Source organism: Henckelia pumila, chromosome 4 (genome assembly GCF_033568475.1).
Source record: "Henckelia pumila isolate YLH828 chromosome 4, ASM3356847v2, whole genome shotgun sequence".
Lineage (NCBI taxonomy): Eukaryota > Viridiplantae > Streptophyta > Magnoliopsida > Lamiales > Gesneriaceae > Henckelia > Henckelia pumila.
In genome coordinates, this window is record NC_133123.1 from 72,756,300 (window position 1) to 72,828,388 (window position 72,089).

General features: G+C 38.5%; 1 protein-coding gene and 1 pseudogene across 1 annotated transcript; one reads left to right on the forward strand and one right to left on the reverse strand.

Moving 5' to 3' along the window:
- Nucleotides 1–19,802: 19,802 nt before the first annotated feature.
- On the reverse strand, nucleotides 19,803–21,651 carry LOC140866963 (uncharacterized). Its single transcript, XM_073272030.1, has one exon. The coding sequence runs from the start codon at nucleotides 21,347–21,349 to the stop codon at nucleotides 20,060–20,062; it is 1,290 nt and encodes a 429-aa protein (XP_073128131.1). The 5' UTR covers nucleotides 21,350–21,651; the 3' UTR covers nucleotides 19,803–20,059.
- Nucleotides 21,652–35,986: 14,335 nt separating this feature from the next.
- On the forward strand, nucleotides 35,987–56,421 carry LOC140861214 (2-oxoglutarate-dependent dioxygenase 19-like; annotated as a pseudogene).
- The last annotated feature ends 15,668 nt before the right edge of the window (nucleotides 56,422–72,089 follow it).

The window sequence follows — 72,089 nt, forward strand, 5'->3', positions numbered from 1 at the left end:
TCATGTCTCAGGGCAAACACCTGGCCAGAAGCTCGTGGCCTCAAATGAGAACTCCCAGCAGGCTGTCCCTGCGACCTCTGCTGAACGGTGCCCTGAGAACCAGATCCTGAACCAGAACCAGAACCGCCTCCCCTAGATAGTGGACAATCCCTACGGATATGACCAGTCTCTCCACAACGGAAACAAGCTCCAGAAGCTCTACGGCACTTGTCGGATGGATGGTTCTTCCCACAGTGATCACACTTGTCCTTCTTACCGAAACGGACAACACCAGCAGAGCCAGAGGAAGAAGAAGTAGATCCAGACTTCTTGAAAGATTGGGCACGGGGACCCAAAGAACTAGTAGGTCTTGACTGAGAGAAAGACCTGTTTCGCCGAATGCAGTCCTCCACCTGGTGACAACGGCTCACCAAACCCTCGTAGGACATGTCGTCACCAACTGCCACACGGTCATGGATCTCAAGGTTAAGGCCCTGAAGGAACAGATTATACTTCATCTCGGAGCTGTCGGCAATATCAGGGCAATAGGATAACAAATCAAAGAACTTCTGCTGATACTCATCAATAGACATGGCTCCTTGTCGAAGACTCAGCAGCTTGCCCGCCTTCGACTAACGGAGTGCAGGAGGAAAATACAGCTTCTGAAAAGCTGTGCGGAACTCGGCCCAGGTGGCCACTCCTCTCGCCGCAACAAAAGGTGCAGAAGTAAACCTCCACCACCTGCGTGCACGTCCATCCAGAAGATAACCCAGGGTCTCCATCTTCTGCTCCTTGATGCAGTGGAAAGTCTGAAAAGTCGTCTCCATGCGGTCTAACCAGTTCTCCGCAACCTTCAGAGACTCACCTCCAACCAAGGTCTTAGGCCCCATATTCAAGAATCGACGTATACTAAAACGGTCATCATCTCGATGACGATGGCGGCGTTCCCGACGAGGCTCCCGATCGGCATCACCCCAACGCCCACCAATACTGCCATGAGAACTCTGGTCATCACGATCTGCCATCTACAAAATTAATGTGGAATCTAAATCCCAAGAATAATTTGCATGCTCTGATACCATAAATGTAGTGACCCTTACTTGGATCACCTACTAAACAGAACTTAGGCATGCAATTAACTTATTTAAATGGATATCAGAATAAACTGCGGAAACCATAAAACAATATACAATCCCAAAGCAAGGAATCTGTAAATACCCAAATATTATACAACCAGATCGAACAGCTGAATCAAGCTAATAACAACAGAATAAAACCTAGGCGAAGCTCCAGCTGGCCAACAACTGCCTAGCCCCTCTTGGATCCACCCGCCTCATCCAATCGCAAACCAGCCCCATGGAATAGGGTGTCCAGAAACACAGAGTACGAGATATGAGCATAAAATGCTCAGTACGAGAGTATGAGTATACATGCATGCAAAGTGAACTCCCTATAAACTCGAGGTCAAGGATCAGATAACAGAGACAGACCGGGCCCTGGTATGTAGCACGTTGTGCCATCGCTTTAGGAGGTGTCTCCCATACCATAATACCAGTGGATATGCCGGACCCAAATCGATGGAAGTCCAACCACTAACAGGATAGGGAAAAACCCTACTAACAGACATCTCGAAAGAGATAGCTCAGTATGCAAATGAATGCAGCATAAATCAATGACATATAAATCATGCAGTCACATAATACATGCATACTCAGTTAGGATATCTCGAACAGTACTTTCATACCTCAAATACTAGGCAAGTGCTATCAGCCCTAGGTCCACACCTATAATCCGCGCTACACTGCCAAATGATACTACTATCATTATAGCGCTCTAAAAGCCTTAACTAAGCTAAAGCATACTCCTAAATATTTTTAGAAAGCAAAAGCTATACCTTCGTCCATCGTTAGCCCTTTGCTATCGAATGCCTCAAAACTAGGCCATAGCTCCGCTACGACGCCTGGATCGCTATGCCACTTCCAGATTCCCGATGGGACGCTTAGAATTCCCTAGATCTGAGTTAGAAGGCTAAGGAATCGAGAGAGAAGAGGTGATTGGTGCGTCTAAATCTGAATCTCGGCCCTCCTATTTATAGACGGAGTTCGGATCGTCCGAACTGGACTTCGGAGCGTTCGAACACGATCGGACCGTCCGATCTCGACTTCGGGTCGTCCGAACCCAAAAAATATGTCATTGCTTATGTCAGCACAATGATGTCATCCATGATGACTGTCGGCAGCACGTTCGGAGCGTCCAAACCACTCTTCGGATCGTCCAAACCCTGACTTCGGACCGTCCGAACCTTGACTTCGGAGCCTCCGAACTCGATGACCCTCAAACCATTTTCAAGTATTCTGAATCCAATTCCGGACTCCGTTATCCCATTAAGAGTTCCCTTAATCACGTTTACTCTTAACTAGTAGGATTAATGAATTGATTAACACTTAATCACTGATTTCGGGTACGGGCTACTACATCACTTTTGTTGACAAAATTGCAAGAGTAACAAAAGCCTATTGAAGACAAAATTGGTCTCGAGTTTAGTGACAAGGACTGCAAATCAACTGAGACAAATACTAAACCAAAACTGAATATGTGCAAAGGAAAGCACATTCACTTTGTCAAATCTAGTTTGGTACATGAACAAAGTAGTCTTGCCCCACAGAATGAGGAAACTGTTGAAACTTGGAACAATGTCCGGAAGTTTGGAATTGGATATGTGCCACAGAGCTCTTGTGCAAAGCAAGAGTGAAAATCTAGTCAAGCCAATAACATCTTGATGACTGGACAACGCAACCGTAGTCCCTATAGAAGGCTTGATCTAAAAGGATACAGAAAGATTCATGATTATGGAAAGATGAATTCACGCACTACATCACAAGCATATTCACGAAAACATCACTCACAACACAATTCTCATCATCACATCACTCATAGTTCAGTGCATATTATTTAACTCACAAGCACATAATACACAAGGCACAAACCTTATGGGACACAGTCAATGATCGACCAGTCAGGTTGATCCAAGTGTGGATTCCTAAAGAACTAATTAATCGAGGACCCATAAAGAATTTGATACCATAGTCTAGTTTGATTTTGTGCTTTCATGTGACAGGAACATAAGAAGTCAAGGAGTCAAGGAATCAGTTCGGTATAAGCAGCAAAACTGAAGAAGAATACTGAACAAGTTTTCACGCAAAACTACATAAAAAGACTAAGTTTACTTTGATCAGGGCCAAACTGAAATCATCAATCAGTCGAGTCAATTTAAGCTCGCTTATTAAACTGCATTCAGTTTAGAGAACAACACTGAATCAGTCTTCCATCAAGCTAAACTGAAGTACAGTATAAACAATAGCGAGACTGAACTACTCAAAGTCTACGTGACCTAGACCGAACTCATTGCATTAGTCTTATTTATACAGATAAATTGTACGTACATAGCTGACGCTGCAAAGCCAGAGCATAACAGTGTACTGTCATGTCAAAAGATGTACGAGGATAACAATACAAGATAATGTTCTCAATTTGAATTTGAAAAAGTTGTTGCCCGCAAAGTATAAATAGAGAACAATGGGTGCTTGAAAAATCATCCGGCTCCTTAGAAAATAACTCGCAAATACATTCAAGCTATCAAGAGGTAATCCATGTGTTGTATTAGTTTATCAGTTCAGGTGCTTTAAACCTCGTTGTAACAAGAATCAGTCTAGGGCTGAGTTCTTGAGTCTAGGAGTTCTGAGATAGGCTGTGTGGTAAGTCCTAGTTTTGGAGTGGGCTGTTGAAAAGTGTTGTAATAGTCAAAGTCTTCTAGAGTGAATCCTTTCGAAGAGGAAAAAGGGGTGATGTAGGAGATTTAGATCCGAACATCCATAAACAAATTCTTGTGTTGTTTAGTTTCTGTCAAACACTCACACACAATCATTCGAGCCATTTTATATAAATTCAATTTGTTAGTCAACCTCATTTCGCACTTAGTTAAAGTTTGTTGATTAACATAGACACGCGAGGAGGAAAGCACTTCAGTTGACTAACTTCTACTGAACTCAATTTAGAAGACTCAATGATCAACTACTACAACAACTTGAGCTTGGGCGCATTCACCTGTTGAGCAATTTCAGAGAGTAACGTACCCCAAAACCGATCCCAACAAGTGATATCAGAGCAGTTGACACACCCAAACCCATCCCAACAGATGTATTTAAGATCAATGACCTACTTCTCAATCTTCTCACTTATAAAGTGACAGTATACTTCAATATGCTTCGTTCGATCGTGGTGAACATGATTCTTGGCAGTACTCATGGCTACTTGATTGTCACACATCATTGTAAAAAGATAAGTATCTTCATGTTTCAATTCAATGAGAAGTCTCTTCAGCCACATTCCCTCACAAATGCCTTGTGATAAGTGTTAGAACCTAATGGGGGGGGGAATTAGGTTCTTTGGCAACTTTAGCAATTTAAAGCGATTATACTAAACGCAAGCGGAAGACTAGTAAAGCAATCAAATATAAAGCGGTAAATAAATGCGTAAAGTAAATAAAGCAGTAAAAGAGAGATAGAAATTGTTTATGAAAGTTCGACGATAAATCGTCTACGTCTCCCCTTCTTGGTTAAGTACGATTAACCAAGGATCCACTAGCACTCGAACACTTGGCCTTGATGGCTCCAAGGATAGCCTTTACAACTCAACACGATTACCACGCCGATACAACTCGAACACTTGGCCTTAATGGCTCCAAGGATAGCCTCAACAAAAACACTTGGCTTCACACTCAAGTGTTTACAACAATCTCACAATACACTTGGCTTCACACTAAGTGTTTACAACAATAGCACAACCAACTCACAAACTATTTTCAAAAATAACTCTCAAATATTGATTGAGCACTTTGGTAGAGAGAATATTGCTTGCAAATGAGAGAAGAAATGAGTTGGGATGTCTCTAAATGGTCTTGGCAAGCCTCTATTTATAGTTGGCAAAGATTTGAATTTGAATTTGTGTGCTTGGAGCGTTTATTGGGAAGCCAAGGAGTAGAGAAAAAGTGTAGGCGCCGCTGCCTTCTTTTTCCAGCACTGAGCAGATTTTGTGGAAAAATCATATCTCTCAATCTAACCGTTGGATTGAGCTCAAATTTGGACAGTCGCTCAATCTTCAATCTGAACGGTGGAGATTGAATTTGAAAGAATCAAACACGTCCAGTAAATCTCGGAAGTCGCAAAATCACGTTATCGCTTTTGTTCTGAGCATTACTTTTCAAAAATTCGAATCTCACAATCCATCCGTTGGATTGGCCTGAAATTAACACACAATCTTTGTAACATCTTGATATTGATAGTGATTGGTGGAGATTGGATTTGGATGCCTCCATCGATTCCAGTAGTCTTCTGAATCCGATACTTCAGCAGTTAGCTCCTTGCAGAAATAGCTACTGTTCAACATATTTGCAAAAATCATAACTCCATATCCAGCCGTTGGATTGATTTGAAATTTGGATACAGACTTTAAAACATCATGGAAATCCATGTGATCGGTGAAGATCGGATTTTAATAACCGAAGCATTCCCAGGTATTTTCTGAAGTTGAGTCTTCATAGTTCATTCCTTGCAGAAGTAAGTATTGTGCAGCTTTGATAAAAAAAATCATATCTCCATATCCAGCCATTGGATTGCTATGAAATTTGGAGAGAAGCTTGAGAACATCCTGATCTTAATTTTCACTGTTGGAGATCTGATTTGGATGATTGGAAAGTGCCCGGTGAATTTTGCAAGTTTCTGCTTTATAATATTGGCTTGTCCTTGTCCATTTCTTTTACAACTTCAAAGTAACTTCCAAGAATTTGATTGTTAATATGATCTAATCTGCAAAGTCTCACTTTAAATGGTTGGTAATAATTAACCGAGTTTTGTAATCATCAAAACATAATAATATGAGATTTGTTAATGCATTAAAAACATTAATCTCATAACACGAGATTTGTATGCGTTTAAGGCGTAACAATCTCCCCCTTTTTGATGATCACAAAACTTGGTTAAATAGGGGAAATAAAAGTACAATATTAAATAAACAATTTAAATTTGCACAATATAATTGCAAGAATAAAACTATGCATAAATAAAACTCCCCCTTTTTTTATAGCATATTATTCTCCCCCTTAGTTAACCATTTATATTCTCCCCCTTTTTGTGATAATCAAAAAGGCTGGAAAATTAAATGAAAAAAATAGAAAATATGATTTCTAAATACAACACATAAATTCACATAATTAACAAAATATGAGCGTTTAATATTGAATAAATACAATTAATTTGTATTATCCAACATTAAATTTGCTCGAATTTTATATTAAGATCCCCCTTAATATGACATTAAATTTATTTATGTCTTCAAATGATTACAATTCAATCATTCCAAGTTCACCACGCAAACGAATAAAAGTATTTTCATCTAGTGGTTTTGTAAAAATATCGGCAATTTGATTTGTCTTGTCAACATATTGAAGTTCAACTTCATTTCGTTCGATGTGGTCACGAATAAAATGATGACGAATGTCAATATGTTTGGTGCGCGAATGTTGAATCGGATTCTTTGTTAGACATATGGCGCTAGTGTTGTCACAGAAAATAGGGATTTTTGAAAAAGAGACGCCATAGTCGAGCAATTGATGCTTCATCCAAAGAATTTGCGCACAACAACTACCGGCAGCCATATATTCGGCTTCGGTCGTTGATAACGCAACACAGTTTTGCTTTTTGGAAAACCAAGAAACCAAACAGTTTCCTAAAAAGAAACAGGTTCCACTAGTGCTTTTCCGGTCCACCTTATATCCACCAAAGTCGGCATCACAGTAAGCTTTTAAATCAAAAAAAGAATTTTTCGAATACCACAAACCGAGATTTGGAGTATTTGAAAGATATTTGAAAATGCGTTTTAAGGCGAACAAATGTGATTCCTTTGGACATGATTGAAATCGTGCACACAAGCAAACACTAAACATAATGTCCGGTCTACTAGCAGTAGCATAAAGTAAGGAGCCAATCATACTACGAAAGGAAGATTGATCTACAGTTACCATTTTCATCCTTGTCGAGTCTGATTGCTGTGCTCATCGGTGTGGATGATGATTTTGTGTTCTCCATTCCAAACTTCTTTAGAATCTCCTTGATGTATTTGCTTTGGTTCACAAAGAACCCATCCTTGCACTGCTTGATTTGCAATCCGAGGAAATAGTTAAGTTCCCCCATCATGCTCATCTCAAAGTGATCTTGCATAAGCTTAGAAAATTCTTGGCAAAGATCTTCGTTAGTAGAACCGAAAATGATATCGTCCACATAAATTTGCACAATAAGCAAATCATTATCTCTAGATAAAGTAAACAATGTAATATCAACAATTCCTCTAGTAAAGCCATTGGTAATAAGGAAAGAAGAGAGTTTTTCATACCAAGCTCGATGAGCTTGTTTCAATCCATACAAAGCTTTGTTGAGTCTATATACGTGATCAGATAACAAATTATCAACAAAGCCATCAGGTTGTTCAATATAGACCTCTTCTTTCAAATCACCATTCAAGAAAGCACTTTTAACATCCATCTGAAATAATTTAAAATTTCTAGAGCATGCAAAAGCAAGTAACATACGAATGGATTCAAGACGGGAAACAGGAGTATAAGTCTCATCATAATCAATGCCTTCTTCTTGACTATATCCTTTAGCTACGAGCCTAGCCTTGTTTCTAGTGATGGTGCCATGTTCATCAAGTTTATTTCTAAACACCCATTTAGTACCTATCACAGGTCTATCATGCGGCCTAGAAACAAGATCCCAAACATTATTGCGTTTAAATTCATTTAACTCATCTTGCATAGCAATAATCCAGGAATCATCAAGTAAAGCATCATCAACACATTTTGGCTCAACATGAGAAACAAAAGCAAGATGATTACAGATATTATTGATAGAAGAGCGAGTAGATACTCCCTTTGATGGACTTCCAATTATCAGATCTTTAGGATGATCTTTGTGATGTGTCCATTCCTTAGGAAGTGGTGTTTCCTCAACTGTAGCATCTATATCATTTAAGCTTGAGGAAACCATCTCTTCTTCAAGTATTTCTATATCATCATTGTTAGTGCGAGAAATATTTAACAAAGATTCATCAAATATAACATGCATTGATTCTTCAACAAGTAAGGTGCGCTTATTGAGTACTCTATAAGCCTTACTTGTAGTAGAATACCCCAAAAAAATACCTTTATCGGATTTGGGATCAAATTTGCCAAGGTTGTCCTTACCATTGTTGTGAATGAAGCACTTAGATCCAAAAGCCCGAAAGAATGAAATGTTAGGCTTTCTCTCCCTCCATAACTCGTATGGAGTTTTCTTGAGAATTGGCCTTATTGATACGCGATTGATGATGTAACAGGCAGTGTTCATTGCTTCAGCCCAAAAATATTTTGGTAGAGAATGCTCACATAACATGGTCCTTGCAATCTCTACTAGTGTCCTATTTTTCCTCTCAACGACCCCGTTTTGTTGAGGAGTCCTAGGACAAGAAAAATTGTGACCGATGCCTTTTTCTATACAAAAGTTTGAAAAATTCTCATTTTGAAATTCAGTTCCGTGGTCACTACGGATCTATTTTATTGAAAGATTTTTCTCATTCTCAACTCGTTTAGCAAAAGTTTTAAAATACTCAAAGGCATCATTTTTGTGAGCTAAAAACAATGTCCACGTGTAACGTGAAAAATCATCTACAATGACAAACGCATAAAGCTTTCCTCCTAAACTAGCGTTCCTCCAGGGACCACATAGATCTAGGTGGAGAAGTTCAAGGGGCATAGAAGTGGATACAAAATTTTTGCTTTAAAAGATTCCCTTGTATGTTTGCCAAATTGACACGCATCACAAACAGAATCAAGTTTCAAATCAAGTTTTGGCATACCAACAACTAAGTCAAGTTTTAAAAGTTTTTCGATGGTACTAGGACCAACATGACCCAATCGTCTATGCCAAAGAATGTTGTCATCAACATTCACGGATACAAGGCTTTTTATATTTGATAAAGATAAATTATTTAAAGAGACCTTGTAAACGTTCTCACTTCTATATCCTTTGAAATTTATGGATTTGTCACTAATAAATGATACAGTGCAGTGTTGGGGAGTGAATTTGACTTCATAACCTCTATCGCACAATTGACTTATGTTTAGTAGATTATGCTTAAGTCCTTTCACTAGGAGTACATCATCAATTAGACAAGAATTAGATATACCTATTGAGCCGATGCCTTCAATTACTCCTTTGCTGTTGTCTCCAAAGGTGACAGTCCCCTTCTCCTTTGGTTTGATTGATTGAAGAAGATCCTTGTTCCCCGTCATATGTCTAGAACATCCACTGTCTAGATACCATATGATAGGGAGAGCATTTTTCTTGTTTCCCTGAAAATAATTGATTTTGGTACCCTTTAGTTCTTTTGGGTCCACAATGTTAGAAAAGAGAGATACAAAATAGACTTCTAAGAGTTCAGTCTCTCATAGCAACATCATCGCCACTTTCCAAGAGTGCTCCCAGTAGTAGGTAGGGCATATGGCCACTTTAAAAACCTATTTCCTTGGACAGAGCAACGTTCAACAAGGAGACCAGCCGCAAGTCAAGGCATTTTTAAGCCGGTCTATATTGAACTCCCTTAGATTGTGATCTCATAATGCCGACTAATGAGTTGTTAAGTACTCTTAGGCCTCCATTTCATATAGCTCTTTTGAACATATTGATATTTCAATGATCTGCATTTATGTCTAACATGACCGGATTTGCAACAATAAGAACAAGTAGGGAGTGATCTCATTTTAGCTTTAGCTATTAGACTAGCAAAGTCTATAGACTTTTTACCATAGCCTATTCCTCCCTTATCAAAGCTACATTTCTGCATGCTAAGTAGGTTGTTCAATTTATTGCTACTCACATTGAATTTATCGAAAGATTTTTCTAAGTGATCTAAGTTATCCTTAAGTCTAAGGTTATCATGCTCCTTAGTTTCTAATTCCTTTTTAAGATTTCTATTCTCTTTTCTAAGAACCTTAACCATATCAAACATATCTTTATAAGCATGTAAGAGTTCATCGTAAGTAGGTACCTCGTCATCGTCGTCAGAGACGATGTCATCACTTTTAGCCATTAAGCAGAGGTTTGCTTCCTCGTCGTCGTCGTCGCTATCACTCCAGGTAGCTAGTAGGGCTTTCTTCTTTCCTTTGTCCACTTTCTTCTTGAGTGGGCATTCATTGGCGTAGTGACCTTGTTGTTGACAGTTGTAGCAGGTCACTTCTTTCTCAGGTTTCTTGTCCTTTTTGAATTTGTTTCCTCGCATGAATTTCTTGAATTTTCTTGCGAAGAGAGCCATGTCATCATCGTCATCTTCTTCGACTTGTGTAGTCAAGGCTATCCCTTTGTGCTTGACATCTTCTTTCTTTGATTCTTTTCTTGTGGACACTTCTAACTCATGGGTTTTTAGGGTCCCATGTAGTTGATCAAGATCATAGGCGGCAGTGTCCCCTTTGTTGGATTCGATGATGGCGGTTCTCTTTGCATCCCATTCTTTTGGTAGGGCACGAAGAGCTCTCCTCCAAACTTGCTTGGTAGGATATTGTTCTCCCAATTGTGCTAACTCATTGATGATTTGAGTAAGCCTTTGGAACATGGTGTCAACATCTTCGTTGGATTCCATCTCAAATGTTTCGTATTTGAGTTGGAGTAAGTCGATCTTTGTTTCTTTCACTTGGTTGGTGCCTTCGTGACATATCTTTAGCTTGTCCCATATCTCTTTAGCAGATGAGCACATCGATATCCGGTTGTACTCGTTCATATCTAAGGAACAATGCAAGATATTCATAGCTTTAGCATTTTGCGAAATTAATTTCATGTCCTCTTTTGAAAAGTCATCCATTCCCTTAGGAATTTCAACCCCATCAACTATTTTCATAGGTGTATAGGGACCTTTCACCGTCACTTTCCATAGGTCATAGTCTACGGATTGGATATATAGGGACATACGATTTTTCCAATACCCGTAGTTTATGCCATTGAAAAGAGGAGGACGATTAGTAGATTGCCCTTGAGCATAATCACTTGCTAGGTTTGCCATAAAAAGGTTTTGAAAAGTATTTTCAAATGGCTCTGATACCACTTGTTAGAACCTAATGGGGGGGGGGGGGGGGGGGAATTTGGTTATTTGGCAACTTTAGCAATTTAAAGCGATTATACTAAACGCAAGCGGAAGACTAGTAAAGCAATCAAATATAAAGCGGTAAATAAATGCGTAAAGTAAATAAAGCAGTAAAAGAGAGATAGAAATTGTTTATGGAAGTTCGACGATAAATCGTCTATGTCTCCCCTTCTTGGTTAAGTACGATTAACCAAGGATCCACTAGCACTCGAACACTTGGCCTTGATGGCTCCAAGGATAGCCTTTACAACTCAACACGATTACCGCGCCGATACAACTCGAACACTTGGCCTTAATGGCTCCAAGGATAGCCTCAACAAAAACACTTGGCTTCACACTCAAGTGTTTACAACAATCTCACAATACACTTGGCTTCACACTAAGTGTTTACAACAATAGCACAACCAATTCACAAACTATTTTCACAAATAACTCTCAAATATTGATTGAGCACTTTGGTAGAGAGAATATTGCTTGCAAATGAGAGAAGAAATGAGTTGGGATGTCTCTAAATGGTCTTGGAAAGCCTCTATTTATAGTTGGCAAAGATTTGAATTTGAATTTGTGTGCTTGGAGCGTTTATTGGGAAGCCAAGGAGTAGAGACAAAGTGTAGGCGCCGCTGCCTTCTTTTTCCAGCACTGAGCAGATTTTGTGGAAAAATCACATCTCTCAATCTAACCGTTGGATTGAGCTCAAATTTGGACAGTCGCTCAATCTTCAATCAGAACGGTGGAGATTGAATTTGAAAGAATCAAACACGTCCAGTAAATCTCGGAAGTCGCAAAATCACGTTATCGCTTTTGTTCTGAGCATTACTTTTCAAAAATTCGAATCTCACAATCCATCCGTTGGATTGGCCTGAAATTAACACACAATCTTTGTAACATCCTGATATTGATAGTGATTGGTGGAGATTGGATTTGGATGCCTCCATCGATTCCAGTAGTCTTTTGAATCCGATACTTCAGCAGTTAGCTCCTTGCAGAAATAGCTACTGTTCAACATATTTGCAAAAATCATAACTCCATATCCAGCCGTTGGATTGATTTGAAATTTGGATACAGACTTTAAAACATCATGGAAATCCATGTGATCGGTGAAGATCGGATTTTAATAACCGAAGCATTCCCAGGTATTTTCTGAAGTTGAGTCTTCATAGTTCATTCCTTGCAGAAGTAAGTACTGTGCAGCTTTGTTAAAAAAAATCATATCTCCATATCCAGCCGTTGGATTGCTATGAAATTTGGAGAGAAGCTTGATAACATCCTGATCTTGATTTTCACTGTTGGAGATCTGATTTGGATGATTGGAAAGTGCCCGGTGAATTTTGCAAGTTTCTGCTTTATAATATTGGCTTGTCCTTGTCCATTTCTTTTACAACTTCAAAGTAACTTCCAAGAATTTGATTGTTAATATGATATAATCTGCAAAGTCTCACTTTAAATGGTTGGTAACAATTAACCGAGTTTTGTAATCATCAAAACATAATAATATGAGATTTGTTAATGCATTAAAAACATTAATCTCATAACACGAGATTTGTATGCGTTTAAGGCGTAACAATAAGGCTCTTTCATTTTAAGATATCGTTTTGTAGTGTGGATGAGATAAATGAGAAATAACTACAAATGTGATAAAATCATGACAAGATACTGTAGGATTTTTGTATTTAGTATTGTGAAATATCTTAAATACCCTTTTCAATTACACATAAATACCTAATCTCATAAATATGTCATTTTATTGTTAATTATATTTTTTTTTGAAATTTTTTAACCAATATGAAATCATCCATTTAGCATAGTTTGTCATTGGCTGCAAAGCATCGGCGAGTTTCTTGAAGATCTCAAGAAATTTAGCAAACTGTTCATCCAACGCTTTCTTCTTGAATCTCTGAGAACAAGAAAGCTTTGGCTTAAACATAGGTTTCTCTTTAGATTCATACTTTGACTCCATAAGCTCGATCTCACTGATTTTTCTCTCACCAACTTCAGCATCTTCCTCCTTCTTCTCCTTCTCAAATTCAGCTTTATATTCACTGACTCCAACTTCTTCTCCGCTTCTCAATGTTATGACTTTACAGTATTTTAATGGATTCACCTCAGTATTACTCAGGAACTTACCTCTATTTGAATCATTCAGTGCATTTGCTAGTTGTCCAATCTGTGTAACCATAGATTTCATTGTGGCACCAATATTCCTCATATGCATCTCCAAGATATCAAGACGAGACTCAGTCTTTGCCATTCATTTTCCAGACTCTACAAAAAAATTACTAACCACTTCCTCCAAAGATGACTTCCCTTCTCCCATATTTGTATTAAATCACGGAGGGGGATTCAATACATTTTTGTTATTTGCATAATAAAAATTTTCATGGTTACGCAAATCAGGATGTTAACAATTTGGAACAGGTTTACCTCGATATCCTCCAGAGCCTCTGGTGTTAATGTATTGGGCCTCGTCAGGAGTGTGCGACTCGCAATAGTGATAGCCTTACCTTCAGAATTTCCATTGCCCACCTTGTTCATACCAGCTATCTGTGTATTTAATGCCGAGACTTGAGCAAATATAGACGTGAGAGGATCCACGCATAGACTCCGGCTGATTTCTGGATGCCAGCTCGTTCAGTAGGCTACTAAAAGCTGTTGATAGTAATTTGTTCCAGCATCTCATAAGCCTGAGCAGGATCCTTTGCAAATATTGTGCCTCCAGTAGCTGAATCCATAGACATCCTTGTGAGCGCATTCAATCCATTATAAAAGGGTTCAATTTGCTCCCGATATGCAAATTTGTGTTTAGGGCACGATCACAGTAAGTCCTTGTAACGCTCACATGCCTCATACAGTTGCTCAGAATCATGCTGCCTGAATGTGCTGATCTCAATCTTCAGTTGGGTGGACTTGGAAGAAGGAAAGAATTTTGATAGAAACTTCACTGTCATGTCCTACCAAGTAGTAATTCTCCCCATCGGTAGTGATTGAAGTAAACACCATGCCAGATCCCTGAGAGAAAACGAAACAAACGCAATGTAATGATATCCTCAAAAACACCATTAATTTTTACTGTGTCAGTTATCTCTAAGAATGTCCTCAAATGCAGATGAGGATCAAAAGTGCCACTTCCATTAAATTGGTTCTGCTGAACCATGTTGATCAGTGTAGGATTAAGCTTGAAATTGTTGGCATTGATGGTTCCACAAGCTATGCCAAAATAGTGATCTTGGAATACTAGCCTGAAGTGGTATCTGATTGGCACCAATGGAGCTTGTTGTTCATTATCATTCTCAGTCATTGCTATTAATTCCTCTCTTCTTCTTCTTCTTCTTCTTCTTCTTCTTCTTCTTCTTCTTCTTCTTCTCCTCCTCCTTAAATCTCTTGCAGTTCTTTCAGTCTCAGGATCGAAAAGTAGAGAATCAAAGCTTTGAGATCTTCGCATAAACTGCAAAACAAAGAAAACAATGAATTAGTAAAGAAAAATAAAAAAAAATCTAAATTAAAATCTAGTCAAATAGATAACAATACTAATATAATTTCAATTAAAATACTCATCGGAAACGGCGCCAAAACCTTGCTGCGTATTTTTTTTGTTCTCAAGTGCACGATGTCAAGTTTTAATATTTAGTGAGTAGGATATCATTCCCACGAATAGTATGTATTGAAAATTATACTAATTCTTGTAATTAAAATAGGCTAGACTTTTTTTAGAAAATTAAATATTAGATTTTTTTTCAAATTTAAATACATTAATCAAGAAAAACTAATACGCAAATATCACAATTGAAAGAATATCAATGAGAGAGAATATCTAGAGGTTTTGATTTCACTTAGTTTCGATAAAAACTACTTCTAATTAATTTATATTCATGAATTCCACTCGTTTAATAGTCAAGAACACTTAATTGTTTCTATTCCCCTTTCTCAAGCAACAAATATAATTTATCAATTAAGTTTTGATTTTAATATCTCTATTAAAAATATAGACTCAATGATATGTGCATAACAATGTTCTTATTCAAGCTTTGTTAACATTATACGCCTCGCAAACTATATAAATATTAACAATGTATTTTCCAATGATCCTATTCAAAATCCTCTCTCTTGAGTGTCGGATTTCAAATAAATATAACACTTCAATTAGTGATCAAGTAATTGAAAAAAAAAAACAAATCTAGAGAACACAATCAAAATTGAGGGATTCAATCAAATAAATCAAAAAGTTGTAGAAGTTGTTTCAACTAAGCTACATCAACCCTCTAGAATAAAAAACTTAGTTCATGATAAGAGAAAAACAAAACTAAGAATGTTTTGAAAACTAGACATCAATTTCCAAAATGTAAGAAGAAAAGATTAAGGAAAACAAAGCCGAAGTAGTGTGCACGTCCTTCGTCTTCGTCTTTGATCCTTGCTCTCGAATTTATTCTTCTCGTTGCAGCCCTCTTCTCTCGTATGCATGATGTGTTGTTCTTATTCTCTCCAATATGTGGGGCCAGCCCCTTTTGCGTGAATTTGTATGTTGTTTTATATAGGGTAGAATCCTTGTCAAAGCCGATGATTAAAGCCCACAAAGTCGAGTGTTTTAAGTATCCAAAATTCTGCACCCTTCTTTTCTCGTGTGGCAACGCTGCAGCGCCGAGTTTTATGCGTTGGGGCGCTTCACTCTCAAATGTCGCGCATTGCAGCACTTTCATTGTTGCACTACTGCTCTTCTTATTTGTATCTTCAGGCGTGGCAGCTCTTATTCAGGGGCTGCAACTCTTCACTTTCGAACCATCAGCGCTGCAGCTCTTCAAATCAAGAGCTGCAGCACTACTCCTTCTTCATATATGAGCAGATTTCTTGCAAAAATCATATCCCGATAACCATTGGATCGGGCTGAAATTTGGACAGCAGCTTCAAAACATCTTATAATAAATTGTTACGATGAAGATCATATTTGATTCTATCTAGCATCTCCGATAAGTTTTTGTATACTTGCGACTTCGTGATTTCTTCTTGCGCCTCTTCTCGGTATTTAACATATAATCCTTGCATATCACAAAAACAATAAACAAATACGCATAAAACGGCTCGATATATTATAAAAGCTAAGTTAAATCATATGCAAATTAAGTGCATAAAATGAACTTATCACTCAACAGTCTTGGCTGTGCAGTTGTCAACAGTTTTGTACCAGAGGCTTTTAGAGATTTCTCTAAATGTGTCCATTTGAAATAAGTTCAGAGATGAGAAGGGGTCTCGCTTTGATATCACTTGTTAGGATCGGTTTGGCGGTAGATAAACTGCTTTTATATCACTAGACAGGTAATCGGTTTGGGAAACTGATTGGAACGGTAGCAGCTGACACCTTAATCTTCAAGTTTGAGTTCAATGAGGTTGGTCAACTGAACTGCTTTCTTCTCGCGTGTCTATGTTAATTGGAAAACAAATAATATGTGCGGAATGATGTCAACTAACATAATAGAACTGTGATCAAATGGATTGGTGAGTGGGTGAGAGTGATCGACTGAAAGTAATATGCGCAAGTGTTTGTTTTTGGATGTTCGGAGATTTCAATACTCCTACGTCACCCCTTCTTCCACCTCAGAATGATTCACTCTAGAAGACTTTCACCATTACAGCACTTTGCAATAGCCCACTTCAAGACTAGGACTTCCACACAATTGTCTATCCCAGAACTCCTAGACTTAAGAATTCATCCCTCGACTGATTCTTGTAACAACGAGGTTTGCAGCATCTCAAATGATATCAATTGATGTAATTACAACAATACTTGTGTTACAACTCAGCACTTTGCACAAGGTGATCCTAAATTGATATGATATGCTTGAAGCATGTGCGTGAGTTCTTTGACTCTTGAATATAAGCTTTAAAATGTTTCGTATAGCTTCCTCGACTGAGTGTTTGTGGGTAAACTGAAGAAGTTCATGTGAAAAAATAATGATTTATTAGCACCCTATGTTTTTAAATATTGAGCACATATATCACTATTTTTTGAAATTTTGAGCACACAACCCCTTGTTTGTACGTGTTTTTTTGGGGTATGTGCGCTCAAAATTTAAAAACACAATTGGTTAATAGTCATCTGTGATTTTCAGCAATCTTGTGATTTCACAGGAGTAATGTATGCAATTATCCTTTAAGGGTGTGTTTGGTACAGATGATGAGATTATAAATGTATGGATAAAACATTGAATTATTATGTTTCAAGTTAGGATTATTTTTTACCTGAGAAAAATTTATATTTGTTTGGTTCGATTTTTATTGTCTTGATTACAAATGAGACTAATTTCAGTTGGCCAAAATTACCCCTGAGCTTAATATTATTTACAGGTCAATACATCCTAACCCTATAACCCGTTCTACCTCCATTACTTCGTTCTGAAAATTCCAAATCGAATCTAACTCCAATTCGAAAATGCGAAATCGTCGGTAGATAATCAGGACGCAGTTGAAATTTTCCCAATTTCAGAAAAGGTCCTCGCCTCCTAAGTTTTGAAAGTCTTACTTCTGCGTGTGAAAAAAATATGAAGAAACAAATGTATGAATACATTGGATACAAAATAAACGAGATATCAAGTTTAAATATCACCTGGTAGAGAGAATATTGTACAGGAGGAGGTTGGTATCGTGGTGGAAGAACTCCTATGGCGGCAGACGTGCATAAGAAAAGAGAATGGATGAGTCTTATAATAGGGCAAAGGGCAATTTAGGGATTGAAAAAGCAGTCCCATACACTGTTGAAAAGGAGGTTACTAATACCCTGTCCGAGTCGGGATTCTTTTCCAGCATTTAAACGCATGAACAGTGTTATTTTACCGGGCCCATGGTTATCCACAGTAAGTTAAAAACCAAACAAACGAATGACTAATTTCATTATCCACACCTAATCCACCGTACCAAACTGGCCCTAAATAAATAAATAACCCTACCATGTATACATTGTGGTTTATGATTATTATTTTTAAGCAAGGTTTATAGAAAAAGTAAGAAAAAACGGTGTGATGCAATCCGGACGGTAACATAATATTGTTTTGTAATTAATTATTACAAAAAATCTATTATATCACTAATAGTTGAACTATTTTTGCTAAATATAATATTATGTAAATTATATTTCAGTTGCCTAAAAAATTGAAATATCAAAATCTATTGATTTTATTTGTTTATAGGTGAAAGTGAAAATATTTTTTTCCACCAAAAAATAATTTGTGGAATATTGAAATATCAAAATTCTTTGGTTTTATTTGCTTGTAGATGAAGTGAAATTTTTTTTTTCCAAAAAAAAACTTAATTTATGTATGAACCTGATGTTAAATATCCTTTAATTGTGTAGGAAAGAGCACTTGCCGTTTTACCAAAAGTTATAACTGATAGTAGTATTAGTAGTGCAATTCATATCTTTTCAACCACATAGAAGCTCAATCGTCATTGTTCAATCGTTCTATCACTAGGGACAATAATTACACTTCAACAATCTTCCTCCCAATAAATATTGCACTATTTGGAATCAATGAGAATCAAATTCATGATTTTGGCTGTGATACCAATTGTAGGATCGAAGACTTGTCGTTTTACCAAAAGTTATAGCTGATGGTAATAGTACAACTCAAATATTTTCAACAGCATAGTAGCTCAAGCACCATGTTCGATTGTTCTATCAGTAGGAACAATTATTGCACCTCAACAATTAGAGAAACCAAAGTGAAGAATATGCATTTCTTCTCCAAATGAACAAAATGGTTGAAATAAAATATAGAATGCTAATATTTGTAATTGAAAGCATACAAAATCCAAGGAAAAAAAATTCAATAATGAAAAAATTGCTGCAAAGAATTGAGTACTGAAAGCATTGCATGCAAAGAGAGATCAGTATATTTTGAACAACAAGAAATTAAAAAGAAAAAAAAGGACATCCAAAAAATATATTGATCATTAATGATAATGACATATAAGCAATAAAATAAGATAACAACACAATAGTTGAGATTGAAAATAATAAAATTATTGTTACTCTTGCAATGAAAAATTTTCTGCATAAAAAATAAATAAATAAGTAGATCGAAGAGGACTTATTACAAAAGAATCAAAGAATAAATATATGAAAATGCGAATTATTGATGACGACAACACTTCAAGAATTGTGATTGAAGATGATGAGAAGATTGCTTCTCCAGGAGAAAAAAAGACAGATGACAAAACAAAAATTCGTGAAAGAGATAAAAATCTCAAATATAAAAAAAATAAAAAAATTATGCAATAGTTTAATTTAAGGTTTAAAGTGTATTATATAAATTATTTTTAAGAAATCAATAGTGAAAAAAATAAGTAGAACACTGTGGATTATACTTTTTTCTTCTCTCAAATTTTATTTAAATAATGTTATTATCATATCAATTATATATTATATTTTTCCCGAAGTCTTTTTTATAAAAAAAAAAATTATAAGATTGATTTCTACAATGTTTTTCAGCATTTATAAATTCATTAAGATTTATAAACATGAAATATTTTTTAAAAAATATCCTTCGAACGCATTTTAATTTTATAATACAAATTATACAAATTAGTTATATTACATTGAATTTTACCATTGATAAAATAGCATGAAAATCATTAATTTGCTGCAAATTAATCTCTTCTCAACTCAATTTTTAACAACTCTAATCGACTATGAAAGTTTGTTAATAAGTGCGTCTGCACGTGTATTGGAAGAATTTGATTGTATTCCTCGTTGCTCCATATATCCATAGGTGCTTGGCCTGATTCAGAAATTGTGAACACAACTCGACGCACAAACGGAAGACTTTGAATCTCCAGAAAGTAAAAAGGTTCCTTTTATGTGGGGGTGTCAATATCATCTTAAATCTATACCATGTATGAAATACACAATCCCTCGATACGAAAGCGACCTGTTCTCAGATCCAACACACCACAAATGGCCTTGCACCTCCAAATCCCCTTTCATTTTTGCTGTCTCCCACACAAACTTGAACAAGCCAAGAGCCTTATCCAGTTGCTTCACCCCGTTCCAGACGACCTTTTCGTCATCTGAGGTTAGAATCTTACCCATATACAAGCACAAGTTACCGCTGCCATCAACTGTATGCACCCCTCCACGAACTTCCACTTCAATATCTTTAACGCTGCCATAAAGGTAATACAGCAGAAGTGTAAATAAACATCGCGATGAGTGACCCAACGCCGTCTTCAACTTCTTCTGCGTCAAATATTCCTGGTGCCGAGTCTCTTTGTATCCAATGTTCTTGTCTATCAACACATCCCTGATCTGATAGAGCCCTTCTTTCATTACCTCAAGTTTGGAAACATGGAAAGCTAATACCTTTTCGTCACCTAGACAGTTAATGAGATCGACGGACATCTCAAGAAGATCCCCCCATTTGCGTGATTCGGAGGAATCCACCCCTTGTTTTATAGGCCTGGGGCGCATCCACGAGGTAGACTCAGGGTCATCATGAGATGTAGAAGACTCGAGAAACTTAAGACACCCAACAACTATTTGCTGCGCCAGTCCTATCTGTTTACTTGGATGGTGGCAATGAATCAGAACGTCGATATCAGAGTTCAATCCATTCAGTATCTCCTGAAGCGAACCCGTCCATATGTGATGCTGTGTCACCTGCGCGCATATGGTATGCCTGACCAACTTCCGTTGCTGTGCGGAAATGCTCAAAATGTCGGCAACTTTCGTTAAAGAAGTTACTTTAAGTTCCTCTCTTTCACTTGGCTTACCAAAACACGGGAAAGCTCTGCACTGATCTTGGCTACCAAATGAAGCCACTAAATTATTTTTCATCGTTTCTTGCATCAAAGGAATCCCAATGAGGGCCCTAACAACGGATCTAAAAGCGTGCATTTTGCGCTCCAGAGCTTCATCGACAATTCTTGAACCGTCACCAATACTCACTAGCCTGCCACCAATTAATTCCACTTCTTTCAGCTTGTGGCTCCATTTCTTCAACTTCAGAAAGGCCTTCTCGCACCATTCGGACGGCAAATTCTCTTCTCCCGCTCCACCTATGGAGTGATACAACACCATCCTTGAATGCAACACTCCATTTCGCCCGCCCGTTAAATGATTAGCTTCTAAAAGACAATTTCGCAAAATTCTAGAGCCCATTTTCATGCTAAAATCTCATATTCTAACCAATGAGGCTGCAAAACAAAATTCTAACTACAATATCACTTTTGGTACCTTAGTCTGGCAATTGATCAAACAAGTTACGAGCATGCGACCGACGGCTAATTTTCTTCAGCCAACTAATGATTATCTCTCGCAACCATAGACCAATTTGATGATATTAATCAAAGCTGGAGAATCGAGGAATTAAAGAACATTCATCAAATCATCTCAGTTACCTTACGGATATTTGCTTTAATGTACTTACAAATTGTGATATACCCTTTCAATAATATAATTATTTTTCAGGGTATTGCCAACTCATGTGTTAAATACCAATATTACTAAAAACAGTCTATTAACTCTCTCTTTTTTTTTTTGTAAAGGCAGCCTATTAACTCTTGAGTACATATGTTTTTATGTTTTTAAATTTTAAATACACAATTTCTCATTCGTGCGTTTTTCAGGGGTATTTGTGCTCAAAATTTGAAAACTCAAAGGATTAATAGTCTTAAAAAAATTTTCAACAATCTCATAATTTCACAAGGGTATTATATGCAATTATCTCTATTTTTATTTCTTTAATTGTGGTAGGAATTTGAGTCAAATAATAAAGATGATGATCATAATAATAACAATTGGAATAAATTTTGAAATTTCTCTAAATAAAAATAACCCAATTCCCAAGCGATTGAAATTGAATAAAAAATTTTATCTGTAAAAAAAGGAAATTGATTACAATTTCCCGACGAATTTTTTTTTTCTTCTAAATTGAGATTATCAAAGCTACTATAAATAATGGATTTTGGAATCCGTGAGATTGAATAATTTAGAGCTAATTTCATCCTCGTCCCTTGAAAATCCTAAAATCATTAAATTCTTATAAAAATTCATATGATATACGTCCTTATACTACTGAAAATTTTGAACACGTTCCCAGCCACAATCTCAAAATATATTTAATTATAAAAAGACTTTTATATCCTTGGGTTGTATTTGGTAACTAGGATAAGCATGAGATTGATATACTATTAAAAATTTTGACCGCCTGCCCAGCCACAATCTAAAATATATTTGAGTAATATTACATGTACAACCAAATTTATACAATAATTTTTAAATCACAAAAAATTCAATACAAAATTTCAATTTATCAAATCTCACGATACATTGAATGCAAAATATCATGATATCATATCAAAATCTCACGAGATAATAGCAACATATCACGACATTATTGTTGTAAATATCGTTGTACGATATATTGGTTGTACCACTAGCATTATTCAATATATTTAATTATCAAAAGACTTTTATACCTTTAGATTGTATTTGGTAACTATAAGATAAGCATGAGATTGCTTTGAATTTTTTTCTAAGAGGGTGTTTGGTTAAACTTATTAAAAGAGTTTATAAGTTTTTAGAGTTTATAAGCTGTTTTATGAGTTTATAAGCTGTCAGGACTTATTTTAAAAATATGTTAAAATGTTTGGGTAAACTTATTTTAAACAACTTAAAGATGTTGATATGTTTGATATTATAAGATCTTTTTATTGTCAAAATTACTAAAAAGGTCAGGTATAATAATAATGTTATAAAGATAATGTTTTGAGTTATACATATGCGAAAATAGTTTTAGATTAAACCTATATTTAAAAAATAATACTATTTTAATATTTTAGTTTTAAAAAATTTATGTAAAATTTAAGAGCTTATAAACTCTAAAACAGCTTATAAGGTATTTTGAAGAGCTTATAAGCTCAGCCAAACACCCTTGTAAAATTTTGTTAAGAAAAAGCTGAAAAGTGTTTCCTAGAAGCTTTCCCAAACACTACCTAATTATGTCATCTTCAATTAATAAATCTATTTTATCGTAAGTTTTATATTAAAAAAGTGTTTTGTATAATTAAAATAATGCAATTCCAAATAATAATAATAATAATGATTGATGATGATTATGATGATGAAAGTTAAACACAATGTTAATGTCAACTCATTTCAAATTAACAAAAATATTCTCAATTTTTTTTTATCTTACATACATTATTTCTTATCATGTACTTAATATCTATTTATAAATGTAATAATTTACAAATACATTATAAGATCTTGCGTAAAAGTCTACAAATTTTAATTGTTTAATAATTGCATTATATTTGTGCTCCAATATTTATTTTTTTTTGAAATCATTTGTGCTCCAATATAATAATTTTCATGCTAATATAATATTATTAAATGATTATTTTTTTTTGACAGATATTATTAAATGATTCTTGATTCTTCATATGATATGACATCCACGACAAACCAATATTTTTTTTAAATATATTCAAACCAATATTTTTTTTTTCAAGTTCAACATAAAAAAAAAAAAATCCATGATCAATGAACATGTACATAATCCAGCGTATCTTCATTTAAATTTATATGTTGATTTCAAAATCTGGTATGTTCAAATTATGTTCATATTTAATTGTTTCCCTCCACTATCTCAATTTTTTTTTTCCATCAATTATGATTTATTTTTTTATTTTTAATTTAACTATTTCTTTTTTTTTCTCCCCAATTTTTGTATTTAATATATAATACAATCACTTTAATTAACTGTTTTAATTAAAATATAATTTTATTATAAAAACAATTTATTTAGCACACAATACAGGTAACAAGATGCTAATATATATATATATATATATATGACTAATGTGTATAGAAAGGAAAATTATATAATAGATACCCTCATTTGGTGAACTTTTTTTTTTTAACATTCCAACAATTTCGTTCTAACTTCTCACTAATCACTATCCACATTAATTTTATTTATTTTTTAAAAAAAAACTCATCCAATCATATTAATATATTGCCTTATGATGTAAATATTTAAATTTTTATTAGATTCAGATTTAAATTTGATATAAAATTGCATAAAAAATTCATTAAAAAACAATTTTTAAAAATAAAATATTCCAGCACACGTATTGTGTGTGCATTATATATATATATATATATATATATATATATATATATATTAACTGGCATTACTTGATGAACTAAGTGGCATTACTAGATGAACTAATTAACATTCCCCCTATAAAAGTCCAGAACAATTTTTCCTCAACACAAATTTCTCGAGATAGTTTCCAGAACAACATATTGAATATTCTCCATTATTTTATCGTATACTAAGATATATATGGGTGAATCTATTTTTTTTTTAAAAGTAGCTTTGATCATAATCCGGATTGCTCCAAGACATTGTCCTTACTACTTCAATTTTCAATTTATGTAATTCCTCTCTAATTTTTTCAAGGGGAATTAACTGTATCTCAATTTGATTACTGGTTAACTCCATGTGGATCGACATTTCCCTTCTGGATACCTTATAAATCAAATTATATCTTCTTTGTCTAAGCCCAACGTTTCCTAAGACTTGAAATATTTGATACTTCTGTAAGTAGGATTTTTCTCTCATAATTCTTTGGACCATATTATGAAATATAGTGGTTTGACTAAATAATCCAGCCAAACTTTCATCTGTTTCGTGTCGAAACACCTCTTCCTTAGTCTTATTCTGATTCTGATCCATCATCAGATCCTTCCTGACTGAAAAGTATCTCCTCTTCGTATATACTTTCATCTGAGGGAATATCCTTAAACTGATTTACTTGGATAATATCTTTAAAAAAGACAACATCATCCATGTCAGGTGTTGCTTCAAAGAGTTTGACTCATTTATTCTCATTCTCTGAACAATTTGTTGAAATATGCCCTCTTGCTCCGCATGTCCAGCAGTTACAATCTTTGAAACTTTCAATTGCTCTTGTATGAGTTCTTCTGAAAGTTCTTCTGTATGGTGTTCTTACCCTGCTTTGAGACTAGCTTGCTGCTGGGGATGTTCTTGTAGGTCCACTTTTTTTCTGATCTATAAGATCTGGCTTTTTGTTTGGACCAAACCGTTCTTGGTTTTCAAAAACTTCTCATCCTTTTATTGTAGGGATTATTTCTGAATTTCTTCATCTTGAATCCTTGTCATCTATTGCAATGACCGTTGGGAGATCATTTTTTCTACAACATAAAGGAATATGTTTATTAATACCCCTTATCTTCTTGTAGTTCTTTTGTAACGCTGTCATATGGTACCATTCAGCCAATTTTCTTTTAAGAAAAGAGGCTTGCCTTGCCAGTGTGTCTGAATTTCCTAGAATGTATTCTTTTATAAGCATTTCTCTCCAGGGACTTGGCATATTTGCAAAAAAAAATAGCTGAATAGGTACATTTTCTTCGACTCCCGAATTTCATCTGTATTTAGTGAATAACATAATGTATTCATCTATTAAACAGATATCGTGCAATTCGATACTATACAAAGCTTGAATATATCTTATTTTCTTCTCTGTATCTTGATTATTGAATTAGTCCACTCCTATAAATTATGCTTTAAATAGGGTGGTCATTCTTCCTCCAATCTCTCTTAGGGATTCTCCTGCTAAGACTGATTCCTTAGTCACAGGAATTGCCATTTCCAAAGCTATCTTAATTGATCCCATTAGACTCATTTCTAGTAGTTTAATGAATCCTTCGTTATTGAGATCTAAAGTTCCTGCTGCGATTCTCATAGCTGACGTCCAATCATCTATAAGATCTTCTATGTTTTTGAAATTCAAAACATCAAGGTTTAACATAACCTGTAGTGACCCTTACCCGGATCACCTACTAACAGAACTTAGGCATGCAATTAACTTAATAGAACAGATATCAGAAATAATCTTGCGGAAACCAAAAATAAATACAATCCCAAGGAAAGGAATCTGTAATTTATCCAAATATTATACAACCAAATCGAATAGCTGTATCAATCCAAAACAACAGAAATAAAACCTAAACGAAGCTCCAACTGGCCAACCACTGCCTAGCCTCTCTTGGATCCCCCAGCCTCGTCCAATTGCAAACCTGCCCCAAGAAATAGGGTGTCCAGAAACACAGAGTATGAGACGTGAGCATAAAACGCTCAGTACGAGAGTATGAGTATACATGCATGCAAAATGAACTCCCTAAAAACTCGAGGTAAAGGATCAGATAACAGAGACAGATCGGGCCCTGGTATGTAGCACGCTGTGCCGTCGCTTCAGGAGGTGGCTCCCATACCATAATACAAGTGGATATGTCGGACCCAAATCGATGGAAGTCCAACCACTAACAAGATAGGGAAAAAACCTTACTAACAGACATATCGAAGGAGATAGCTCAGTATGCAAATGAATGCAGCATAAATCAATGACGTATAAATCATGCAGTCACATAATACATGCATACTCAGTCAGGATATCTCGAACAGTACTTCCGTACCTAAAATTAGTGCAAGCTCTACCAACTCTAGGTCCACGCCTATAGTCTGCTCTACACTGCCAAATGATACTACTATCATTAAAGTGCTCTAAAAGCCTTAACTAAGCTATTGCATACTCCTAAATATTTATAGGAAGCAAAAGCTATACATTCGTCCGTCGTTAGCCCTTTGATGCTGATGCCTCCAGAACTTGGGCACAACTCCGCTACGACTATCGAACGCCTCGACGACTCCCGGGGCAAGCCTAGGAAGGCTAGAACAACTCGAATACGACTAGAGTATAGAGGAAATCCGGAATTGGCAATTGAAAATGAATTCTCGGCCTTCTATTTATAGACAACGATCGGAATCTCCGATCCTCGATCGGAACGTCCGATCCTGCCATCGGAGCTTCCGAAGATCCTGATCTGCCACGTGTTAAAATATCACTTGTTGACTTCGGATAGGGGTGATCGGAGCTTTCGATCCTGATCGGAGCTTCCGATCTTGCCACACGTCATGCCTGACGTAATACCATCAGAGATTCCGATCCACCTTCGGAGCTTTCGATCCTGTTCGGAGCTTCCGAACTCACCTTCGGAGCTTCCGAACTCTATCCAAGTAATTATGATTAATTCCTTAATTACTGATTTTGGTTACGGGCTACTAAATTCTCCCCCACTTAAGATATTTCGTCCTCGAAATCAGATCTTAAGTACTGAATGCAATACAGAAATCAGGAACATTCTTTATTCAAATCAAACGTTTACAGAGTTTGCAACTGAATACAACTTAAGAATGAAATCAAAACAACTCAGGATGGTCTTCACGCATCCTGTCCTCAAGCTCCCAAGTAGCTTCCTCAGTACCTCGGCGCTGCCACTGAACTAAAACCAGAGGAATGACTTTGTTTCGCAAAACCTTATCCTTAAAATCCAGGATACGAATAGGTTTCTCAACATAAGTCAAATCCTTGTTCACCTGAACCTCAGACCGCTGCAGAATATGAGATTCATCCGCCACATATCGTCGCAACAGAGATACGTGAAACACTTCATGAATACTGGATAGATGTGGTGGCAAAGCTAGTCGATAAGCCAAATCGCCAATGCTCTCCAAGATCTCAAACGGACCGATAAACCTGGGAGACAACTTGCCCTTAAGGCCAAATCTGAGAATCTTGCGGAAAGATGACACTTTCAGAAACACTTTCTTCCCGAAATCGAACTGCAAAGGCCTACGCTTGATATTAGCATAGCTGGCCTGACGATCCTGTGCAGTCTTAATCCGTTTCTTGATCTGATCGACAATGTCTACCGCCTGCTGGATAAGCTCCGGTCCCTCAGCCTGTCTCTCCCCCACTTCTTCCCAGAAGAGTGGAGTACGACAACATCGCCCGTACAACGCCTCAAAAGGTGTCATCCCAATACTAGTATGATAGCTGTTGTTGTACGCGAACTCGATCAACGGCAAATGATCCTGCCAGGCTGAACCAAAATCCATGACGCACGCTCTAAGCATATCCTCCAAAGTACGGATAGTGCGCTCTGACTGACCATCAGTCTCCGGATGATAGGCAGTGCTCAAACTGAGAGTAGTACCCATCGCACGCTGAACACTCCCCCAGAATCTAGAAGTGAACCTGGGGTCCCGATCGCTGACAATGCTCACAGGCACTCCATGAAGTCGAACGATCTCCTGAATGTACAACCGAGCCATACGATCCATATTGTACTCTTGACTATAGGCAATGAAATGCGCTGACTTGTTGACTCGGTCCACCACAACCCAGATAGCATCACAGTTCCTCGGGGATACCGGCAAATGGGTCACAAAGTCCATTGTGATAAACTCTCATTCCCATTCAGGAATAGGCAGACTGTGAAGCAATCCTCCAGGTCGTCGGTGCTTTGCTTTGACCTGTTGACACACCAAACATCTCGAAACAAACTGATAAACACTGTGTTTCATACCCTTCCACCAAAAATGAGTACGTAGATCCTTATACATCTTGTTGCTCCCAGGATGAATACTCAACTTAGTGCGATGTGCCTGAGACAAAATCTCCTCTCGCAACTCTTCATCCTGCGGAATCACAAGCCTACCAGACAAACACAGAAAACCATCTGACTGATAATGAAATCCAGACGAGCTACCCTCGTTAGCTAGACGAGCTAAACGCTGGGTCTTCGAATCAGACATCTGAGCATCTCGAATCCGCGAATACAAAGCTGGCTCAGATAATATCGCAAACATCTGGATACTCTACATACCTTTCTTATGCTTGAAGGTATATCCCAAAGTACAACAGTCACCGATCGCACTAGACATCGAACAAGTCTGAAGTGCGGATAGTCGCACCTTGAGACTCAAGGCATCAGCGGTGAGATTAGCAGCTCCCGGATGGTACTTAATCTCGCAATCATAGTCCTTAAGCAAGTCCATCCAACGTCTCTGCCTCATGTTCAACTCCACCTGAGTGAACAAATACTTGAGACTCTTATGGTCGGTGAAGATCTCAAATTTCTCGTCATACAGATAATGACGCCAGATCTTCAAAGCGAACACAATGGCTGCCAATTCCAAATCATGGATTGGATAGTTGTCCTCGTGAAGCTTCAGCTGTCTAGAAGCGTATGCGATCACATGCCCATTCTGAGTCAAGACACAACCTAACCCCTGAAGAGAATCATTTGTGTATACCACATACCCTTCAGATCCTGACGGTAATGCCAACACCGGCGCAGAAGTCAACCGCCGTCGAAGCTCACAGAAATTCTCCTCACACTCGGAGGACCACTCGAAATCCACATCCTTGCGGGTAAGCTGCGTCAAAGGTCGAGCTAGTTGAGAGAAGTTCAGAATGAAGCGACGATAATACCCTGCTAGACCCAAAAAACTACGGATCTCAGCAACTGTCGTCGGACGCGACCAACTAAATACCGCTTCAATCTTGCTTGGATCAACAGAAATCCCTTCCCTGGATATGATATGGCCAAGAAAGACCACTCGATCCATCCAGAACTCACACTTGCTCAGCTTGGCGTACAAGTGCTCATCCCTAAGAATCTGCAGTACCAACCGCAAGTGAGAAACATGCTCTTCCGTATTACGCGAATACACCAAGATGTCGTCAATGAAGACCACGACAAACTTGTCCAAATACTCCCTGAAGACACGGTTCATCAAATCCATGAATATAGCCGGCGCATTAGTCAAACCAAATGGCATCATTAGGAACTCGTAATGCCCATAGCGAGTACGGAATGCAGTCTTGGCTACGTCCTGATCACGGACTCTCAACTGATGATATCCAGATCTCAAGTCAATCTTGGAGTAAACTGACGTGCCATGCAGCTGATCAAACAAGTCATTAATACGAGGCAACAGATACTTGTTCTTCATAGTGACTCAATTCAGCTGCCGATAGTCAATGCATAGCCGCATTGACCCATCCTTCTTCTTCACAAAAAGAATAGGAGCTCCCCAAGAAGATACACTAGGACGAATGTACCCCTTGTCCAAAAGATCTTGTAGCTGATTCTTCAACTCACGTATCTCTGACGGAGCCAGACGATACGGTGCTCGAGAAATAGGCGAAGTACCCTGCATCAACTCTATGCCAAACTCGACTTCCCTAACAGGAGGAAAACCCGGAATCTCATCAGGAAATACATCTGGAAATTCATCCACAACATGAATGCTCTCTAACCCAATGCTCTCAACGGACAAATCAACTGCATAGATAAGGTAGCCTTCCCCACCAGACTCTAGAGCTCGACAGGCTCTCAAAGCTGATACCAAAGGCATCGGAGGTCGCGCTCCCTCACCATAGAAAAACCAGCTCTCACTCCCTCCGGATGAAAGCGTACTAATCTCTGATAGCATTCCACTGAAGCTCGATAGGTAGTCAACATATCTATTCCCAGAATGCAATCAAAGTCGTCCATCGCCAGGACCATGAGATTTGCTAACAGAATGTTCCCTTCGAACTCTAAAGGGCAACCCATCACTAGACGCTTAGTCAAAGCAGATTGGCCCGTCGGAGTAGAAACATACATCACTATGTCTAGTGCAATGCATGGTAACTTATGCCTCTTAACAAAACGTGCAGAAATGAAGGAATGAGATGCACCAGTGTCAATAAGTACAAGAGCAGGTATACCATAAAGCATAAATGTACCTGCGATGACTTTCTCATTCTCCTCCACTGCCTGATCATGTCTCAGGGCAAACACCTGGCCAAAAGCTCGTGGCCTCAAATGAGAACTCCCAGCAGGCTGTCCCTGCGACCTCTGCTGTACGATGGCCTGAGAACCAAATCCTGAACCAGATCCAAAACCGCCTCCCCCAGATAGTGGACAATCGCTCCGGATATGACCAGTCTCTCCACAACGGAAACAAGCTCCAGAAGCTCTACGGCACTTGTCGGATGGATGGTTCTTTCCACAGTGATCACACTTGTCCTTCTTACCGAAATGGACAACACCAGCAGAGCCAGAGGAAGAAGAAGTAGATCCAGACTTCTTGAAAGATTGGGCACGGGGACCCAAAGAACTAGCAGGTCTCGACTGAGAGAAAGACCTGTTCCGCCGAATGCTGTCCTCCGCCTGGTGACAACGGCTCACCAAACCCTCATAGGATATGTCGTCGCCAACCGCCACACGGTCATGGATCTCAGGGTTAAGGCCCTGAAGGAACAGATTATACTTCATCCCAGAGCTGTCAGCAATCTCGGGGCAATAGGATAGCAGATCAAAGAACTTCTGCTGATACTCATCGATAGACATGGCTCCCTGTCGCAGACTCAGTAGCTCGCCTGCCTTCGACTGTCGGAGTGCAGGAGGAAAATACAGCTTCTGAAAAGCTGTGCGGAACTCGGCCCAAGTGGCCACTCCTCTCGCCGCAACAAAAGATGCAGAAGTAAACCTCCACCATCTGCGCGCACGTCCATCCAGAAAATAACCCAGGGTCTCCATCTTCTGCTCCTCGGTGCATTGGAAAGTCTGAAAAGTCGTCTCCATGCGGTCTAACCAGTTCTCCGCATCCTCCGGAGACCCACCTCCAACTAAGGGCTTAGGACCCATAGCTAAGAATCGACGCACAGTGAAACGTTCGTCGTCATGATGACGATGACGCCGTTCTCGACGAGGCTCCCGGTCGGAATCACCCCAACGCCCAACAATACTGCCATGAGAACTCCGGTCCTCACGATCTGCCATCTACAAAAGTACCTCACGGTTACCTTATGCAGAGTCTAAATCCCAAGAATACTATGCATGCTCTGATACCATAAATGTAGTGACCCTTACCCGGATCACCTACTAACAGAACTTAGGCATGCAATTAACTTAATAGAACAGATATCAAAAATAATCTTGCGGAAACAAAAAAATAAATACAATCCCAAGGAAAGGAATCTGTAATTTATCCAAATATTATATAACCAAATCGAATAGCTGTATCAACCCAAAACAACAGAAATAAAACCTAAACGAAGCTCCAACTGGCCAACCACTGCCTAGCCTCTCTTGGATCCCCCAGCCTCGTCCAATCGCAAACCTGCCCCAAGGAATAGGGTGTCCAGAAACACAGAGTACGAGACGTGAGCATAAAACGCTCAGTACGAGAGTATGAGTATACATGCATGCAAAGTGAACTCCCTAAAAACTCGAGGTCAAGGATCAGATAACAGAGACAGATCGGGCCCTGGTATGTAGCACACTGTGTCGTCGATTCAGGAGGTGGCTCCCATACCATAATACAAGTGGATATGCCGGACCCAAATCGATGGAAGTCCAACCACTAACAGGATAGGAAAAAAACCCTACTAACAGACATCTCGAAGGAGATAGCTCAGTATGCAAATGAATGCAGCATAAATCAATGACGTATAAACCATGCAGTCACATAATACATGCATATTCAGTCAGGATATCTCGAACAGTACTTCCGTACCTCAAATCAGTGCAAGCTCTACCAACTCTAGGTCCACGCCTATAGTCTTCTCTACACTGCCAAATGATACTACTATCATTAAAGTGCTCTAAAATCCTTAACTAAGCTATTGCATACTCCTAAATATTTATATGAAGCAAAAGCTATACCTTCGTCCGTCGTTAGCCCTTTGATGCCGATGCCTCCAGAACTTGGGCACAACTCCGCTACGACTATCGAACGCCTCGACGACTCCCGGGGCAAGCCTAGGAAGGCTAGAACAACTCGAATACGACTAGAGTAGAGAGAAAATCCGGAATTGGCAATTGAAAATGAATTCTCGGCCTTCTATTTATAGACAACGATCGGAACCTCCGATCCTCGATCGGAACGTCCGAACCTCGATCGGAACGTCCGATCCTGCCATCGGAGCTTCCGAAGATCCTGATCTGCCACGTGTCAAAATATCACTTGTTGACTTCGGATAGGGGTGATCGGAGCTTCCGATCCTGATCGAAGCTTCCGATCTTGCCACACGTCATGCCTGACGTAATACCATCGGAGCATCCGATCCACCTTTGGAGATTCCGATCCTGTTCGGAGCTTCCGAACTCACCTTCGAAGCTTCCGAACTCTACCCAAGTAATTATGATTAATTTTTTAATTACTGATTTTGGTTACGGGCTACTACATAACCTCATAAGGATGTATCTGATCTAAAATAGTTTTTCCATAAGGAGTTTGGTGGAGAAGGATTCTACTCCTTCTTGTCCTAGTTCCTGCAGGATGCGAGTTTTCTCCAACCTGAAATTCATTATGTGGTTCTTCTGTTTTAGCAACATATCTTGGATGATTCCCTATAGGTTGTTCACCTTCAGGGGAATTCATCTTTAGATCTACAACTTTAAGATTCGCAAATGAATCTGCAAGATCTTGTAGATCCTCAAGATTTAATCTTTCTAGAGTAGTCATCAGATAGTGTTTTTTTTTTTACACTACTTTTATAAGATTAATCATCATTTCTTCATCAGTCAAAAGTTTTTGTAACATTTTGGTTTTACCGTTCTGATGTAACAGAGGTTTGATACCAAACGAGGGTGGTAACCTTTCTCCTGTATTACATTTTCTAGAACTAGCGGTTTGTTCTAGATTTTGGATTTTTGTTTTAAGATTCTTTAAAGTTTCAAGAATTTCTTCTTGTCTTTTAAGGATTTCTTTGATCTATCGAGGTATTTCATACAGCTGACTGCTGTAATATTGTATCGTCTTCTGGATTTTTCTAAGATCTCCGGAGAGTTTAGAAAAATCTGGAGATATCTCTAGAAATTGTGAGTTAGAAATCATATTCTTTAATCCCTTCAGAGCGTATAAAAGGCCCGAGCCTCATTTGTAAAGAATCTATTTTAAATAGATTCACTTGTTCATATAATTTCATATAATTAAATGAAATTCATCTGGTTCAAACGTTCGTTTGAATTCATGTTTTGTTGAAAATCTCTTCCTCAACAAAGAAAGGCAAAATTGAACGAATAATATTATGTCTGAATAATTAACCTAAAGCTCTTATACCATTTTAACGAATTTAATGGATAATTCTTTGTACTATAAATAAGCATAAAATCCTTAGATCTAAGTATAAAATCTCAAGATTTTAGCACAAATTAACACATATCAAGTACAAGAATTGAACATTAAAATAAACAAGTTTTGTAGTTCTAGGAAGTGAATAGGAAGAATTTTAAAGATATAGTGTTGAGAAAAAGAAAAGTTTAAATTTAAGAATTTATTCACAATTTACTCTTAAAATAATTCAATTCCAATTAATAATAATAATAATAATAATAATAATAATAATAATAATAATAATGACGTTGATGATATGATGATGATGAACATCAAACACAATGTAAATGTCAACTCATTTCAAATCAACAAAAATATTCTCAATTTTTTTTAATCTTACATACATTATTTCTTATAACAAATATAACACAATTATTAAACAATTAAAAATTATTAATTGTTTAATAATTTCGTTATATTTGTGCTCCAATATTTTTTTTTGAAACCATTTGGGCTCCAATATAATAATGTTACATGTTAATATAATATTATTAAATGATTCTTCATATGATATGACATTCATGACAAACTATTATTTTTTTAAATATATTCAAACCAGTATTTTTTTTTTCAAGTTCAACATAAAAAAAAATAAAAATGCATGAATGAACATGTATATAATCCAGCGTATCTTCATTTAAAGTTATGTATTGATTTCAAAATCTGGTATGTTCATATTATGTTCATATTTAATTGCATAATTTTCCTCACCGAGGATTTTTTATTATTGTGCTGGGCACCCATTGGACCTTCTTATAAATTAATCATATATATATATATATATATTTATATATTATGTAAGAGCATTTGGTCTTTTGGTATGCCAATAAATTGAAGAAAAAAGTGTTCCCTCCACTATCTCAATTTTTTTCCCTTCAATTATGATTTATTTTTTCTTTCTTTTTTTTTAATTTAACTATTTCTTTTCTTTTCTTCCCAATTTTTGTATTTAATATATAATACAATCACTTTAATGGAATGTTTTAATTGAAATATAATTTTATTATAAAAACAAACTATTTAGCACGCAATGCGTGCAACATGATACTAGTATATATATATGACTAATGTGTATAAAAAGGGAAATGATATAATAGATACTGTCATTTGGTGAAGCTTTTTTTTTTTTTAACATTCCAACAATATCCTTCTAACTTCTCACTAATCACTATCCACATTAGTTAGTTCATCTAGTAATGCCACTTAGTTCATCAAGTAATGCCAGTTAATATATATATAGAGTTTTGCTATGCTGCCCACCTTCGGTGCCCACCTCCATGCCCACCTATAAGGTGTCAATCATCCAATGGATGAGATGAATCATATACAAATGGTTCATCCAATGAATGAGTGTCACCTCATAGGTGAGCATGGAGGTGGGCACCGAAGGTGGGCAGCATAGCAAAATTTTATATATATATAGAGAGAGTTTATTTCACACTATCATGTCCATCAATGATGTGGCACTATTCAATTGGATGTGATAAAGATGTGATAAATTGTAGGTTCAATAGAATAGTATCACATCTTTGATGGACATGGTAGTGGGCATGATATATGTGCACTTGAAAAAAACTTTATATATATATATATATATTAACTAACATTACTTGATGAACTAAGTTGCATTACTAGATGAACTAACTAACATTCCCCCCCTATAAAAGCCCACCAGTTCTCTCTATTTTTTCTACTTAGTAAACAAAGTACGTACTAATGGCTCAAACAGTTCCACTTACCGTCGATTTGTGCGTTAAAGACCTCTCTCCCAGTCTCCTAATCTCAAATCCATTCCTTCTGAGTTCACTTTCGTTCACGACTCGAAGAGCGCGAATTGCGATTCGATTCCAACCATTGGTTTTTCCCTACTTGTCTCGGATGATGCTGATCAACGGTCCAAAGCTCTCTTGGATCTTGGCAAAGCCTGTGAAGACTGGGGGTTCTTTGTGGTACGTACGTATCTATACATGCATATATATATATACATATATATATATATATATATATATATATATATATATATATTCAAAAACTTTGTGACATTAAGAATGTCACTTAAAATTATCGAAAATCTTTTGCAGTTGATAAATCATGGAATCCCAGAAACCCTGATGAAGGACGTAATCGAGACGAGTTTGGAGTATTTCGCCTTGCCGGAGGAGGAGAAACGGCGTTACGCAGCCAAGAGTGCGTCGGATCCGATAAGCTCCGGCACGGGCATTGCCAATACTTCAGGCCACAAGACTCTCCTATGGAGAGATTTTGTTAAATCCTATGTCCATCCTCAGTTTTATTGTCCAGATAAACCTCCACGTCTGCGGTACATAAAAATTAAGATTTATAGAAATTATATTTGTCCACTCCCACACATGCCTTGCTTATTGAATACATGCATTTTTGTAGTCTACAATTAGCAAAAATATATATTCTTTCCCTAACTTAATTCTAACATTAGCAATTTTTTTATTTGACAAGATATATATGCATACATACATATATATGTATAGAGAGTGGATGTCTTGTGAGACAGATTAACCTGATCCATATTTATATCGAAAAATGATATATTTGATATTAAAATAATAATAATTTTTCATGGGTCACATCGACCATATTTACATTTTTTTTTTAATTTTACTTTTCGTACTTGAATTATTTTTGAAATATTATTTATTGATGTCCCCAAAAAAAAATGTCCAACTCCATTTCTGCTAGGACATTATATCCGAGTATTCCGAAAAAGTTCGAGGGGTTATAAGAAAACTTCTCCAGAGAGTTTCTGAAAACCTAAATTGGAACCTGCATCCCTGATATGCTGCAAATTTATACCCGCCGTGCCCGCAGCCGGATCTCGCCATCGGAGTACCTTCTCACACTGATTATTGCCTTTTGACATGTCTAATCCACAATGGAGTTGCCGGTCCTGAAATAGAGCACAATGAAGAGTGGTTTCACACGAATTCTCCACAAAATTCTCTTTTGATTAACGTCGCAGATCAACTCGAGGTAAACTAACATTCAAATCTCTATGGATTCGATCGTTAATAATTGTTATATGTCTCAATTAGTAGCTAGGCTAGCTGAACAAGTTGTATATATGGACTTAGACAATCCGAGAGCTAACTTTTTGGGGTGGAGTTAAAGACATACATAAGTCCGTGAGTATAACACTACAAAAAACTCTGAGTTTTAGCCATGGCTAAAACCGTGGCTAACCGTGGATAAATTAATTTAGCCACGGTTTTAATTTAAAATAAATTAAATGCAATATATGAAACAAATTAAAAGATAGTCGTAGAAGTGAAGTAATTAATATATTGTTTGAATAGTTTATGGTGATCGAAGTGGTCGCGGTTGCCCACAAAACAGGACATTCCTTACGTGCAAACACATTGTGCTTCAATAATACATATTCTCTTTATTCAAAAAAAAAAATAAAAAAAATTAATAATAATAATAATAATAATAATAATAATAATAATAATAATAATACATATTGTCTCCATTCAACAACTTACTTGCATGCCTTCCTCAAAGTCTCCACTCCATTTAATGATAATTTTATAATAATTAATACATCATCAATCATAATAATAATATATAATTAGGGGTGAGCAAAATTTTGGTTAAACCGAATTAACCGACCGAACCGACTCAATTCAAAAATTCGATTCGGTTAATTCGGATATTCGGTTTTTGTGTTCGAAAATTTCGGTTAAATCGGTTATTTCGGTCGGTTTTCGGTTTTCTTAAAAGAAAATTCGGTTAATTCGGTTAACCGAATTATAAAATAATTAAATTTTGAATTTTTTTATTAGGTCTTATATATAATTTATAATATATTTTTAATGTGTTTATATTTATATTTTACTTAATTTTTGTTATTTTAATTTTTTAAGCTTAATATATTTTATAATGATAAAAATATTATATTTCAATTATTAATTTTATAAAATTTCTTATTTTATAATTTTTTTAATAAAAAATCGGATATCGTTTAACAAGTAAAAATCTAAATACATAAAAATCTAAATACATAGCTAAAACAACATTAACATAACCATATTACTATATTAATTAACTCTTTCCAAAATAAAATAAGGAAACCCGTAAAACGAATCCGAAGCTAGATGCAGATAACACCACAAATGCTCAGAAACCACTTACAACTCGAGTAGGAGAATAGGTGATGATCGTAAACTTGTTGTCGCTGTTCAAGTACTTCTTGTTCAGAGAATCTAATTCCACACGAAAAAAAAATCACAGCTAGTAAATATAAAAAAACGAAAAGAAACAAATACTAAACATTAATAAAAACAAATAACCATATTTAACAGAGTAATTCAAATTTTAAAGGACAAAAATACTGTTAAGGGGACAAATCCCATAATAACAATATTTAACACTTACGATTCATTGTGAAAGTTGGCAAGTACACCATCAAAGGGAATAGGTTCCACCAGAAAGTATGTCGATGCATTGATTCAATCATCCAGTAGCTATAACAAAATTAAAACTCAATCAAAGGCTAAGTGTAAAGGAATAAATAAATAAATTGATACCCTTTTGGTAGAACTTACAAATATATGTGTTGGACTGAGAAGGAGCAGCTTCAGCTCGCAAAGGTTTTACCTTCAACTTCTTCGAGAGGGCTTCCAACTGATCCCAATTCCTCTATTTCCCCCCAAAAACACGAACAAGTACAATAAAATCAACCCATTCAGAGTAAATATACGACAAAAAAAATATTTCGAGCATCATTTAAAATCGAAAGAAAATCGAAGCTGAGTAGTGAATACCTAGGAGAAATGTCGCAGAAACAGAACACAAGTTTAAAATCTCACTTCGGGACAGCCTGCTCAAACCAAGAACTAAGCTGGAAAACAAGTTTAAAAGGTTCAATACTCAAAACTAAGATGATATAAAACCTGACAGCCCAAAAGTTTTAAAGTTAATTACTTGGTCATTAGTTATATTAATCATCCAAAGTAATTGTTTGATAACCTGACAGCCCAAAAGTTTCTGTCTCACATTATCGAACGCGCCATCCTTCCTCTTTTGCTTTTCTATAATAAATATCATACAACGTTAGTGCTGCGTTTAAGGTAGTTAATGACGGATCGTTTCGAAGGAAATATTGGAAACAAAAAGATTTCTGCAACAAATGATGACGACAAAATCGATAATTAAAATTGCAAATTCGATTGTAAATAAGCACTGATCATCAAAACGGTTTGTATTTGGTGTTAAACATTTATGATATCATCTACTATATAGGAACACACTTCAGACTTAACGGAAACCAGACAACCCCGAAGAATGATAGTCAACCCATACAGGTGATTTTGAACGACACACACGAAGTGCCCAACTCATTTAATCAACTTGAAACAAAAACATAATTGATACATCAAATAAACCAATCTGAAATTAATAACAAATTACCTTTTTAAAATGAAATGAATTCCATTTTACCTTGAAAACAATTTGAAATTATGGGCCTACGGATTCAGAACCGCTTGAGAAACTGAAACAAATAATTGAAAACAATTGAATCAATTTATAAGCATTTGATATGAACACAAGGAAATCAATGACGAGGAAAAAATATATTCGGAGTTGTAAATTAAACTAAAACCAAATAAATGATGCAAAACGGCAGCCCAAACCTGAGACCAATTAACAAATATGGTGCAAAACTGATATCAAATATTGTCGCAAGTAGATTAAGCCTCAACGACAAGCTGAAACCTAGTAACCGGCTAGAAACCATGGTTAATTGCAAATTAAAATAACCCATAGGAATTCGACAGTGAAGCTTGGGCAGTAGATTTCTCAAGATTATTAGTACTAAATATTTGAAGCCAAGACCGAGATATTAATAACCTTTGTGTAGCTTGAGTCGGCAGATATCCGGCGTCTAGGGCGGCGATTCGACTTCTTCGAGCGGCGGACAGGGCTAGGGTAGAAAGGGGATCGATGTCGGAAAAGGGGGACAAGCTGTAAAACGAAGAAACGACTAGAAATCAACCCAAATCGCAAAGAAAAATTCACCTACCGAAGATATGTGGAGAAGTAAGTCGACAAGTGAAGCCTGCGTCGAGATTACTCAAGATTTAGGTACTAAATTGAAGCCAGGAACGAGATATTACCTTTGTGTAGTGATGCCAACATCATAAAATGTATGCCCCGGGGGTGGGTGTAATCCGGGAAGAAATGGTTTTTAGATATACGAAGCGGGCTTAGAAAATTTTAGAGAGTGAGTGTGTGCTAGAAAGTGATTGTTCTCTGGCCAGGCGTAGGAGCCTGGTATTTATACATGCTGACCTGACTCTTTTATGATTATCCAGTATGGCCTAACTGACACTTTTTATTGCGATAGGACGGTTGTCACGTGTGATTAGACATCTCGTAATACTAGGAGGAACCCATACCGTGACAGCGTGATTCATAATGATTTGATTTGCAGTAGAAGTCTGCCACACGTAAAAGAGGTATGGGCTTCATTTTATATAAAATGACCTTGGGCCCACTGAGTATTACCGGCCCCTGGTTTCCGGATACTTATCCTTTCATCTGTGGGCCCCCCGAGGGAGCTTCTAGGTCCCTGGTTCTCAAGACAACCCCGGGTCCGTCACCCGGGAGGGAGTCCCCTGAGGGAGCTCCTGGGTTCCCGGTTTACAAGACAACCCCGGGTCCGTCACCCGGGAGGGAGTCCCCTGAGGGAGCTCCTGGGTTCCCGGTTTACAAGACAACCCCGGGCCCGTCACCCGGGATGGTCGCAAGATGACCCCGGACCCATCGTCTGAACATACCAGGATAACACTACACCTCCGGCAAATAGTCGGGCTAGAACTTGTTTCGCTGTCCCGAGAGATTAGTATGGCCTTTCCGTGGTGGTCCCGTGTGACACACTGAGCTCCACGTCAGCCCTAGATGCTTTGTAGTACGCGTTGTCAGAGATTTTGTCAGAGGTCGTTTTAGCTTCCCCAGCACGCTTTGCACATCTCCTCCGTTTAATTCAAAATGGACGGCTCAGATTGCCCAGGCCTTTTATTAATACTCCGATACTCGTGTTTTCGCTTCACCTCCTCATTGTCTCCTCTTTCTCGCACGATTGCCTCCGATCCTCTGTCCTTCACTCCAAATTCCGTCATTCGTCTTCCGCACGCTCTCACTCGCCTCGTAACTACGTAAGTATCCTCTCTTCCTTCATGTCTACTGGTACGTCTTCTACCTCCGGGGCAAATGCCAAAGGCTCGCCCAGAGACGAAGAGCCTAGCGGTGACTCGAGCGATGCTCGTTCCGCCTCGGTTCTTCCTTCCCGACCTCGTTTTTTCAGAAAAACTTCTCGCACAAAACACCCCGTGGCCTCGTCCTCCAACGTGAGGGGAAAAGGAAAAAAGAAAGTGCGTAACCCCCTCCCCCTTGCCTCTATTCCGCCAACCCTAGGATGGTTCACCCATCTTCCCAGTACCTTGTCGCAGGGGCGGCGGAGGAATTGCGTAACTCGGGAGAAATCCCCCTATCTTATACCCTGTTCCGCCCTTTATCAGGGAGCACACCCGATACCCCCCCGTCGGGTTGTTATACCTTTTTTCGGGATCAAGTCCGTAGCGGTCTTCGTTTTCCTATTCCTCCCTTCTATCTGGCAGTTGCCGATTTTTTCCGAGTTTCGGTTAATCAATTCCATCCGAACTCCTTCCGCATTATGGCATCCACATACATTCTTTTTAAAATGCACAATTTAGCCATCACCCCCCTCATTTTTCACTACTTTTTCTCCTGCCGTTTTAACGAGGGGGCCTTTTCTTTGGCCGCCCGGCAGAATGCTCGCTTTCTGTCCGATATCCCTTCTTCCCTGAAGGGCTGGAGAGAGAGATACTTCTTTATCCGCCCTCCGGTCCCCTTCTCTTTTAGGACCGGATTTTTGTCAAGCCTTCCCCCTCAACCTGAACTCCCTGAAAACTATAGGGTTGAGGAGCCTTATGTTCGCAGCCTGGCTTTAGTGGGCAGCAAAAATTTCTCCTCCCCTGTCCTTTTCACACCTGAGAATATGATAGCTTACGGGTTGAGTACCCGGGTGGAAGATCCCCTTAACCAGGTGATCGACGCTTATGGTGCCCCGGGAGCTCAACCTGGTAAGTTATGGTTCTCTTCCTGTCGTTTGTTTTGATTTGTGTATTGCATTCTATCCCTAATATATTGCTTTCTTATGGCAGATTCGTCGGACGTGATGAGAGAGGAATTTGCTCAGCGAGCTAGAGAAAGGCAGGCTGCCAAGGAGAGAACCAAGGCCTTAGCGGAAAGGCGGAAGAAAGCCAGGGAAGAGTAAAGGAGTCGTGCTATCCCTTCCAGCCCTCCCCGCCTGTTGGCCACTGTATCAGCGCCCCCGTCCCCGGCTTCTCTCCCCCCTGCTTCTCTCTCACTCCTCCCTGATGGAGCTTTGGTGGACACTGTACCAGCCTCCTCACATACCTCCTCTCAACCCAACCCACCTCTATCGGTTGAGGATTTGGAGGATGAAGTTCCGCTTTCCCGGCGAAAGAGGAAGGCCCTCCGGGAACCCGACATGATCATTCTGAGCGACCCGGAGGACACTACTGCTCCTGTCTCTTACTCTCCAACTCTCCCGGCCAATCCCGACCAATCTCCATCCTCGAACTGGGACATCCCCTCGGCTAGCATGGAGCATATGGGGTGCGCTTGGGGGAATCGAGTAAATTCCTCTACCTGGAACTCTCGATTTCCCCTGTTCCTGTCAGGGACCACCTCTTCGAAGGCTGCAGCGGTCCAAAGCCTGCTTTCGCCCGAGGAGAGAACATCTCTGTCAGTGCGGGGTGCTACCTCCAAGTTCTCCGAAGGCTTATCCCATGCCTATAAGGTGAGTACAGGTTCAATGTCTTATTTCTTTCCTTGCTTCCTTTGCCTTATCCTATTTTTGTCCCGCAGGGCCTATGCATGCTGGCCAGTGCTCTGGAGGAAACAAACTCCGTCCTCCACCGGGAAAGAGAGAAAACTCATTCTTTCGAGGAGCGCATGGCCCAGCTTCGCCTTAATGCCGCACAACTGCAGGGGATGCATGACGCCGAGGTTGGTGCTCTGCGCTCGGCCCTGGAGAGCTCCCGGGTAGAAACTTCCCAGGCCCATGATGAATGGCGAAGAAAACTGGCTGCCGCCCAAGAGATTCATCAAAAGGCGTCCCAGGCTCTTCAAAACCAACTGAGGGAAGCCCGAGAGGAGACTAGCAAGGCTTTGGCCTTAATGGAGGTTGCCCGGCGAGAGACGGAGATGCATCGGGCTGCGATTGAAAAAATGCAGGCAGGGCTGGTAGCCGCTTGGACAGAGGCGGGTTTGTCTCGCCTACTAGCCGAGGATGCCGACTCCTCTTTGAAGAAGCAGCTGATGACCGAGTCTCAGTGGAAGCAGGCTTTTCTGGCCTCAAAGGATTTTAAGAAGATGGTGATAGACCAATCCTTTGACTTCTTTGCTCAGGGTTTCGACCTATGCTCTGTGCAATACGAAGAGGCTGGGTTAAGTCAAGAGGAAGTTCCGGATATCCACCGAGCTATTGCATCCCTGCCCTCTTCTTCTGCGACCGGGGAAGAGACACCTCCTGAAGAGGTGTAGAGCTTATGCCCGAGGCGTGTCCACCCTTGTTGGGTTTTTTTTTCTTTTTTTCTTGGTTTCTTTGTAAAAAACATTGGGTTAACGAATATTATGTTCATTTGATTTTCTTTGGCTTTCTGTCCACTTGTATATTTTGATTTCCCATTTCCCTGTGGAATAGCATATCGTGTGGATCCTGTAGATTCCTATGGCTTTGTGAATTACCATGGTCCTTCAAGATGACCCCGGACCCATCATTTGAACATACCAGGATAACACTACACCTCCGACAAATAGTCGGGCTAGAACTTGTTTCGCTGTCCCGCGAGGCGTAGTACTATAAGATAATCCTGAGCCACCGATGATGAGCTGCTGGTTCCATACATGGCCTATTTTGTTACTACAGGCTTTAAGTACCAGGGTAGTGGAACGCCTGGGTTTATGGTGCCATGGTAGTGGATCACCTGGGCTTTAAGATGCCATGGGTTTGCCATGGGCTTTAAGTACCAGGGTAGTGGAACGCCTGGGTTTATGGTGCCAGGGTAGTGGATCACCTGGGCTTTAAGATGCCATGGGTTTGCCATGGGCTTTAAGTACCAGGGTAGTGGAACGCCTGGGTTTATGGTGCCAGGGTAGTGGATCACCTGGGCTTTAAGATGCCATGGGTTTGCCATGGGCTTTAAGTACCAGGGTAGTGGAACGCCTGGGTTTATGGTGCCAGGGTAGTGGATCACCTGGGCTTTAAGATTCCATGTGTTTTCCATGGGCTTTAAGTACCAGGGTAGTGGAACGCCTGGGTTTATGGTGCCAGGGTAGTGGATCACCTGGGCTTTAAGATGCCATGGGTTTGCCATGGGCTTTAAGTACCAGGGTAGTGGAACACCTGGGTTTATGGTGCCAGGGTAGTGGATCACCTGGGCTTTAAGATGCCATGTGTTTGCCATGGGCTTTAAGTACCAGGGTAGTGGAACGCCTGGGTATATGGTGCCAGGGTAGTGGATCACCTGGGCTTTAAGATGCCATGGGTTTGCCATGGGCTTTAAGTACCAGGGTAGTGGAACGCCTGGGTTTATGGTGCCAGGGTAGTGGATCACCTCGGCTTTAAGATGCCATGGATTTGCCATGGGCTTTAAGTACATTCAAACAAAACACACGTTTATTCAAATAACAGCACGAAATACATTTTACAAGGAGTTTGCTTATTCAAGAGTAATACAACTTGAGATGCAACGTGTTCCAGGGCCGCTTCAGGGTCTTTCCTTGATTATCTTCCAAGTACCAAGCCCCCCTTCCCACCTTCCGAGTAATCTTGAAGGGACCTTCCCACTTTGCTTCCAACTTCTTTACATCCCCTGCAGGGTTAACCTTCTTCAATACAAGGTCTCCTATCTGGAATTCCCGAGGCTTGACTCCCTTGTTGAAAGCTTTCATCACTCTTCCCCTGTAAGCCTCCATCCTTACGGCCGCCCTTCCTCGCTTCTCCTCTATCAAGTCCAACTCCTGCGCTCGGCTACCGATTCCTTCCCCTTGATAAGCTTGTATTCGGGGAGAAGATTGCCCAATCTCTACGGGTAACACTGCTTCGGACCCATACACCAGACCGAAAGGTGTTTCTCCAGTAGTTGTTTTTGGTGTGGTACGATAAGCCCACAACACCCCCGCAATTTCCTCCACCCAATTTTTACCCATGCCATAGAGCCTGGCTTGCAAAGACCGCACTATCGTTCGATTTGTGACCTCCGTCTGTCCATTACTCTGAGGATAAGCCACCGAGGTAAAGGCCTGCTGAATCTTCATCTCTGCACACCAATCCTTCATCTTCCGTCCCTGAAACTGCCTTCCATTATCAGAAACTAATTTCCGAGGAACACCAAACCGGCACACAATATTCTTCCAAATGAAGTTTAACACAACCTCTTCTGTAATTCTTGCAATGGGCTCTGCCTCTACCCACTTAGAGAAATAATCTACCGCCACCAGAAGGAACTTCTTCTGCCTGGACCCTAGAGGAAAAGGTCCCACAATATCCAAGCCCCACTGGTCGAATGGGCAGGATGCCCATACGGCTTGCAATTCCGCTGCCGGTTTATGAGAAAAATTTCCAAATCTTTGGCATCCTTCGCAGGCATTGACTATTTGACGGGCATCCTGCTGTAGATTAGGCCACCAATACCCGGCTAATAGAGTACGCCGGGCTAGGCTCCATATTCCTCCATGATCCCCACAGCATCCCTCATGTATTTTTTGGAGCACATATTTCACCTCCTTTTCCTCCAGGCATATTAGTAATGGGCCCTGAAAGGATCTTCAATACAGACTCCCATTCAAAAGGGTGAAACGAGGTATCTGTCTTATGACCTTCTGGGCCACTGCCCCATCTGAGGGAAGAGTCCCTGTCTGTAAATAGTTAATGAGAGGGGTCATCCAAGATTCCTCCTTTCCTTCCTGCTTCTCGTCCTCTATTGCCAACACCGACCCGACTTGTTGTATCACCTCCCGGCTGTCGCCACTGCTCCAGGAAGTGGCCATTTTAGCCAGCGCATCTGCCTCAGTATTATGTTCCCGGGGAATTTGCTCTATGCTCCAACTGGAGAAAACACCTCTCTGCTTCTTGACCAGTTCCATGTACTCTCGCAACCTTTCTTCCTTAACACTGAACATTCCCTATAACTGCTGCACTACCAGCTGGGAATCAGAGTAAATAATCACATGCTCCGCTCCTGCCTCTCGAGCCAACTTTAAACCTGTTGCGACTGCCTCGTACTCCGCCTCATTATTAGACTTGAAAGTGTGCAACCTCATGGCTATCCGGGTTTTTTCCTGCGTGGGAGAGATCAGGACCACGCCCACCCCACTTCCTTCCGAGCTGCTAGCCCCGTCCACGAACACCCTCCACACCTCCTCCTGGCCGAACGTGAGAATCTCTGTCAAGAAGTCGGACAGAGCCTGTGCTTTGATGGCAACCCGGGGCTGATATTCGATGTCATACTCCCCTAGCTCTACTGCTGTAACGCCCCGTTTTTATCTTAAATGAGTTTATTTGAGTTAATCGGAGATTGCAGAGTTCACGAGCCGACTTGATTTTGATCAGGGTCCTTTTTGCAAATTTTGGAATTTCAGGGACTAAAACGCAAATTTTGAGTTTTATATATTATCTACACTTGGAATTGATTAGGGAAGTCTTCTCCTTCTTCCTCATTGCACGCCTCCTCCATTAGAGCCGCCCCCTTCTCATTCCAAGCTTTGGGATTTCAGTCCGAGCTCGATCCGTCCGTTGGAAATTATTTCTGAAGGCAGATTAGCGATCACTGCTGCGAGAGCTTCGTTCTATCGTAAGTTTTTCTACGATCGGATACATTCTAGTTTTTGGATGTTGTTAGAATCGTTCTAGATTCGAGTATGTTGTTCTCTACAGAGTTCTGATCGTTTATTATCTGTCAGTTTTGAAATAGAGCGACGTTCGGATTTGTTATGATTTTTGGAAGCCATTTTCGAAAATCATGGTTTTGAGATTTGTTGGGTTTGTCTTGTTGTTGTTGTATTAGCATTGAATTGAGTTGTTATCAGTATTGAACTGCTGTCTGCGTTGCCGGTTTGTTCAGTTATAGCCGTTATGCCGTCGGTTTGAGTTTTGGAGATTTTGAACCGTTTTTGAGTTTGAACTTGGCTTGTAAGTTGATCGTGGTTATTGATCAATCATCTTTTGTATCTGAACAGATTCGTTCGGAGTTGTCAAGCCCAGAGTTAGCAGCTGTTTGATCGTTTCAGAGAATTGGACGAAGAACGGTATAAAGAGTTTTCCTTGAACCGTTGTCTTGTTGTTGTTAGATTGTGTAGTTGTTTATACAATCTCTTTTGTAGCTTATCCAGAGTTGGAGCTACTGCATTGAAAGGTAAAAGCAGTCATCGTAGCGGGATAGCATACTCGAGACTGTTGGTTCTCGAGTTTCCCTTTTTAAATCACATATTGCATTGATACTTGTTCTAGTACGTGAAACTTGTAATTGTTGATTGATTGAGTTTTTGTTATGTGGCTTATGTTTATGTTTCTGTTATGCATTCATCTTGAGCCTACTTTGATTTCAGCGGGCAGAACCGCCCTTTTTGTTAGACGTTTGGGAACTATGATTGAGTGGCCTAGGTTGTAGTATTTCGCCTAGTGCTAGCATACTCATTATGGTTGCTCAAAGTCTAGAGGAGTGGGATACGTGGCACCACCTCGATTGGGAGATTCAGTGAGTCGTTACGTGATCTCATCCTCGGGATCCCAAAAGCAGAGCAATACTCCCGTGTTTATCAGAATCGATATCTTGGTTTTAAAGACATGCATATCATTAACTTCGACTTGAATATGTGGTTTGATAGCATGTTGTATATTCATTACTTGATATGTTGCTTTTACTGGGATTATCATTCTCACCGATTATCCGGCTGTTGCTTTGTTTTGTATGTGTACTTGGCAACAGGTGGGGCAGGAACAAGTCAGAAGAGGCATGGTTAGCTTCGAGGGCAAGTAGTAGAAGTGAGACTCGGTTTAGAAGTCGAATTAGCATGTTTATCTAGCTTAAGATTGAAGCATGTTAGAACTCGAACTTGATATGTTTTGTTATTCGAATTAGTTTGTATTCGGATTGTAATTTGAAATCGAAGTATGTTGTTGTTGTATTGATTTAGACTTCTGGTTGTTTTTAGGCCTTCTGAAAGCATGACTTGTTATGGCATGTTTCCCTACACCCTGTTATTGTAATTGTATTTGAAGGCATGTCGGACCAAGCGCGGAATCCCTTTTCTTTTTCTGCAGCCTGAGCATTTCTGCCCAGGCCTTCCGCGCGCGGGTGAGGCGTTCCTCGCGCGCGCGCGAGGCCTCCGTTGGGCCTCGGGATCGTTTGCCCGCGCGCGCGCGAGCTTGGTTCCTCGCGCGGGCGCAGGATTTAAAAAAAAAAAAAAAAAAAAAAACTTTGACTTGTTTTACTCTTGGATTCTTGTTCGCTTACTCGTTGTTTAATCCGAGATTGGTGGTTTAGAATCGAGGTCTCACAACTGCCCACTTGACCAGTCTGCCCGAAGTATCTGGGTGAGTCATCACCCGACCCAGGAAACTGTTAGTTAAGACCGTGATTGGATGGGACAAGAAGTATGGTCTAAGCTTCCGGGCTGTAAGGATGAGCGCAAGAGCCATCTTTTCTATACCACCATACCTAATTTCTGGTCCTTTCAAGGCATGACTTACATAATAGACAGGTTTCTGGTCCCTGGCTTCCTCTCTGATCAGTACGGAACTTACAGCATGCTCGGTTGTAGAGAGATATACCCACAATCTTTCTCCAGGTTTTGGTTTGACCAGAATCGGCAGATTAGCCAGATGCTCCTTCAATTCCTGAAAAGCTTTCTCGCATTCCTGAGTCCATCCGAATTTTTGGGCCTTCCTCAACACCTGGAAGAAAGGATAACTCCTATGAGCCGAACGGGCGATGAATCGGGACAGGGCGGTGATTCTTCCTGTCAGCCGATGTACCTCCCGGATAGAGGTTGGTGAGGGCATTTCCTTCAATATTTTCACCTTTTCAGGATTAACTTCTATCCCTCTCTCCGTTACCACAAAACCCAAAAACTTCCCGCTCTTGACTCCAAAGACACACTTGGCCGGGTTAAGTTTTATCCCGTACTTTCGAAGAGTGTTAAAGGTTTCTTCTAAGTCGGGAATGAAATCCCGCCCAGCTCGGGACTTTACCAGGATATCATCTACATATACCTCCACATTCCTGCCGAGCTGGCCTTGGAAGACCTTGTCCATCATCCTTTGATAGGTGGCCCCTGCATTTTTTAACCCAAACGGCATAACCACATAACAAAAAGTCCCTCCGGAAGTGATAAAACTAACCTTGTCTTGATCTTCCTGTGCCAGGGGGATTTGGTGGTATCCCTGGTACGCGTCCATAAAGCTAAGCAACTCAAAGCCTGACGTAGAATCCACCAGCTGGTCAACCCAAGGGAGGGGGTAGCAATCTTTAGGGCAAGCTTCGTTCAGGTTTCGGAAATCAATGCACATCCTCCACTTCCCGGTAGTTTTGGGTACCAGTACCACGTTGGACAGCCAAGTAGGGAACTGTACCTCCCGGATATGCCCTGCCTCTTTCAACTCCCGAACCTGGTCAGCGATGATTTTGTCCTTATCCGCCCCAAAATGCCGCTTCTTTTGTTTGATAACCCGAGCTCCCGGGAGGATATTAAGTTTGTGTTCGGCCACCTGAGGTGGGATTCCAATTAACTCCTGGGAAGACCAGGCGAATACATCTGCATTCGTGGCCAGGCATGCTTTCAATTGATTCATAAGGCCGACCTCCAAATCCCTAGCCACCTTGACAATTTTTCCTGGTTGTTCTGGGAATAATTGCACTACCTCATGCTCCTCCTTAACCTCCCCTATTGTGCACACCTCCTTTTTGCCAGGACCGTCTCCTCCTTGTTCACCACAAGCTTTCTTATTGTCCACTCGTACCGTATCAGCATAACATCTTCGAGAGGAGGGTTGGTCTCCTTTTACTTCCCCTATCTGGTTTTCCACCGGGAATTTAATCTTTTGATGATATGCAGAAGCCACAGCCATGAAGGCGTTCAAAGCTGGTCTCCCCAAGATGACATTGTAGGAAGATGGAGCTTCTACTATTGAAAAGAGAGTCATGATAGTTCATCTCAATTCACCGGCTCCCAGGGTAATGGGCAACCAAACCTCTCCCCGAGGCTGTACTGTATGCCCCGCGAACCCGTAGAGAGAGGTTTTCACCAAATTGACCTCACATCCCAGCAGGTCCATTTGTTCAAAAGCTTCTTGGAAAATGACATTTACCGAGCTTCCAGAATCCACGAAAACCCGCCTTATGTCATAGTTGGCCACCCTCGCTTGGATGAGAAAGGCATCATTATGAGGGGTGACCACGTCCTTCAAATCCTCTGGCCCGAAGGAAATGATCGGGCAAGAGGTTACTTTCCGGGTCTCTAAACCCAATACTTCTCTCTTACTCCAGGATTTCCGAGCCCTATTCGAATCCCCATCAGTGGACCCCCCTGATATCATGTTGATGACTCCTCGGGAAGGTCCGTATCGTGTCCTATCCTCCAATCGCTGAGGTGGAACCCCCCGGGCTTTTTCTGAGATAGCCTCATCAGGCCTGTGCGCCGCAAATCCTGGTGCCCTATAAGGTCCTCGCTGTCTTTTATCCATCCGCCTTTCCTCTCCTGACATCGGCCTTTTTGCATCCGGGGCGCGTCTTCTGCACTCGCTGGTATCATGAGTGTTGACCTCGTGAATGGAGCAATATTTTCCTGCTCCTTTTTGGGAGGTCTACCGAACTCCCTCCTCGCACACATGGACCCCTCGATCTCTAGTAACTTTCGGCGGGGCATGAGCCATCAACCTCCCTAGATAATCAGTTTTCCCTCCTCCCGGGTTAGTCCTACTTCCTCTCTCTCTGTTCCCTTCTCGCTTGTCTTTATCCCTCTTTTGCTTCTGGGCCTCCTCCATGTTAATGTACTTTTCAGCCCGGGCTAGGAGGTCTTCAAAGTTTCGAGGGGTTTTCTTTACCAGCGACCGGAAGAATTCTCCCTCCCTGAGACCTTGAGTAAAGGCTGTGATCCGGGTTTCCGGTGCGCATGCTGAAATCTCTAAAGTTATTTTGTTGAACTTCTTGATATATGCTCTTAGAGATTCCTCTCCCACCTGCTTTACCTCAAAAAGACTGAGAGTAGTTTTTCTGTATCGTTTACTGCTGCTGAAATGCTGCAGAAAGATTTCCCGAAACTTTTTAAAGACATCAATGCTTCCGTCCTCCAAATTTTCAAATCACCGTTGGGCAGAATCTTCCAATGTGGTTAAGAAAACTTTACACTTGATTTGATCATTATAACAATGTAACATGGCTACATTTTCGAACCGGGCCATGTGCTCCTCTGGATCACCACTACCATCGTACCCTTTGATCTTCGCCGATTTGAATTGTAATGGCAAGGGCTCTTTAATAATCTCCGGCGAGAAAGGGCATCCCGAGCTTTTGACTCGCGAAGATTCCCGCGAGTCAGTGTTTTCCAATTTTAGAATTTTTTGTTTCAGTAGTTCCAACTCCCCCACCATGGTGACATGGGCAGACTCAGCGTGTGATTCTGCCTCATGTTCCGCCTGTATGCCCTCTCGCCCTCCTCCTTTCTTCTCCTTCTCTTTTCCTTCTTCCCTCGCCTTGTCTACTGTTTTTTCCTGCTCCTTCCCTAGTTCCCCCTGGTTCCTCTCCTACTCCTGCTCCTGTCGCTTCTCCAGATCGCCTTCCCCCTTCTCCTGTCGTAGAGCTAGGATCCTTTGTAATGCAGCCTCCACCATGGCATTCACTTGCTCCTGCAGATTCGTCATCGCTCGCTGGGAGCTTTCAGGATCCTCAATAATTGTCATATCCACGTCTTAAATCTCAGAATTTCTCACAGACGGCGCCAATGATGCGAACATCATAAAATGTATGCCCCGGGGGTGGGTGTAATCCCGGGAAGAAATGGTTTTTAGATATACGAAGCGGGCTTAGAAAATTTTAGAGAGTGAGTGTGTGCTAGAAAGTGATTGTCCTCTGGCCAGGCGTAGGAGCCTGGTATTTATACATGCTGACCTGACTCTTTTATGATTATCCAGTATGGCCTAACTGACACTTTTTATTGCGATAGGACGGTTGTCACGTGTGATTAGACATCCCGTAATACTAGGAGGAACCCATACCGTGACAGCGTGATTCATAATGATTTGATTTGCAGTAGAAGTCTGCCACACGTAAAAGAGGTATGGGCTTCATTTTATATAAAATGACCTTGGGCCCACTGAGTATTACCGGCCCCTGGTTTCCGGATACTTATCCTTTCATCTGTGGGCCCCCCGAGGGAGCTTCTAGGTCCCTGGTTCTCAAGACAACCCCGGGTCCGTCACCCGGGAGGGAGTCCCCTGAGGGAGCTCCTGGGTTCCCGGTTTACAAGACAACCCCGGGTCCGTCACCCGGGAGGGAGTCCCCTGAGGGAGCTCCTGGGTTCCCGGTTTACAAGACAACCCCGGGCCCGTCACCCGGGATGGTCGCAAGATGACCCCGGACCCATCGTCTGAACATACCAGGATAACATGTAGCATCAGTCGGGAGATTTCCGGCTTCTAGGCAGCAATTCATCGTTCTCGAGCGGCGGCTAGGGCTAGGGAAGAAAGGGGATCGATCGCGGGAAGGGTTTGAGGTAGGAGAGAGTGAGAAATAAATAATGCGTGACTTATTATTTAGCATTATTTTTAATTTTATTTTTTCATTAAAATAATTATTTTTATTATTTATTTTCTATTTAAATTTAAAATTTTAAAATCATAAAAAAAAACTGAAGAGAAAGAACGCGTGACTTCTGCACTAAATACGTACTTTATATGCAAAATGAGAATTGTTCTTACTTCATTATTTTTCTTTTTTAAAAATAAAAACATCAAATTATCTGTTATTTGATTATTAATTTTGATATGGGAAATTTGATTCTATTTTTCAGTGTTTTCATAACCGAACCGGTGATCGAACCGGTTTACCTGAAAAAAACTGTCCAACCGGTCGGACCATTTTAACCGGGCGGTCGAACCGGAAAATCGTTTATATAATTTAATATAATAAATAATATATTTTAAATTTTAAAAACTCAAAAATTATATAAATAGACAAAAAAATATATATTTAACATATTTTGAAAACTAAATAAACATTTAAATATATTCAAAATAACAATTATAATTATAAATTATTTAAATAATAAATTATTTAATTTTTAAAAAACAATAATTATTAAAATAATTTTTTAAATAAAGTAAAAATTCTAAATAATAATGTATATATATATAAATAATAAATTTAAAGTTTTAAAAATAAAAAAATCTTAAATTTTAAAAAAATAAATAAAAAAAATTCGGAAAACCGGTTGAACCGGTTTTTCGGTTCTTGACCGGTCCAATCGGTTTTGACCGGTTTAACCGGTTTTCTGGTTTTTGGAGTTGGTCCGAACCGGAAAACCGACCGGTTCCCGGTCGAACCGGTCGAATCGGCCGGTCCGATCCGGTTCCAAAAACATTGCTATTTTTAGATGTTTATATATGTATAACCTTACAAATGTTAATAATGAACTTGTATGTTTTTAATTTAATATGTATTTTGTGTTCACACATAAATAGTTAAAAGAAAGGCCAAATATAAAAAAAAATATTTAAAGGGTAACTTTGGAACATAAGACTATTTTTAAAAATTAATTTACTTGAAAATTACGTTTCATTATGGCATTCTCTGTGAGAGGCCATTTTCAATTTATTTTAATTTTTTTGTGTTATAAAAATTAAATATATATTTTAATATTGTCTATATATCTATATTTTCAAATACATGTTTTAAAACATTATTTAATTATTTGATTTAAATATTTTAATTCAACACTTTAAAATAATTATTAATAAATTTAGTCAAATGATAGAGTAATTAACATTGGATCCTTACATGATTAATTAATGTAAACGGCAAAAACATGTTAAAAATTTTTGTTTCGGGGCTACATAAAATTCGGAATGTCCTATCAATAAGTAGGACATCTCAATCTTACAGTAACACAGATATACCAATTCACAATGATATATACAAACGATCAACTAACCGAATAATATTTATAATAACATATGTAATGTAATAATGAATTGTTTCAACAATAAAATATAAATATAAAATTTCTACTTATAATAAAAATTATATGTAATACATTTTTTTAGTGTAATACCTTAAAAAAATTTAAGTATATTAGAATAAAATTTTTTATGTTCATAAAATAATAAATACAGTGGAATATTTATTAACAATATTTTTTACAGTTTAGTACATGCATTTTTATTAAATAAATTATGAATAATAATAATAACAATAATAATTATTATTATAATTTAATGTTTGTAATAATAATTTTGATAATAATTATATAAAATAATTACTCAATGACAATAATATATTCGATAAGTATTTGTTTTTTGAACAACTTGTTTATAATAATTAAAATAATAATAATAATAAGGAGAGTATTATTTACACTCTAAAATATACTAATCACACTTCATTTTATTTTTTATTATCTATATTGGCAATATACCTAATATAAATTAACTTCCTTATATAATAAATAAATAAATAAGCAATCAATTAATTTTAGATAAAATCTTAAAAGCAATCAATAATTAACCACGATTTTTGAAAATTGTGGCTAATTTAACCACGGTTTTATTCAAACCGTGCCTAAAATTAACCACGGTTTTTTGACACCGTGGCTATTTTTACCCATAGTTTAAAACAAATTGTGGCTAACTAACCACGGTTTTAAAAAACCGTTGTTAACTTAACCACGGTTGTTTTAAACTGTGGTTAAATTAACCACGATTTTTTTAAACTGTGGCTATTTTAGCCACGTTTAAATAAAACCGTGGTTATTCAACCACTGTTGTAAAAACCGTGGCTAATTTAGCCACGGTTTTTTAAAAGCTTGGTTATTCATCCACGGTTTTTGGTTTTGAAAAAACCGTGGCTAAATTTAGCCACGGTTTAAAGAAAACTGTGGTTAATCAATCACGGTTTTAAAAACCGTGGTTAAATTAGCAACGGTTTATAGAAAACCGTGGTTATTCAACCACGATTTTTAAAACCGTGGTTAAATAGCCACGGTTTGAAAAAACCATGGTTAATTAACCACGGTTTTTTAAAACCGTGGCTAAATTAACCACGGTAGTTTCAAACCGTGGCTATTGAACCACGGTTTTTTTAAAACAGTGGCTAAATCAATGGTTTTTTTGTAGTGTAAGTAATATATAGAAAAGTAATATAATGTAATAAAAAATAAATAAGAAATGATAGTTAAAATAGTATTGGATTTGATTGATAGATTATGGTTTATTTGATTTGATTGATTAAATTTTATATAAAAATGTTAAATGACTATTTTGTAGTTTTAACAATAAATAAAATAAAAATTATATTATTTATAAGGGGTGATATAATAATTTGAGTTCAATGATTTGATTGATGTGAGATAAATAATTAATGATTTGATTGATGTAAAATAAATAATTAATATATGAATAAATAAAATGATGAGAAGAACGTGAGATAAGATGAGATGAATTATACGTATATTAGTAATATGGTGAACAGAACGGTGCCTAAGTGTATATGTCATGGTATAAGGTATCAACATCATCATTTTCTGATTAAATTGGTTTTGGATGGATGGAATAATTGGTTTGACTAGATATTTAGTAACGAAAGATACAAAAGTGTTAAGCATCGAGCCTTGGTGAACTCAGAGGCGACTAGGATTTCGGTGGTCCTGGCTAATGGTCCGTCACTGGACACAATTGTGAGCCCATCTGTGGAACTGGTGCAATTACGCGATGGCCGTGCTTCGTATGGTGCCATGAAATACATAGAATACATGCATGGAGACAAAGGCAAGCAATCGCTATGGTGAAAAAGGAAACCTGGAATTGTTGAAGATTCCACGCGACCTGGAATAGAGCATCATGCATCTTATGTACGCTAATTATATATATATTGTTGATCATTATGTGCAACATTTTGAATAATGCTACGGTCTGTATTATGGTATATTTGTATAATATGCATTTGTATTGTATTATCAGTTTCTTCTATTATTGTTTTATCTTATCTATCTATCCATTTATCTATCTTCTCTTATAAATATGTGGGAAAAATTACAATTTTGGTCCGATAATTTAGTCATTTTGTGATTTTGGTTCTCTATATTTTTCGATTTCAATTTTAGTCATGTATGTTTCGATTTTTGATAATTTTAATCATTTTTCGTCGAAAATGCTTATCTGATACTATACACGTCATATTCAATCAGCAATGTATTGGTGTTATATCAGTGACACATCGAAAAAATGACTAAAATTACCAAAATAAACCAAAACAAATATAGCAGACTAAAACTGAAAATGAAAACATAGATGACCAAAATCGTAAAGTGACAAACATACGTGATCAAAATTACAATTTTTCCTGAATATTTGAGTTGATTTGTGAATATAATTTACATTGATATGCCTTTTTATGGCGTAATAAATAAAAAAATTTATATCCTCATTTCCTCGGCCCGCACCGTAATGTGCAGGGTTCTGAGGGCGCACGATTGCTAAAATATTGTAGTGTGTTTTAGAAGTTTTTATATTAAATATATATGAGTAGGTCTCTTGTGAGACGGGTCAATCTTACCCATATTTACAATAGAAAGTAATATTTTTGGCATAAAAAAAATACTTTTTCATGGGTAACCCAAATAAGGGATCCGTCTCAAAAAATTAACCTGTGAGACTGTCTAGATCATGTGCACCATAATATATCAAAGTTTTAAGACATGTATCATGACACATAATATGCAACATATAAGCATGCATACTCGCTAGGTATCTCAGTCAGTACTTACATGCCTCAATCACTGGCCTAGATGTACAAGTATCTACAGTCCAAGCCTACACGTCATGATAATGTCATATCACTAATACTGGTCTATAAGTTTTAACTAAGCTAATAGATACTCCCTAATATTAATAGAGATCTCGGACTATGTCTGCATCCGTATTCAGCCCACTGATGTCGAATACCCTGACCCAAGCACAGCCCCGCTACAAGTCCCATAGCACCTCAGTGCGTCCGGCCCTCAAGTATAAGGCTAAAATTCTAAGAATGTACGCTGAGATATACTGAAACACCTCCATAAACACACTTATTGTGAGAATCTCGTTGTTTATTTATAGGCAAGGGTTTGGAAGCTACGATCCATGGTTCGGATATTCCGAACTCGCATGTTTGCCACGTGCCGAACTGCCCTGTTCGGAAGCTCCGATCCCACCCTTCGGACATTCCGATCTCGTGCTTGCGATTGCGTGTCAAAACTTTGGCGTCACGTCACTAGTGCACATGGCCTAACTCTTCGGAAGTTACGATCTCTCGTTCGGTGGTTCCGATCTCACCCTCAGCTTTCGAACTGTGCATCGCTTGGTCCGAACTCTTCAGACCTTTCGATCTTACACTGGTCGATGTTCAGACCTTCCAAACTGTTCGAGTCAACTTTGACTCTTGCACCATTTTCTGACATCCTGAAGTTGATTTTTTGTTCCGATTAATCGTATTAAAATCTTGTGAAATGGGATTCGGGTTATTACAACCTATATATTGATAGACAACACTAATTCCAAAGTCATGAATTTTAAATTCATTTGTTTTCTTGAATGAATTTAAGCATGATGAATTTCAAATTCATCATGTTATCCATGTAGATAAATGTTATTTTAAATCCATAAGTAAATCAAATCCTTTCATCCAACCTCGAAAAGTTGTGACAATATATAATAGATATTGTGTTAAGAAAGAAATTCATAAATGAATTGCCATTTTAATTTCTTGTAAGAGACATGGAAAGTTAACATATGCCAACTAAAAAGATTCATTGATTAAGAATAAATAAAAATAAATTTATGAAAAAGGCTAAAAAATAAATATAATGGCCATAAATATATTATTGAAAAATTGTTACATCTTATATGTTTGCTTATGAAAGGAAACATAACTTGTGTAGTGACTCGTCTCGGGTCACCTATTAGCTTACTATTTAGGCATGCAATAAACTTAAACGATAAACATAATCAGAGTAAACAGCGAAAAATTAAAAAATAATAATAATCCGGCAGTATACAACCAAAACAAAACTGAAAACCCATCAATATAAAACTCAATTTAATAAATAGATACTAGAAATTAAACTAAACCATGAGCAATCTTTGCTCCCAGGCCCTGGTCACCGACCAATCACTGAACCAAATCCTGGTCAACCTTCAAACTTATCTCGTCGAATGGGGTGTCCATAATAAATAAAAATAAATAAATGAGCGACACTTTCTCAGTATGTAACTAAGATTACACATACTAACATGATTCATGCAAATGAAATGTCTGGGTAACTGGTCAAGTACAATCCCGCTCAGTCTAGCCTATGGGTGCAAACGAACCGAGCCGGTTCGTGAGCTTTACGAGCCCGCTCGATAAATATTTGATTCGTATTCAATCTTATCAAACTCGAGTTGAATTCTAACATGTTCAAACTTTTTTTCGAGCCGAACTCGAGCAAAAATTATTATGTTCGATATTTCGCGAATAATTCGCGAGCCTTAATATTTAATTAGTATAATATAATTATATAATAAATATATATACATTTCAAAATTTTTCGAATATTTCGAGCTTTTCGAACCATAATATCCGAGCAATAGTTAGGGGTGAGCATTCGGTCAGTTCGGTTACCGACCAAACCGAATTACTCATAACCGAATAAACCGATGTTTTTATGTTAAACCGAACCGACCGAATTTTCCATCGAAACCGAACAAATCGAACCGAATAAAATATCGATTATTTCGGTCGGTTATCGAATTAATCGAGATTTCAAGAAAAAAAAGGGGAAACAAGTAGCGATAGCAGTGATATTGTTACTCACGATTCACTCACGAATGAAACGCTCCAAACCTTCAATATTTTATAAGGTTTGAAATTTTAAACAAAATGGTAAAAAAAAAAAAAAAATTGATCCCCAATGAAATAGACGTAAAAAGATACATAAACTCAAGATTAATACATTTTTTGATGAGCAGAGGAAGATTTCTTACTAATTTCATCCATATGGGCAATTGTTAGAGAGGAGAAAAGATTCCATAGGTGGTGCAGCGAAGCCGAAAGAGGTAGACTGGTTGAAATTTTAAAACTAGGGTATAACTCAAAGAAGCGGAAGATGGAAGGTGGTAAAAGGAATTGGGAAACACGAGGCCATTATGCACAATACCCCATAAAAATTAATTTCGAAGGTGGAAGCTGGTAAAAGAAATTGGGAAACACGAGGCCACTATGCACAATGGCCCAATATAAAAACTTAAATTAATTTTAAAAACTTAATTCAGTTTATTCGGTCTAACCAAATTTTTAAATAAATAACCGTAACCGAACCGAATAGACCGAAATAACCGATGTTTCTAAAACTAAAAACCAAAATTCCGAATTGACCGAACCGAATTTCCGAATTAATTTGGTTCGGTCGGTTATATCGGTTTAACCGAACTTTTGCTCACCCCTAGCAATAGTTCACGAATAGGTTCGAATGTTTTGAGTCGAACTCGAATTCAAACTTCATTTCGAGCCGAGATCGAGCCAAAATTTTTGAAATTGTCGAGCTTTGAATCGAGCTCAAATTCGAATATACTCTTTTCGAGCCAAATTCGAGGCTTAAAATTTTACCATTATTCGGCTCGATTTGGTTCGTTTTCACCCCTAGTCTAGACTCTAATGAGTGTATAGTACCTATCTGGAAATCCAACCACTGAGTAAAATCTCATACTCATTGAGATCACCGTAGCGTCAGTCTCCGTCATCACGGCGTCTTCAGATGTCCAACCACATAGCAGAATATAGGGCTGAACAACCCTATCACAAAGGCCATCTCGAAGGAGATATATGCACATGCAACATGTGTATAAAACAATAAAACATGTATCATGACACATAAAATGTAACATATAAGCATGCATACTTACTGGATATATCAGTCGGTACTTACATACTTCTACATCTGGTATGTGTTTACAAGTGTCTATAGTCCATCACTATGTTCCAAGTGAAAACTGTATCATTATAACTTATCTAAAAGACATAATTAAGCTAATAGATACTCCCACTAACTACTAGGGATCTTGGAGTATACCTGTGTCCATCGTGAGTCCATTGATGTCGAAGGTCATTTAGCACAGCTTCTCCACGATCCTTGAAATGCCTTGTTTTCGTCTGACCCTCGAGTATAAGACCGTAAAACTCAGAAATATACATTGTATCAAACTCACACCTCAAAGCATACACTATTGTGAGGATTTCTTGACCTATATTTATAGACGGAGTTCGAAAATTAAAATTGCAAAAAAAAAAACAAACAAACAAACAAAGATATCAGACTAAAACTGAAATTTGATAACATAAAGGACCAAAATTACAAATAAACTAAAAGAATTTTGTTTAACATATTTGAACTAAATAACCATGTGTATATGTAAGTGTTGTGTATGATATTGTAAACACCTATGACAACATGCAGTAGAATAATTAACAAACAAATAATTTGCATAATGCGATACCTCATGGTGAAATATTCACTAGAAAAAAAATAATCAGTTTACAAAGTCAATACTAGTGAATAAACTAACTTCCTTAACAATTCAAGCAAGTTGCTGACATGAAACATATGCAGTGATTATGTGGTGTGTCTAGAGGTGTCAAACTGGAATATGCACATTGAGTTGGCCCACCCCGCGATGTAAAATAGATGGATTGAGTTGGTATTTTCTCAACCCACCAAGTGACCGGACGAGCCTAATGATGGGTTGTGGCATGTTGCAGGCAGGTATGATCTAAACCACCAAATTACACATAAGTCCGTCGATCCACCCTCCTAGTGGGTTGCGAGAGATTGTGGTATGGCCCATCCCACTAACTCATTTTGACTCCTCTAATGGTGCTAGTGTGTAAAAATTACATGACTAAAACGACAATTTGATAATATAATTGACCAAAATAGAAAGAATGGACCAAAAATCACAATTGATAGAATCAATTGCAACCGTCTAATGGTGCGATCAAATCACCGCCGTTAATGTCACGTCCCACGACCAAGACGTGTCATCGGCGTTGTTTCAAATTCACATAAATTATAAAAACAATTAGTATTGTAGAACAGTCTAAACCAAACAAATATTTTTCATAAATAAACTCCAAAATACTGAAAGAGTGGGTGCCCAGTGAGCCAACTTGTGGCTATGGGCTTTGATGACTCTTTGTACAAACGATTTTTTGTTTAATATAATTTACACTTTTATTAATGGCAATGACTTTATCTTTCTTCATATTGTTATATTATGATATACTATTGTTGTTTTGATAAAGACCTTGAATATACTATAGTGTATGTAAGATGTGGTAGAACATGGGGATGTCTATCATGAAATACATCTTATAGTCACTGTATATTCTAAACTGTTCCTAGTCGATTGAGCCGTCCGATAATAAGGATAAGGATCGCTCGAGTTTGAGACTAGCATTTGCGATGCAGAGTACCACGTTTCATTGGTAGGGAACATGGAGATGTTCGAAGCATGCAAATGGATATTCATAGGATGAATAATCGAACTACCCTATCCGGACTTTCCAAGTGGTTATCACTTATCGAGTGGATAAAGTCCGCGGTTTTGGTTGTACACCATTAGTCCTTACTACTTGAAACATCATGGAGACTCTATATGCTAGTACTGTGCTTTGACTCGTTTACCGACTCTATGGGGGTCATCAGGTGTCGAGATTGGGTACAGTTACAACACATATAGGAGTCGATGCATTGTTGTCAAGGATTCACCACATACTTGCGAGTGTGGATATCCTATGCGATCTGAGGAGATATTAGTGTGACGAATCTTTGGCCAGAGTACTTGATGTGATTTAAGAAATGGTTTCTTAGTAGCACATGCGATGTCACTAATTTGATCTTCAAGATGTATTGCATAGTTATCGAATCTTGAGCGACTCTCGATATACCAATGGTTGTTGATTCGATCGGGATATATGGATGAAAGGACCGTACTGTACGCTAACCAAAATCTACTGGTTCTTGTAGGCACTATCAGTGATACCTAGGGAATCATGGGGCGATGTTGCTAGGCGCTTTACCATGATTCGTTGGGCAAGTCGGAAATCGTTGTTCCGAGTCACAAGGAGTTGTGAGCCCACGGCTAGCTGTATCCCTGAACCATTGAGGGTCACACAGTGTAATGGAGTTTTAATCCCCGTTGAGATAGTTAAATTTAAAGAGTTAAATTTAATGAATAAAGAAGTTGGACTTCTTAAATAAGAGTAAGGGAGTAGGATTTCCTAAAATGACATAGGGATGTACATTTTTGGAAACCACTGAATTCGGATTCAGGAAAATTTATCTTGACTTTAAAATGTGCAGAAATGGTTTCTGTGCACATTGGTAAAATCGGTTTATCAATCGGAGTCACGATGAATTTTATATTAATTTCTGAACATGCGGGCTTTGCTTGTCGGGCCTCAACTTATGACTAATGGGCCCTAAGGTGTTAGTGGCCTGCATTATAAATAAGTTATTGCAGTACAGAAATTACACAACAACAGGTCATAATTTGAGACAGGTTTTTCGAAAACCCTAGCCTCCTCTCTCTCAAATTCGGCCGCCCCCTCCCTTCTCTGCGTGAGAAATTCTGGTCTGTGATTTTGAATTGCAGTCTGGAATAGCGAATCAAATTCGTTTATTCTCTTCGTAGAAAACTTCTGATAGATTTTCTAGTGCAATCTATCAGAGGGATTAAACCTCTATTCGTGGACCTGATTGAAGAAGTTCATCAGTTCCTGGGAGAGACAACAAGAGCAGAGAAATCTGTTGGAGTCCAATAATCTCGCTTCGAGATTGAAGGTAAAATTTAATAATTGTTATTTAATTTTACACACACTTATAATTTAATCGTTAAACGGTTGATACCCACACTATGGAATTGTTCCATACTAAAAATTTTAAACTTCCGCTGCACCGGGTATCAATCGTGATTGATCTGAGAGCCGAGTTTTCCAACAAATACTATCTTTACAACTCAGAAATCCAAAAGAGAATAAAACTTGCGAAAGCATCTTATAACTTTAAAATAATCAGAATACTAACGATAGAAATCCAAAATTAACAAAATTAAATCAAAAGGGTCTATTCTCATCATCATCCCCAAAACATGTCGTGTTCTTTTTCTTCTAACTGTTTCTCGGTATCATCTAGGAGGAAAAGTAAGGGGTGAAATATCGGGTGTCGCTCAGCAATTGGAGGCCGATCAAAAATAAATCAAAAGGGTCTATTCTCATCACCATCCCCAAAACATGTCGTGTTCCTTTTACTACTTCTCGGTATCATCTAGGAGGAAAATTAAGGGGTGAGAGATCGGCTGCCGCTCAGAAATTGGAGGCCGATCGATCATACGAACATTATATATATATATATATATATATATATATATATATATATATATATATATATATATATATATATTCTTGACATAATTCAAACTTGATTTTAAAACATAACATAATTCATAGACATATTCATAGAATATCATATCTTATGCTGACATAGCATAACTTATCATGACATAACTTGACTTATCATATATAACTTGACTTGACTTGACATGACATGACATGACACTGAAATTCATCTCCTTATTCGTGGCTAAATAATCAGTCTCTTATATGTAATCCCTCCAAGGGATGAGTTTATAAGTCGGTTATTATTACCCACCGCGTCAGGGCCTTAACTTATCATGGTTCAAAAATTTCATTTCCGCTCTTAATTCAAATCATAACAGTATCGTAAAAACATACTTTTCACAAAATCATATCAAGAATGGAAAGTACTTAACAAGGTTTCAAAATATCATGAACGATCAAATTTGAAAACATACGTATAATTTTAAAATACAAATCCCACTTACATATTCTATTCGTGCAAGATCGAACTACTTGAATTGGTGCAGCTTTTATCTTCCAAAAATTCATTCACCTTGCCGAAAGGTCGGATACATATCAAACCGTCGGATCGACATGAAATTTGGTCCGGAAATTCTTAAGGGCGTTATCCAAATTGTGAATAGTGGGATCGGGTTTGGAAGTTGTTTGAATCCTTTTCCAGACCACGAACAGAAGCTGCTTCTTTCCCGAGTAGAATTTGAACATAATTCTTAAAAAAATCATAGGAATATTTATTGCAGTTGGATCGGGCTGGAATTGGAACTGCATATTGACAACATCTTATGCTACAAGCGAATGGTGGAGATCGGATTCTTATCTCATTAGCATTGCCGAAGAATTCTAGATGTAGTGCTACAATTTTGAACTTGAAGAAAATCTCTGCAGCATTTGACATCTTCTCTAACCCTAGCTTACTCAAAAATTTAGAGTGAATGTAGAGAAAATTATGCGTGTATTTTCCTTAGGGTTTGAGTCCATTAGACGTCAATAATAGTTGGGTTCGTCTAGAACACTTGGCTTTCAAAGTTTGAATAGGATTTCCTCTCCAAGATTTGATTCCTTCTAGATAGAAGATAACTTGATATGTCCAATCTGCATTTCTTGCATATATTTTATCTGGATATGCAAACTTCAAAATTCAATATTTTTTATACTAATTTATTTCGGTAGAATCATATTCAAGATAATAAAGAAAAATTAAGATTTTATTATCATGTAGTCCTTAAAAATCTGGGGTTTCACATACCTCCCACCTTATTGGAAGTTTCGTGCTCGAAACTTGATTTAACTTAGTTGTTTAATAAGTGGCTAAACCATTTCACCAATAATTTTAAAAAATAATCCCAAAAATAATAATTTAATTTGCAAGTGAAAATGTCAAACTTAAATCTCAAATATCATAATGTAAATCCCAAATTTTTTTTGACATGTGGTGTAAACTATAGTTCCAAAATGATTCCTTCTAAATCCCAAAATCATGACTTAAATAATTCTATCTATCATGTACTCTAAGTACTAGTCCCAAAAATCAATCTAAGTTAAATAAGAATTCACTCACAACATCAATCTAACTTAAAGCCAAGAAATTACTCCCAAAATAAATCCAACTTAAGGCCAGAAAATAAATCTCAAATTTTATATTTCCTATTCAATATAAATACTAATCCCAAGTGGTTCTTTCTTTCAGTTCAACCCAGTTATTCTGTCAATCTTGGGCAGTTTTAAGCCTTTCCTTAATGATTGCGACTTTGCAAAATGTCTTTTGGATAAGTTCTGGCCCAATGATGGCCTTTTCCTCTACCTCATCCCAATACAGGGGCGATCGACATTTACGTCCATACAGTGCTTCGTATGGAGCCATTCCAATGCTAATGTGTTAGCTATTGTTGTAAGCGAACTTAATCAAAGGCAAATGTTTGCTCCAATTAATTCTGAAATCTAGGGCACACGTTCGCAGCATATCTTCAAGTGTTTGAATTGCCCTTTCAGTCTGACCATCAGTTTGAGGATGATAAGCAGTACTAGAGTGACCTTGGTTCCCATAGCTTGTTGAAAGCTCTTTCAAAAACGTGATACAAATCTCGGATCTCTGTCAAATAGGATGCTCACAAGAACTCCATGTAGCCATACAATACTGTCCATATATAGCGTAGCTAACTTGTCCAAGTTATACTTCATGCATAAGGGTAGGAAGTGCGCATATTTTATGAGTTTATCTACGATTACTCATATTCCATTATTAATTTGTCTTGATTACGACAAAATCCATGGAAATATTTTATCATTTCCATTCTGAAATTTCAACGATTAAAGTAACTCTACAGGTCATTGGTGTTAAGCTTTGACTTGCTGACATACTTGACACTTGGATACAAATTCTGCGACATCTCTCTTCATCCTGTCCCATCATAAATTTCTCTTCAGATCCCTATACATATTTGTACTACCCGAGTGCACCGAAATTTTGAATTATGTGCTTCAGACATTACTTCTTGTCTATGATCATCTAGGTCTCTCGTACACATAATCTTCTATTCATCCACAAGACTCCCTTGTCATCTACTTGAATTTCACGTGTCTTTCCTTCCTTGACTTGTTCTTTAAGTTTGTTCAAACAAGGATCTTAGTCTCGGCTTAGTCTGATTGTTTCTTTTAGGCACGGTTGGACTGATAGTGAATCTAGGATCATCTTATCCATGTTCTTCTAACTCAAAGCATAAACCACTTTGTTGTCTTTGCATGGATGATAGCCTATGGTTAGGTCGTAGTCTTTTAGGAGTTTGATCCATCGCCTCTGTCTCTTATTTAGTTCTTTCTATGTGGACAGATACTTGAGACTTTTATGGTTTGTGAAAATCTCACACTTGACACCATAGAGATAGTTCCTTCAAATATTTAATACGAAACCACGACAAATAACTCGAGGTCATGAGTTAGGTTTTGTTCATAGGGTTTCAGTTACCTTGATGCATAGACAATTACTCTTCTTTCTTGCACGAGCACACACTTTAAACCTTATTTTGATGCATCACTACTGATTGCAAAATATTTTCCTTCATCAGGTAGCACTAGCACTGGTGTAGACGCTAACTTCTCCTTTAGAGTTTCGAAAATCCTTTCATATTCTTCAACCAATCGAACTTTGAGTTTCTTTGTGTGAGTTTTGTAAGCGATATATCTTTTGAGGAAAAACCCTCAACGAATTTTCAATAATAGTTTGCTAACCTTAGGAAACTTCAAATTTTGATCACTGTCTTTGGTCTAGGATAGTTTGTGTAGTGACCCTGCATGGAATCACTTACTAACTGGCAACTAATAGCATGCATTAAACTTAATACAGCAAAATACTTAACAGAGTAAAAACATGCGGAAACATAACCATAATTTACATATCAGCTTAGTAACATAATTCAGGCTTAAATCTGTAGTGATACAACCATATCGAAAACTTAAACAGTAAACATTATACAGCTATAACGAATCCTGCTGTATAATAAAATCCTCAAGGCTTCTGCTCCCTAGTCCTGCCTTGAACTACCAGCTCCGTCCATCCTGCGACCTGCCCCATGGAATAGGGTGTCCAAGATAACAACTAGGACGTGAGCGCTAATGCCCAGTACATAAACATGAGTACACGTAAATATATGATGCATGCAACATGATGACTGGTAACGGGTCATCCAAAAATCATGCTCAGTACCGGCGCCACATGAGTGCTGCCACCGCACGGATCAACCTCTGGGTGCAACCACACTCGTCTAGTACACCAGAGTAGACAGACATAAATGCCCCCGCCGTCGCGGTACTCTCAGTAATAGACTATCGAGTATAGAGCTGAGCGGCTCTACAGTCAGGTATAACAAGGTATAGGCTCCACGTGTATATGCACATGACATATGAATATAGAAAGCGATAAATCATATATCATGCCATATAATAATGTCAAATAAATGCAACATATAAACATGTATACTCGCTGGCAATCTCAGTCAATGTGTACGTACCTCTAGGCTAGTTCAAGTAAAGTAGGATCCTAGGTTCCAAGCCTATATTCAAAAGTTTACCGTATCACTACATAAATTCTATAATCCTTAACTAAGCTAATAAGTACTCCCAAAACTTAAACAGATTCCCGGACCATACCTTCGTCCGTAGTTAGCCCTTTGGAGTTGCTAGTCCCGGATGACTATAACCACACCTTGGTTATTCCAGAACCTCTATTATAACCGATAGGGCCCTCAAGTGTATATCTCACACTATATAACTAAAGAAAGAAACTCGGGAATTCGTATTTAGAAATGAATCTGAGATGCCCTATTTATAGGCAAAATTCCCGGCAAGGATCGGAACTTTCGATTTCAGGATCGGAGCTTCCGATCCAGCTCACTGCATGCATGTGTGACACATCGGGATCGGAACTTTCAATCAGGCGATTGGAGCTTCCGATCTGCTCTACGTTCAACACTTGTCAAAACTCATGGCTGAGTCATCGAGCATTGCAGGCAGCTGGAGATCGGAACGTCCGTTCCAAGATCGGAGCTTCCGATCTCGGTGCTTCCGCTGAGCTTCCGAAGTGGCTGGGATCGGAGCTTTCGATCTGGGTTCGGAGCTTCCGATCCGGCCCAAAGTCAAAAACCCAATTTAAACTCCGGAATCAGTTAATTACTAACCCTTAATCATGTTTAACATATTATTATCTTAAAATGGAATCTGGGTTACTACATTCTCCCCACCTTTAGATATTTCGTCTGCGAAATAACATCTAAAGACAAATCAAGATAACAATATGAAACATCAAACCATATTTTATTACAACAACTGTAATTACATCTTACATGGTAAATCAAAAGTACAAAGCAAACAACTCAGGATATTCCGCTTGCATACGACTTTCAGTTTCCCAAGTTGCTTCTTCAACGCCTCGGCGCTGCCACTGTACCATCACAAGTGGTATAGTCTTGTTCCAAAAAACTTTCTCCTTCCTGTCTAGGATACAGATTGGTCGTTCAACAAAAGACAGATCTGGCTCTAGCTGAATATCAGTAGACTGAATCACATGAGATTCATCAGCTATATACTGTCGAAGTAACGACACATGAAAAACGTTATGTATACTGAAAAGATTTGGCGGTAAAGCCAAACGATATGCAACATTTCCGATCTTTTCCAGTATCTGGAAAGGTCCAATAAAACGAGGAGATAACTTGCCTTTCACGCCGAATCTCATCACCTTTCTGAAAGGTGATACTCGAAGAAACACATATTCACCAGGCTCAAACTGAAGTGGCCTGCGACGAATATTAGCATAACTGGCTTGTCTATCTTGAGCAACTTTGATCCTATGCTTGATCAAATCTACCTTGTCTACAATCTGCTGCACCAATTCAGGACCCTCGACTTGTCGTTCTCCGACTTCATCCCAGAATAACGGAGTACGACACCGTTGACCGTACAATGCCTCGAAAGGTGTCATATCAATACTACGATGATAACTATTATTGTAGGAAAATTCGATCAAAGGTAACTGATCCTGCCAAGATAAGCCAAAATCCATGACAGAAGAACGTAGCATATCCTCCAAAGTACGAATCGTCCGCTCTGACTGCCCGTCAGTCTCTGGATGATATGCAGTGCTCAAACTCAGAGTGGTACCCAACGCCTCCTGAAAACTACCCCAAAAACGTGAGGTAAATCGCGCATCTCTATCACTGACTATGCTTACTGGAATCCCATGTAATCGCACTATCTCCTGGATGTATAAATATGTCATGCAATCATAAGAATACTCCCGGTTATAAGGAATAAAGTGTGCTGATTTTGTCAAACGGTCAACAACGAACCAGATAGCATCACACTGACGTGAAGTCATAGGTAAGTGGGTAACAAAATCCATAGTTACGTGCTCCCATTTCCATTCGGGAATCTCAAGATTCTGTAGTAATCCACCTGGTCGTCGGTGTTCAGCCTTGACCTGTTGACAAACCAAACATCTTGAAATAAATTGATACACACTTCGCTTCATCCCTTTCCACCAGAATCTAGTTCGCAAGTTCTTATACATTTTCATGCTACCAGGATGAACAGATAATCGACTCCTGTGAGCTTGAGATAGAATATCATTCCCGAGCTCCGCAACATTAGGTACAATCACTCGATTAGATAGGCACAATAAACCATCTGCCTGAAAATGGAATCCAGATGTATTAACTCCATTGGCTAGACGTGTCAATCGCTGAGTCTTAACATCAGATATCTGAGCATCTTTGATTCGAGAATACAATGCTGGCTCAGATAGAATAGTATACAATCGAATCCCATTCCTCCCTTTCTTGTGCTTGAGCGTAAAACTCAATGAACAACACTCTTGAATCATATGAGATATTTCACTAGTCTGAAGTACATAAAGTCTCACCTGCCGACTCAAGGCATCAGCAGTAAGATTAACAGAACCTTGATGATATTTAATTTCACAATCATAATCCTTCAGAAGATCCATCCAGTGTCTCTGTCGCATATTCAACTCCGCCTGAATGAATAAATACTTCAAACTCTTGTGATCCGTGAATATCTCAAATTTCTCGCCATAAAGATAATGCCTCCAAATCTTGAGTGCAAATACAATGGCAGCTAATTCAAGATCATGTACTGGATAATTACTCTCATGCATCTTCAACTGTCGAGAAGCATAGGCAATAACATGTCCATGCTGTGTCAGAACACATCCTAACCCCTGACCAGAGGCATCAGTATAGACAACATAACCTCCTGATTCAGAAGGTAGAGCTAGCACAGGTGCAATAGTAAGACGTCTACGTAGCTCATGAAATGACTCCTCACAATCCGAGGAACAAATAAAGGTAACATCTTTCCAAGTAAGCTGAGTCAAAGGCCTGGCCAACTGTGAAAAATTCTCGATGAACCGACGGTAATATCCAGCTAGACCCAAGAAACTACGAATCTCAGCAACCGTCATCGGACGAGACCAGTTCAGCACTGCCTCTATCTTACTAGGATCAATAGATATCCCTTCATTAGAAATCACATGACAGAGAAACACTACCCGATCAAGCCAGAATTCACACTTGCTCAATTTCGCATACAGCTGCTTATCTCGTAACGTCTGTAAAACAATCCTTAAATGTTGTGCATGCTCATCCTTGTCATGAGAATAGACAAGAATATCATCAATGAAGACGATGAAAAATCTATCCAGATACTCTCGAAATATCTGATTCATCAGATTCAGAAAGACTGCCGGTGCATTCGTCAAACTGAATGGCATCACCAGAAATTCATAATGCCCATATCTGGTCCTGAAAGCAGTCGTAGAAATATCTGAGTCTCGTACCGGTATCTGGTGGTATCCCGATCTCATATCTATCTTCGAATAAATAGAAGTACCCTGTAATTGATCGAACAGATCATCAATCCGCGGCAAAGGATACTTATTCTTGATGGTGACACGATTCAACTGCCTATAATCAATACACAGTCGCATTGATCCATCCTTCTTCTTGACAAATAACACAGGTGCTCCCCACGGAGAAACACTCGGATGAATATATCCCTTATCAAGCAAATCCTGTAACTGCTGTTTCAATTCCCTCATATCTGACGGTGCCAGACGATAAGGTGCTCGGGATATAGGCGTAGTTCCTGGTACTAAATCAATACCAAATTCAACCTCTCGCACCGGAGGAAAACCAGGAATCTCATCAGGGAATACATCAGGAAACTCGCTGACAACTGGTAACTGATCAATACCCATACTACTTGTGGACATATCAACTGCATAGATGAGGTATCCCTCCCCACCTGACTCCAAGACATGACATGCCTTCAGAGCCGAAACAAGTGGCATCGGAGGTCGTGCACCCTTACCATAAAAATACCAGCTATCACCCTCAACCGGATGAAACTGTACCAGACGCTGATAACAATCCACAGTAGCGTGATACAAAGTCAGCATATCTATTCCCAAGATACAGTCAAAATCTGCCATCGCTAATATCATCAAATTAGCTGCTAACACATTACCCTCAAACTCCAG

Coding starts and splice junctions, on each gene's coding strand:
- LOC140866963 (XM_073272030.1), bottom strand. CDS start 21,349: ATGAAAATGGGCTCTAGAATTTTGCGAAATTGTCTTTTAGAAGCTAAT.